Source organism: Rousettus aegyptiacus, unplaced genomic scaffold, assembly GCF_014176215.1.
Source record: "Rousettus aegyptiacus isolate mRouAeg1 unplaced genomic scaffold, mRouAeg1.p scaffold_m13_p_5, whole genome shotgun sequence".
NCBI lineage: Eukaryota > Metazoa > Chordata > Mammalia > Chiroptera > Pteropodidae > Rousettus > Rousettus aegyptiacus.
In genome coordinates, this window is record NW_023416308.1 from 112,539,067 (window position 1) to 112,611,155 (window position 72,089).

At 41.1% G+C, this 72,089-nt stretch overlaps 3 protein-coding genes and 1 pseudogene across 4 annotated transcripts in view; 2 read left to right on the forward strand and 2 right to left on the reverse strand.

Moving 5' to 3' along the window:
- Positions 1–10,919: 10,919 nt before the first annotated feature.
- Positions 10,920–11,727, reverse strand: LOC107518379 (annotated as a pseudogene).
- A 6,879-nt stretch (positions 11,728–18,606) lies between these two features.
- On the reverse strand, positions 18,607–19,533 carry LOC107518389 (olfactory receptor 9I1). The gene has a single exon (XM_016159972.1). It carries the CDS (start codon positions 19,531–19,533, stop codon positions 18,607–18,609), a length of 927 nt encoding a protein of 308 aa, XP_016015458.1.
- A 9,169-nt stretch (positions 19,534–28,702) lies between these two features.
- Positions 28,703–50,341, forward strand: LOC107518422 (olfactory receptor 9I1-like). Of its 2 annotated transcripts, XM_036221535.1 has the most exons (3): positions 28,707–28,762; positions 34,260–34,756; positions 35,783–37,273. In XM_036221535.1, exons 2-3 carry the CDS (start codon positions 34,558–34,560, stop codon positions 36,733–36,735), a joined length of 1,152 nt encoding a protein of 383 aa, XP_036077428.1. In that variant the 5' UTR covers positions 28,707–28,762; positions 34,260–34,557; the 3' UTR covers positions 36,736–37,273. The 2 variants fall into 2 exon arrangements, 1 of the variants encoding a protein (XP_036077428.1); XR_004951048.1 differs by lacking the exons at positions 34,260–34,756; positions 35,783–37,273 and adding an exon at positions 49,796–50,341 and having other exon boundaries at positions 28,703–28,762.
- A 21,400-nt stretch (positions 50,342–71,741) lies between these two features.
- The window catches only part of LOC107518378 (olfactory receptor 9Q1-like), a 994-nt gene continuing 646 nt past the window's right edge, over positions 71,742–72,089 (forward strand). Inside the window, exon 1 of the mRNA XM_016159960.2 lies at positions 71,742–72,089. This exon is cut by the window's right edge and continues 646 nt beyond it. Coding sequence (XP_016015446.1) covers positions 71,800–72,089 — 290 coding nt within the window. The 5' untranslated portion in view covers positions 71,742–71,799.

Consider the following 72,089-nt stretch of genomic DNA (forward strand, 5'->3'; position numbering starts at 1 on the left):
CACCTCCCAAGATTGTGTTAACCTGTGGTGGGTAGGGAAGTGGGCGTCTCCATCTGTGCCAGTTTTCACCGTCCATCCGTACAAAGCACCCTCTTACTCACTCAGCATCCTCTTTGTGCCAGACATGATTGGCAGTAGCTAGGATACCAAAGCTCAGTCCTACCTTCAAAGAACCACCTAGCTCATCTTAGCACTGTGGCTGTTAGAGGGTGTTTTCGATTAAAAGGAGATACAGACTGAGGAGTATGAATGTTTCACTGTATCCTACACCTTTCTGTAGCTGGAAGAACTTCAGATTATGTGATTATCAAAGCCCCATTATCATTCCTTTCTGGGAAAAGCTCGAGTAGCTGGAAAGGAAGGACAGGCAGGGTGCCCTCAGGAGCCCAGCAGGAGCCTTAGGGTGCATGCTCCCAGATCTTGGAACACCTTTGGAGTAAAACGAAATTATCTTCGATTCTGCTATTAGGAGAAGGGGTTGTGATCTTTTCCAGAAACCTGGAACTCTTTAAGTAGATTTGCGAGCTCTCACTTGCCTTTCTAACCTTTTCTTTCCACAGTTTTTTTTTTCTTAGTCTATACTACTCTTTGAACCAGCCAGATCACTTTCCCCCTCCTGCTCACGCCATTTCCTCCAGTACCTGGTGTGTACTGAGTCATTTGTGTCTCTTTCCAATTAGAGTGTAAATACCTCGAAGATAAGCACCCTTTGTGCACATTTCTGTATCCCCCATTGTTCCAAGGTGCATACGAAGTGCTCAGTAAATATTTGTGGCATAAACGCGTATTTGTTGAATTAGATCACGGAAGACCAATAAGGCTACAGGAAAGAGTTTGAGCAACTCTCTTGGCTAGAGGCAGATGGTGGCTAGGATCCTGAAAGATTTCTGAAATTCTCCGACATTGAGAGGCAGTGGAGACAGCGGCTCAGTGCCCAGACCCCAGAGCCACATTACCTGGTGTGATTCGTGACTCGCCTCGAAGCAGCTGTGTGGCTTTGGATGTGTCATTCTATCTCTCAATTTTCTTGTTTGTAAAAATGAGACCTGCCTCGTAGGGTCGTAATAAAGATGAAATGCGTGAATACACATAAACTACTTGGAACATTACTAGGCATAGAATAACACTTAAAAAGTGTATTATTTTTACAGCTTTTAAGAAGTCTCACTACATAAATATGGATAAAATTACCTAAAACCCATCTTAAAGAAGCTGCGCCTAGTTTGAAGACATTCTTTTAACACTCAGAGAATTTTTCCTCTGCTCTGACTTCGTTTCTATAACAGCTTGGATATTTGCAGTGGTGTGCTGCTGAATGGTTAACAACTGGGTCTCTTGGGGAGAAAAGCCAGGATTTTGAGTGTTTGCTGATTTCGGTGGTTTAACACCGAACATCTCACACAATTCCTGAACATTTTGCAATTAACCCTCATTGCCAATAGGAGCCAGTTCTGTCTTCTGGACCTAGACCTCGATTTCCTTTGCAGTCAAGGATTTGAGCCCAAGTCCCTTTGGCTCTAAATTTAGTACTGCTTTCCTTAGACCATGCTGTCTCCCTACTAGTCTGTGGCTCACAGCAATCTGGGATGGATGGGGACTGGGCAGAGCATCTTGGCTGCTCACCTGCCAAGGCCTCACCTTCCATGCATTGGCACTGGTGCTTCTCAGAAATGATCCCTCTCCTGGGGAGCAGGATGACAGGTTCTGACAGGTGACCAGCCGGGTTTTGACTGCCAGGTAGACTTGGTAAGTGGCTGTCAGGTCAGAGAGTTTGGAGGCAGACAGGTGAAACTATCACATTCTCAAGCTCTGGGCTCTTTTGAGCCCCTTCTCTGGAGTTCTGGGTGGAAGCCCCTGATCCAAACCACCCTCATCCATGCAGCTCCCTTGCTAGACTATTGACTGGGTGTAGGGCTGGGCACAGTGCCAACAGGAAGTCTTCGAAGCTGGGCACTTTTCCTGAGTGGGTGGCCAGGATCAAGTTGCCATTCAGCAAATTGGTGGCCTTGGGCCCCAGCATCGAGAAGCTATGGGGGAAGGAGGTGGAGAGGTGGAGAGGACCAATGGCCTCTCCTCACCTCTCTGGCTCTTATCATTAAAAACATTTAAAAACATACTGTATATCAGCGGTCCCCAACCCCTGGGCTGCTGACCAGTACCGGTCTGTGGCCGGTTAAGAACCAGGCTGCACAGCAGGAAGTGAATGCCAGGTGAGCGAGCGAAGCTTCATCTGTATTTGCAGCCGCTCCCCAGCGCCAGCATCACCGCCTCAGCTCCACCTCAGATCATCAGGCATGAGATTCTCGTAGAAGCACCGGTCCCTGGTGCCAAAAAGGTTGAGGACTGCTGCTATATATAAATAATATATACAACTTGATGAGTTTGGAAATAAATACGCTTTCAAGAAACCATCACCATAACCTATAAACCTATCCATCATGTCCTAAAGTTTCTTCCTGTCCTCTTATTTATTATTGTTATGGCTATGAATGATAAGAACTTAAACATAAAATCTCCCCTCTTAGTTAATTTTTAAGTATACAATACAATATCATTAACTAGAGGCAACTATGCTGTACATGAGACTTATTCGTCTTGTACAATTAAAACTTCATGCCCATGACAACGCCGCCCTGTTCTCTCCCTGCCTCCACCCCCTGGCAGCCACCGTTCGACTCCCTGCTGCTACGAGTATCTATTTTAGATTCATCATATAAGTGCTCTTGCCTAGTATTTGTCCTTCTGTGTCAAATTATCTCACTGGCTGTTGATATATGCAATGTCCAGGTCCTTCCAAAGCCTGTGGGCTCATGCCTGAGAAGCCAATTCATTTTCTTAAGAAGTTATATATGGTATGACAAAGCATAATTAACAGAAAATTGTATTAGAGGGTGGAACAGCGTCGAACACGTCAGCAGGCAGAGTAAATATGAAAAGTTAAATCACTCTAGTTAGGAAAAGTGTGCCATTCTTTATTTGCCATCTAGGAACTCTGGGCCCCAGTCGACTGACCCCTACAGCCGCGTCTTTGTCTTCCAGTTGGAGAACGGGGGTGGGAGGAGAGCAAGGCGGGATGTTCGGCACTCTCGAATCCCCGATTCCTCTCTGCTCAGCCACGGCTGGCAGTGGCTGCCTTCAGCTACGATGGCCACAGCTCTGGCCGGAAGGCCTTCCTTCTGCTTCCTCCCCCAAACATGGACCAGCCAGTCCAAGGCTGTTGGTCATGTTGGAAATCACATTTCTCATTATGAGCTAATAAATGGTTTCTGGTTTTGACAATGATTTGGAGCAGCTTGAGCCAGCCCCACCAACGCCAGTCATTTCCGGGTGAGGGCTTTTCTCTGGAACTATGGTGCCATCTCTCTGTGCCCCACTCAAGTAGGAGTTCTTTGAGGCTGGCGACTGGGTCCGACTCATGTCAGTACCTTGGGAGAGTGTGATCTGGCTTGTAGCTGTTGTTTGGAAAACATCTATGAATGGATGTGGACTGTGATGTTTCTAGAGTTTCAAAGCTGAGTCTGTAATATTTGGCATTCCATTGTTGAGTGTATCGGAAGGCTTTATTTACCCCGTCTCTGGGGCACTTAACCCAGGAGTGATGGTTACAACCCCAATCTCATGAGGGCCATGGGGCTAGAGAAAAAGGCCCTTGTGGGGAGAAGAGAGACTGGGAAGATGGGCTCAGGTCTAACATCACCCACTATGCTGGAGTGGGACCGCAACACAGTCTGTGACTGTGGGGACAGGACAGATCTCATGCACTTTAACTTTTCTCGGTGAAAGAAATTAAGGTCCAGCAAAAGAAATTTCATTTCATACTTTTGTAAAAATTTTACATAAATAAAAAACTAGAAAAAGCCATCTTTTGTCAGCCGAGTGTCCTGATGTCTGACTCGGATCTGGGCACAGTAACCCAGCATCCCAATTTGGAACTGTGAAGCGGGGCAGCTGTGCCCTTAGTCCTCCTGTGGTAGACCCTCAGAGAGCCACGTGGGTGCCCCGGTGTATGGCTATCTGGGTTCATGCTCGCCTTCTTGCCCAGAGCGTGAGCATTTGTGAGGACAGGACGACATCCTCATACGTACCTCACAGTACATGTGGCTGTAGCATAATGCTCTTCACCACGAATAGTGTGTGCAGTAAAAATATGGAAATAATAACCAGTCTCAAAACAAGGCAGCATTTTTATTTAGGTGAGGTTCCTTCCTCCTTGATTCTGTACCCACTTCTACCCCTGGAGTCAAGCCGCCTGGCTTTGAACTCCAAATGTAGTAGTAGTTTGAACGCAAACTACTACTTATTAGCTGTGTGATTTGGGCAAGTGATATTTCCTCTTTGAGCCTCAATTTCATCATCTGTAAGATAGGAATAATAATAGTATCTATCTCACAGAGTTGTTGCTAGGATTAAAAGAGATAATAAACATGAAGATAATACTAATAGGAACTACCAATATAGTACTTACAACAAGTTAGGCCTTTTGCTAAACGTTTCACGTGGATCAACTCATTTCATCTTCATAAGAATATTGAAACATGCAGAGTATCTAAAAATTAGTTTCCACTAATGGTAATTATTTAATAAATGATATAATTATTATAAATCACTCTCAGCCAATATTGCAGAAGAAAGCATGTGATAAACTCTTTTATACTAGGGTGTGAATGACTGACAAAAGTTATTCATTACTCAAGTATAGCTGTTGAGAATTAAGTGTTGGCATCTAATTAGATAACTTTTCGATTGTGGCAGTCGAGGTCTCAGCAATCTAGAAGATAAAATATTTAGCATTTTTTGAGACGTCATTTAAAGCTCACAAGTAAGCAATCATGTACCTTACTAGGGGAAAGAATGATTCTCCACTTGGAAAATGATTTGATAAACATCGTTTCCCTGCCTAACAGATGTGATGTACATTGAAGCTCAAATAGAATTCGAGTTTAGGCAAATGTTTCAGAGAAACATGGAAGAGAACCATCAGAATGGTCTGTCGTATATTTAACTTTTCAACCTTCTGAGAAGGGTGGAGAGGGAAAATGAGACCATCTTGGGCTGGGTTATAAATCTCAAGCCCTCAGACCATGGGCTGTTAGAGTACATGTGTCCCGGTCTGTTTAACCAATCAACAAAAAAATTATGGGAGTTTGGCCTATAGTTGTCAAATTTTTATTTTACTACAAAATTTGTTGGAAAGATAAAACCTACAAAAACCAAGACATGGAAACAACTTAAATGTCCATCAAGGGATGAATGAATAAAGAAAATGTGGTCTATATATTCAATGGAATATTATTAAGCCATAAAAGAAGGTAATCATGACATTTGTGACAACAAGGATGGACCTTGTGGACATTAGGTTAAATGAAATGTCAGATGGAGAATGACAGTATATGATCTCCCTGCACCAGGGCCTCCTGGGCCTGCTCACGCCCTATAATATTTGTAGTCAGAATTAATTCAATGATGCACAGGAGAGGTCCAAGGTCTCCACGGGGAGGCTGAAAAACAAGCCAGTGAAATAGCCTTCTCAAGTCTGTGGCCGTAGGCTTGTCTCCGGTTTGTCCCTGGGGTCGGTAAGCTCGACATCATGCTCCCAGTGGGGTAGGGCCATGGGCAGGCTGGACTTAGGGCCTGGCTTCAATCTGTTTTTGGCCTGAATTCTATTCTCAGCTCTGTTGCAAATACTCTGAGTGAGCTTGGCAAATCACTCCCTCTTCCTTGGGCCTCAGTCTTCTCTTATGTGATAGGAAAGTATTGGATTCAACGGGTGGTTCTCAACCTTTAATTCAAGAGCAAAACCTTTCCATAACACAGTACAATGCATAAAATCAGATAGGGGTGGAGCTGCCTCCTATGAGGTAGGGCCAGTGGCCGTGACTTTTGCCTCCTGGACCCTCCCATGCCCCTTTCAGTGGCTTCTTGGGCTTTTACAAAGAGTCCTCTACCTCTAAGGACCACAGTTTGATTCACTGGGAGTGAATTGCCTCTAAGGATTCTTTGAGGTCTGACTCTAGTTTTTAAGTATGATCAGGTGAGCATGGGAATAGTCATTACTCTTGATCCAGGAGGGACAGGGGTTGGGGACAGGCCAAGACGAGTCCAGACTCTGGAGAGAAGGATAGCTCTGGAATTCTGCCCTCTGCACTGGGGGAGATAGAAACCCTGAGTAGGCAGGGACTATTAATAAACTAAGAGTCAATGGAACTTGGTTTCATTGTGGATTGTACCAGCCCTGCCTGAGTGGGGCTGGTCTCTGAGACCAATACAATCACGGTCCTAGAGAGGTCGAGGTGAGTACCTGAAGGCAGGTAAGAGGGGGTGCTGGTTCAGGGGCCTCAGAAGGGCAGTATCAGGGGGCAGTAAAACCGTACAGTGTATAAAGCCACCTTGAACCCCGTTTCCTACTAGTTCTTATGATAGTCCACGTAGAGCAGAGTTATCATTCTCATATTGCCGAAAGGAAGTGGAAGCACGGTGAGATGGAGAGATTTCTTCCAGGTCAGATGGCAGTAAATGGAAGATTCAGGCCTAGAACCCAAAGCTCCTTGACTCGGCCCCACGCCCTCACGGAGTGACAGCACGGTCCAGCAGAAATGAGGCAGGGCATCACCTGCGACAGCCACCTGCTGACTTGCTGGAGGAAGCCGCTGATGCAATTGGGCTGCCAGTGTGTGTTGAACTATTTTCTTTTGGGGGTTGGGTAGCAGGACCTGGAACCATGTCCTTTCCCACTCAAGTTGCCTCACAGAGCAGGGCACACACTCTGCCATGAGCTCCAAGAAAGCCCAGGAGGCCCAGGGCCACCGTGCCCCAATTCTGGTTGGTGGCCGAAGCCGAGAATTCCTCTTTGTTATAAAACATTTCTCCCCTGGCCCCTGGGAATGAGCCCACCTCACGAAGAAGGGCCCCTTAGTGCGAGCTCTCAAGTGACAGGATTCAAATCCTGACTCTCTGCTGGTTGTGTGACATACAGTCTCTGTGGGTCTCACTTTCGCCTCTTGGTAGATGGGAGTGATTGTGCCTTCCTTGCTCACTTGGCCGTTTTGGAGCTTAAATGTGATAATTAGGCATTTGAAAGAGACTCGCGAATTTTAAATGCTATGAAAAATAAAGGACAGTTGTGCCAGGATTGGAAACGGAGCAACAACAGCACATTGCGACACCAGCAGCTCTCAGGGGTGCTGCAGACACAGCTGTGCTGGGAGGATTCAGAGCCGGGGCAGGGACTGTGCACTGGTCAGCCTGAAGGGGGCGCCAGGGAGTAGAAAAAGTGCAGGGCTGGGAGGTTAGGATCTGTGGACACAAATTTGGCCTGCCAATTGTTTTTTAAAATAAAGTTTTATTGCAACGCAGTCACACTCATTTGTTTACGTATGCCTATAGCTACCTTCTGTAGTTGCCACAGAGACTGGTGAGCCCGCAAGGTCTAAAATATTTACTATCTGGTTCTTTACAGACAAGTATTTTGGTTGCTGCTTTACAACTAACTTTTAGTTTATAAGAAATACAGGGGTGAGTGACATGTACTACTTTTCTCTTGCCGAGTAGCACATTATCATACATTTGGCAGCTTAAAACGACACTGATTTATTATCTCATAATTTCCACAAGACAGGAGTCAGGAGGTGGGTTATCTTCCTCTTCTCCTCAGGGTCTCCCATGACTGAACTCGAGGTGTTGGAAGGGGCATCAAGTCCCTTTTGATGTTACTCCATTAGGTCTGGTCCACCCAGGATAACTTCCTTTTTGATGAACTAGAGTCAACTGACTTGGGACCTTACTTACATCTTTAAAATCTGCTAACCTTATAATGGGAGTGGTTTCCCATTGTATTCCCCTCATTCCGAGGGTCGGGATTGGAGTTACACAAGGGCGTGTGTCATTGCAGGTCATTTTAGAATTGTGCCTGCCACACATTTAGCAACCGATTAGACAAATCTAGAATAAGGAATATTTATAACACAACCGTCAGTGTCTTGTAACAAATAAAAAGGAAGGAGGACGGTACTAGATTTAAAGAATATTTAAAAAATGTAAGAAATGCAATGCTTGAATTTAGATTGGATCCTCATTAAAACTGATAAAAATAACAAAACCCAGTCTCAGATAAATAAGGAAATCATGAATATAGACTAGCTATTAAATGACGTAATGGGTAATTGGTTATTTTCTTAGGTGTGATAATGATACAATACTGTGGTCATGTAGAAGGACATCCTTAATATCCATAACATTTTAAAAAATGTCATCGAAGTATAACAAACATTCAGGAAAATTAATATCATACATGAATCTTCCAATCTTCACACACCTGAGTTATTAGCCCCAGGCGAAGATTCCACACCTCACCCATCCCAGACACTCTGCCTGCTCCATTCTATGCACCACCCCCATCGATTACTGATGGCATTGATTATTTCGCCTGCCTTTGTCCTCTATTTATCTAAACCTATACAGTATGTAGTCATTTGTGTCTGATTTTCCCCTTCGAATTATGTTTATAATTGTAACAAATTATAATATTTTTGAGGGAATATCACTTTTTTCTTCACAAAGGTGTTGAAGAAGCGTTAAGAAAATTTTACTAAATGGAAGATATTCTTAATTCTAATTTTTTTTTCACATTGAACTGGATAAATAGTTCAGCCCCTGTATTTAAACCTAAATGCTGAAAAAAGATCAACTTTGTTGATTATGTCATTCCTGTTCCAACTGAGATTTATCCAGTTGAGATTAAAAGTCCACCAAAATGACTCTTGCCACGAGTCAATATGTTCCAAGGCACGATTATGTAATGTCAGAATTACATGTTGTACAGTTTTTGCTCGTTTTGTTTAGTTTTTCCCTTCTCAAGGATGTGATAAATTTCAACGCCTTCCAGTTTGCAAGATTTTCAATACTTGGAATTTGCTAAAGCTGTTAAAAATAGAAGGTTTTTGTGCTCCATTTATTATATGCTTTGATTAAAGACATAAGATTTCTGACTGATCTTAAATAAATACAATAAACATTTTGAGAACCTTTAAAGAAATGAGCTCAGTACATTGTAGATCACTTACGTTGATTAAAAAAGTAGCATTTCAAAGGCTTTCATCATTTTACCATCCCATGGATAAGAAGCAGGAAAGAAATGCTGAGCTAAATTATCTCTGATGGGCATGAAAGACACAGCTTCCCGGAGTGAAATGTAAACACACCTGCTATTTTAAACCATTATCCTCAGGCATAGTGTTTGAAAGCAAGTGTTGATGTATCTTCAGCAGATTTGTATCTTTTACTTTTCGAGTCCTGGACATCAAATCACTCTGACTCCCATAAAGGATGATAAATGCCTGCAAACATTTTGCACAAAATGTACGTTCATCATCAACTTTCTTGAGCAACATGCACATCTGTTTTTTTTTTTTTGAGTGCATTGCTACCGAACATGTTTACTGTAAAATATGAAAGTGATACACCAAACAATAAAATATATTGCTGTGGCTTTGTACCATAGAAAAATTGACCAAACCACTGTAGCATAAGCTTTCAGGCCATTCTATGTATGCTCTACAGCAGGGCTTCTTAGTTTCTCTCTTCTGAGCATTTTTCATTTATTCCTAAGAGCCTGCTGATGGACAACCTGTTGGCTTCATGTGCTATAGCATGGGCCACAATACAACTGCCTAGCACACCACTGGCTGCTAGGGTTGAATATTTCTCTCACCAGAACCCTAGACTGAAGAAATGAGTCTTCCCTAGATTCATATGTCTGTGCCACCCAATTCATCCCTTATGCTTCCATTCCAGTGGACTGTTTGTCTTTTTCCGGTACCTCTCCATCTCCTTCTTTCTCAATGATTGCCACAACGTTAAGCTTAGGTGCATTCAGAAACTCAGTTTTGGACAAAGGACAGCAATTCAACTGGTAGTACAGTGTGGCATCCACAGTTCAAACGGTGGGTTTCGCTTTTCATGATCTCAGCCCTAATGCTGAAAGAGTTAGGATATTTTTAAAAGTATAATAATTTGAAGTTCCTGATTTTTATTCTGTGTTTTGATCAAAATTTTTGGAATTCTCATGCAATTCAATGTTTTGAAACTATCTAGTGCCTTTAGAAGCAGCCATCCACCACACTGTCTTGAATTCCTCATACCTTAGTTACCATTCACTGGGTGACAGAGGCCCCATAGTTCTCAAAGCTTTGCCTTTACTAGACATTATATTTCAGGAGACCACTGTTAATGATCTATTGGTTATTCAATTACTACAAAAGACGGGATGAAAGGTTATTGGTCTGCATCCTATATCATAATACTAGATAAAGTCTCATGGTTTCAGGAGGCAGAGACACAAAGGAATTGGATGTCCAGAATGTAGAGAATTGCCACTTGAAAGGTAGATGTCAGAGTCCTGGAGATATTAGGAACCATTTGGGAAGACACAGTGGAAGCGTAGCCAACAGTAAGGACGCCTCCCCCTGCTACTCTAATCTGTACCAACTGGAAATTCCACTGGGTTCACGGGTTTCTTCATTATCTTTCTCATAATGAGTTGGCAAGTTGGTCATATTATAAAAGAAAAAATAAAGCCTTATTCTTCCATTAGCATGATTCCCAGTTATAATCTTCCACGAAGTAAAATTCAGTATCACTGAGCACAGAGACAAAAGAACAAAGGACCAGGAAGCTCAAGTATGGTTGAGCTGAGTTGTGGAACAGGAGGTTGGATATGGTGTGGTGTCAGCAAGTAGCCCTAGAACCCTGCAGATTTGGGGGGTGGGATAAGGAGGAAGAGGGGCAGAAAAGAGAGGTAGAGGGAGCCAACCAAAGAAATTCCACCACATCTGCAGTTTCCCTACAGAACTAGTAGTTCTTGCCCACTCTCCAGGTGCCACCAAAAGACACCTACCGTCCATTCTTTAGGGCAAGAAGGTGGGTCAGGATGAAGGACCTTCATCTAAAGCTGCATCCCTTGGGGACTGGATTTTACCAATGACTTTTTTGAATGTGGCTTTTACAGCTTTGTTCCTCAGACTGTAGGCCAAGGGATTCTGCAGAGGAATGAGCACTGTGTAAAAGACAGACATGATCTTGTCCTCCTCTATAGTTTTCTTTGAGTTACTTCTGCAGCACATGAAAGCAAGTGTCCCAGAGAAGAGGACAACTGTGGGGAGGCAGGAGGTACAGGTGGAGAAGGTCTTGGCTTGCCCACCAGCAGACTGCATCCTCAGCATGGCTCTGATGAGGAGCATGTAAGAGACCAAGATAATCATGACATCGGCCAGGAACATGAATTTGGCAAAAAACAAGATGAAAATCTTACTTCGTGTTATGCTGCTGTATGCAAGCTTCAAGAGGGGTTGGATATCAGGGAAATTGATACGATTGTTGCCACAGAGTAAAGGGACATGTGGTATGCGGGATGGCCCCTGACACCCCACGGACGTAAGCCCTGGCCAAAAAGGCCCTGCAAGTGTACGGAGTCATAGCCACTTTATAAGTGCAATGGGTCGCTAATGGCAACAAAGCAGCCATTGGCCATCACTGTCAGCAGATAACGTCCCATACCTGCACAGATGGTGAAGAAAAGCGGCCATAGGAGATGGTCATTTTGGCTGCGGTCAGCGTGGCCAGGATCCAAGGGGTGATGAATGAGATGCAGCAGGCATCTAGCAGGGCAATATGGCTCAGGAAGTAGTAATTTGGAGTGTGGAGTCGGGTGCCCACTCGGATTAGAATAATCATCCCTACATTCCCCAGAAGGGTGGCCAGATAGAAACTGAGAAACATCAGGAAGAATGGAGCCACCAGTTCAAAGGGATCTGTGACATCCACGAGAATTAATGTCATCCAGTGGAGATTTCTTCTGGCTATAGACTCAATGTAGCTAAGTGATCTGAGGAAGAGAATGAAATCGGAGATTCCAGAACTGAAGGCCTTTGCTTTCTTCAGTGTCAGATGTTAAGTGACTGTTTCAGACAGTCTCTGCTCAGAGAGAGAAGAAAATGTTTGTCATCTTAAGAATCCACCATTAGCAGTTACCATGGAGAGCTTTTACCTTTCTCTAATGCCGTGAATTTAGACCTTAAGTCAGTATTTTTTTCAAGCTCACTTGCTTATCACCTGGGGTTTTCTTTAAGACCAGAGAACGCTAGACCAACCTGGAGTCTCTCTAGTCTGTCTAGAGACAGCCTGGTGTACACGAGGGCTGCCTCGCATGGCTTCTTAGGCTGTGCCTGAATAACTCCAGGCAGGACCACTCGCGTAGGCTGTGGCGTAAGTGGTTCCTCCAGAGCCCTGTGTCTCCTTCATGTCGTGGTGACTTCCTGGCAACTCTGCCTTTGGAAAATTCTCCCTGTTGGGAAAGGCACATTGCTCTTTCTGTATCTTCTACACGTTGACATATTCCACACATCGATATTACGTGGCGTGAATCCTCTCTCCCAAGACGGAGGGTGGCAATGCCCACTTTGATCCTGTCTCTTCTCCAAGTTAAACATTTCCAGTTATTTCCACAATTCCTTGCGAGCGCTTTCATAATCTACTTTTGCTCTCTGATGAGCAAAGCCATTGTTTGTCTTGGATCTCTTTCTTGAGAGCCCTCGAGAGAAGGTGATTCTGTGGAAACCGTTGGATTTTGGGAGACCTTCTCCTGTGTTGGACAATTCTACATGAACTTCGCGGTTCCTCTCAATGATCCTGGAACAGCCATTATGAGTTTCATTCTTGAAAGGTGTTAGCTGGAGTTTAGAAAGTTAAAGAAGCTTGTTAAAGATTAAATTGCAAGTGGAGAAGCCAGCATTTAAACCATAGTGTCAAAATTCCATGCTCATTTCGCCTTCCCGCACCATTCCTTCTTAACTATCTACTTTAACATTTGGCTTCTGTAGTCTAGAGCTGGCTCGCAGAATAGGGGCTCATAGTATTTGGTAGAACAATTTTTCCGTGGAAATCATAATGATTTGTCACTTTCTGGTGGTGGAATGGGTTCTCTTGTCAGCCGATTGCTCTGGGCTCCGTCCTCTGGGATGGTGCCTCTGGTGGGTAGGTATGGAGGCTTCTCCATCAGGGATATAAGGCTCACTGGGAGGCTGGTGGAAATCAGGGGTAAAGACCTGTTTGTGAGCTGTGGGGTTCTCGGCAGCTATAGATCTTCTGCAGAACATTGGGTTCGTCTGCTAATTTTGGTCCTGGGGATTCCACAGCTTATAAGGCAGAACCAAGGTCCTGGTGTTTCAGATATAGAATGCCAGGTCCTCCAAATTTCTAACGATGGACATAGATGTGTACGAAATCCATGGATTTGGGGTAGCTCGTCATGGGCTTCCCAGGTTTCTCCCATCTCTCCCCTCTCCTTTGATTCGGTCTCTCTGAACTGGATCTATGGAAACTGAAGATGGATGGAAGTCCATGTTACTGAACTTACGGGGATCTTAAGCGCGAGACTTTAAACACCTTTCCTCCAGAACACTGCTGTCACTGTGGTTTTTCTGTGCTCCAACCACATGCTTTCCCCCCTGTCCCTTTGTCAAATGAGTTTACCATCATTTTTCCCTTCGCTGCTTCCTCACGGCTCTGACTCATACGTAGTTGTGGCTTCTCACCCCACGGTGGTCCATCACCTTTAGTTCTATTGAAAAACTAAAAAATTATTTTAGTATCTCATAGTTCTAATACTTTAAAAAGAGAGAATTCAATTTATCCAGCTTCTTTTTTTTGGGGAGGGGGGAGGAGGAGGGAAGGAGCAGTCCTAAAGTTAAAAAGTGGAAAGTATGTAACCAGCCAACACATTAACTCTCTGCCGTGTCCAAAGCGGGCAGCTGTGTGATACAAAGCCTCGCTTTCACGCCTGCGGCTGGCCTGTGAACGGGGCTGGCATGTTGACATCTCTTTGAGACCTGTTCTATGGTTTTCATATCTCAGCATGGAACTTTCTCGTATAGACTTCCTGTATTTGTACTCAAATCTATTATTCTCTTCTATGACCCAATAACTTTTTTCTTTTGAGGCAGGATTCTCCGTTCTGAATTAGTCACAGTCTTTTTTCCCCCTTTTCTTTCCACAGAGATGAAACTTTAGACATGAAATCCATGCTTTATGACATGCATTACTAGATTTTCTCCAATGTCTCTTATCTTGCTACTATATATCTGAGTTATAAGACTGTAAATATAAGTTGCTTTGAGGCTCTGAAAAGATTACTTCCAATGTTTCAATATTTGAATGAAATCACTAGCGAATTCAGATTTCTAAATAATCATATGCCTTATAGACTTGTAGCAATATCTCACAGCTTAGTAGGCTTTGTGCTGTCATGATTGGCCAGTCACAATGCCTTTTCCTCAGAAAGGTCATAACCTTTTAGTTCATCCCTTGGACACTTCCCCTGACACATCATTTAGCTCACACAGTGGGGGTAAGACACCATTATGCCCTAGTTGACCTTTTCTACCAAGAGAGATACATTCATATGGCAGCTCTCTCCTGGCCAGCAGTAGCTACAATTTGCCTTTATCGTTTCAGTGGGAAAACTTCACAAGAAGAACATTCCTTGAAACTCTGAGCTATCAGCTGTTGTCTGTTAGTTTCTGTGTCCACATTAGTCTGATGCCTGACATTTGAATGTGGCATTGTGTCAGTATCCGGGGGACTGTTTTCTCTTTCTTTCAAGTTCTAAGGGTCGCTGTGTACATAGCCCTCAGGATAGGCCTAGTGAGGTCTGAGACACTTAGGTGGCTCACCTGCTCCTCTCCACACATGTTCAAATCACCCACAACCCTCACCAGAGACCCCATACTTTACAGACACATGGAACCCTGGAGTTGGAAAGACCTTGGTGATGTGGTTCTGTCATTTTCTAGCTCTGCCTCTCAGAGGCCTTGGCCTTCATCGAGATGCCTCAAGGGGGCACAGCGGCAGGAAGGGGAGGGGGAGCCGGGCAGGTGGGGAGCTGCCAACTCAGCCTCAGCCTCAAACAAAGCAGCGATTCCTTTAACTCTTGTAGACCACCAGGTGCTTCATTTCATTTTGTCGGGAAATGGGGTTCTATTGTTAAAAAGAGATTTGAACACACCTGGGCTGCTATGTTCTCTTCATTTGGCAGAAGAGAAAACTGAAGCCCAGAGAAGTAACTTTTACTCGGCGTGTTAAAATACACTTGGTTGGTGGATCTGAGAATCAGTATTGCTCTCATTCTCTCAATCGTCAACGGAATTGTCTTGTCTGGGACAAAATTTATGGCTGACGCTGACACAGATGCCCTGGTCCCCTTTTAGCAGTCACAGAGCATAGAGTCTCTTCAGCCTAACTCAGGGAAAGTTCTGGATAAATCTTTATCGAATGAGCATTACGTGCAATCTTTTTCAGCTTCCATTCGGCCGCTTAGCCGAGAACCTGCAAATAGATTCTCGTCACCTCTGATCTCTTCACTGACCTTCGAATGTCTCTTCACATGACTCTCAAGCTCCTAAACAGGAAACCCATCTGTTGTGGTTCTTGGAGAAAAAGCCTAATGAGAAAGGTGATTTTCCCTTAAGTGATTCTGTGCCAGAAAAGAAACGACTGCCCGTAAAATGGCGTTCAAAGGGGTTATATGGTAAAAGAAGAATTTCTGGATCCAGGTTCCCTGTGCTCAAACTGGGCAACCTATATTAACTTTTTTAGGTCTTCGTTTCTTCATCTCTAAGTGAAGATAATAACTGCTAAGGCATCATAGGGTTAAATATATATAAAAGTACTTAGAATAGTGTCTGACATATAATAGGTGCTCTCTAAGTCTTAGCTATTATTATTATTTTGTTACTAAGGAGCTAGGGTAACAGCTTGTAGGTCCTTTAGATTGTAACAGAGTCCCAGTCAGATTTTCTAGCAAAATGTGGGTCTATAGTTAAGACTGTTATGCTCCAAAAGGGAGACAGGGATTTCTTGGGGACCTATGGAGAGCCCTAGAATTCAGCCTGGAACGTAATTCAAGACCTGGAGAGATCTGATGCAGCACTAGGGGCTGGGTTGTATTGCTGCTTCCACAGCATCTTACAGTTGTTCATTTTCTCTCTGGTCTTTGCCCATTAAAATGACTCAGCCATTTTCTCCATATCTGATTATTATTTGTGAGTCTCCTTTCTCAGCTGGCTTAGTCCTTTCCCATATTTTTCAGTTTAAACCCTCAAGAGAGAGATCGTTTCATTGGTTCTGCTTAATAATCATTGACTAGCTCTAGGACATGTCGTGGCTCTGTTCTGTTCACGCGTCGATGAACAGTGGGTCAGGGACTTATTCTAGTCTGATTACCTGAAGGGCAAGGTCAAATGCTAGAACAGTCCTTTACCTAAGCAAAGGATTATGGGTGAAGACGTTTCTTTTGTAATGGGAATACGATGGAAATATAGAGGAGACTGAGAGCCAGTCTCTTCTTTAGTCAGGGGTGTAGATGTGATCAGAGTCAACAAGAGCAGATCCACTGTGATATGCTGAACTCTTCTCCATTAGAGCTCTGTAAGTGTGGAGTCATCTGAACCTGATGAGCCAGCGTAATTAGCCCAGAAAGAGGTACTTATTAAAGGATCCCAATGTGTCTTAAGGAAGCAAGAAAATCACAGTGGCCGCCCCTCAGTACAATGGGAAGTAGGAAAGGGAACCTGGAAGGACTCTTTCTTGGTCTTTTGTTGTAGATTCTCTTTGCATAACTGCTTCATACTTGCCTTCTTCTTGACTTCTCTACGTTGGCCAATCTGCTCTCCTACTCTGAATCTCTTTTAAATGCCCAACTTCATAATGCTCGGGGAAAAAAATTTAAACCATATATGGGTCAGATTCTTACTTCTAAATCAATTCACTGCAGGCAGGGTGGTGGGACACTTTAATAAAGTGATTGAGCATGGAGGGTCGTGGAGGATCAATATCTTATAGTATCAAGGTTGGGTAAGGGGATTCATTGGGCATACAATGTGTTCAATAAAAACAAATCCTTTGGTTATCCTTGACCATGTGAACTATAGACAAATGCTGCTCCCTTCTCACTCAAACACCTAAGTTTGTTTTATTTCCTGGGGGAAAAAGATTGAGTTATTCATCTTCTTTGCTGTCATGGTCCATTCACTGTCATTTGTTTGTGATCTATGTCATTTTTGTCAATGGCCATGGCACTGTGGCAATGCCCAGGGTTGGTGTCAGAAAGTGAGGGGAAGGGAAAGGAAAAGGACAATATACACTGAGCAAGTGATTTGGACTAAGAGATTTCGTATGCATCCTTGTTTAATTTTGACAATATGCTCTTGAATTAGGAGTTGTTACACTTATTTTAGCTCTGAGGAACTTTTGGATCTGAGAAATGAAACCATTTACTCTAAGTTTCACAGTGAATTAGTGGTAGAATCAAGATTCAGACACAAGCCTGGCTCCAAAAGCCATGACTTGTCTACTGCTGTATACTTGGAACAAAGGGACTCTGAGAAAAGTCCCGAAGGACTATAAAAAAGTGTTTTCTTAATAGCACAATGGGAATCTTATATTTAACGGAGTCTTTCCTATTCGCCTTATAGAGTTTCCATGAGGTTCAAATGACACCATGCATGTGCCATAAAAATGGGGTCAAGAGCACTTATTGAGCACTCATCTGGTCCAGACTCTGACGTGGGAGTGAGTTCAGTCACGAAGAAAAATCAGTCTCCCCTGAAGGGTCTGATCAAGGGGTTATAGTTACTTCTTGCCTCACCAAGTTCATTGCCAGAGAAGATGATACGTGGTCCAATTTTCTTCTTATTCTTATTTTTGCTGTTCCTAGAAATGGAGGAGGACTTCCATGAGGTAGGCAGTGGGAGTGAGGAGGAGAAACAGTGCACCTTATCTTTTGGAGACTGGGGAGTTGGCCCTCGAGGAAATATCCTCAAGGGCTTCGTTAATCTTGAAGATCTCAGAAGAGCATTAAAGTGGGAACAATACAACCAGTGAGGGATCAGGTGGGAAGGCAATTCATAAACTTGGAATTTGCAAATTCTATTGTTCTGGCCCGAGTGAAAAGGAAGACACTCCACGGGGCTGACTCGAGTCCCTGGACCGATGATGAGGAAGGCCTGTTTCCCAAGCAACTCCCTTTCCCTTGGCCATTTAGAGACTCCGTTTTGTCTAGTGCGATACTCCCTTTACTGAGCTGGCCAGTCACTCACTTATTAAAAGAAGAAAGACTACTTAGTATCATTTACAGGGATCCCCGGGTGTAAACTTAGATACAGAATAAAATGCATTATCGAGAGAAAAATTAGGAAACACAACATGGATACAAAGAGTGGTGGGAGGGAATGAGCTAAACCGAAGACACCTTGGGCCCCTGAGATTCTGTAAGTTATGAGTCAGAGTACAGCATGAGACTTCTGAGTGCTAGGAATGGGCTAGGAATGGGTGGGAGATGAGGAGAAGAAGAAAGTACCATAGGATTGCTGGAAACCAATGTCACTACCTTTGCAGTTTTTCTTGTGTGCCTCGTGGCACCTTTCTACCTTCTCTCTGTTCATGGGTACAAGTTGCACAGAGTGTTGGTGTATGCCTATTGGGATATATTGACATGGGAAGAAAATGGACCAAAAAAAAAGAGGGTCCTCTCACTTAGGTCTACATTCTCCGGGACACCTAGAATCTACAAATGACCTTTTTGAAGGCTGCTTTTACATCCTTGTTTCTCAGGCTGTAGATCAGAGGGTTCAGCATGGGTATGACCACAGTGTAGAAGACAGACACCACCTTGTCTTCCTCTAGGGATTTGCCTGAGCCACTCCGCAGATACATGAAGATGAGGGTTCCAAAGAAAAGGGCCACAGCAGTGAGGTGAGAGGCACATGTGAAGAAAGTCTTGGCCCTGACACCTGAAGACTTCACCCTCAAAAGGGCCTTGATGATGAGCAGGTAGGAAGTCAAGATGACCAAGGCATTGGCCAAAATCACGAAGTTGCCGAAGAAGACAATGACAATCTCAGTGCTTGTTGTATCACTGCAGGAAAGCTTTAGCAGGGGCGGGAGGTCACAGAAGAAGAAGTTGATTTGATTGTTGTCACAAAAGGAGAGGGTGAAGGTGCATGTGGTACGCAGGATGGCCCCTGACATCCCACAGACATAGGCTCCCACCACTAAACTCCAGCAGATTCTGGGATTCATGGCCATCGTGTAGAGCAGCGGGTTGCTAATAGCAACATAGCGGTCATAGGCCATCACTGCCAGCAGGAAACACTCTGTGGCTGCACAAATGGTGAAGAAGAAGAACTGGGCTGCACACTGGCCATAGGAGATGACCGTCTTGCCTGTGATCAGTGTGGCCAGGATCTGCGGGGTGATGACTGAGGTGTAGCAGGCATCTAGAAGGGAAAGGTGGCTCAGGAAGAAGTACATGGGGGTGTGGAGTTGGACATCCAGTTGGATCAGAATGATCATCCCTACATTCCCCAGAAGGGTGACTAGATAGAAACTCAGAAACACCAGAAAGAGAAGAATCTCCAGTTGGGGGTAGTCACTAAAGCCCATGAGAATGAACTCAGTCACCGTGGTGAGATTATTCTTGACCATGGATTCAAAGCGGACTTTTGATGAGAATGAAATAAAAATAAATCCTAGAACTGAACAACAGCTTTCTCTCTCTGACAGAGTTAGGTTTATATTTCTGGGCCAATTCATAGAGCTTGTTTTGGAGAAATCCTGTACCTGGTTGATTTTCCTCGGGCATCGATGTTCTTCTCTTGTATTTTTTGGAGCTGAGTTGTGAGCTGGTGTTTCTGATTCGGATGAATTCCGGTTTGTGTTTGGAGATGTCTGTGAAGATAAGAGACACATAGACTTTCATATTTTGAAAAAATCTATCCAGCGTCTGTTCTAATCTCCACTGGATGTTAGAGTCTCCTCTACTGTGTACTCTCCACATGGTCATCTGGTTGCTGTGTGAGCCTCCATCGTGGACAGCTCTGCCTGTTAATTCTCTTTTTGAACCTAGATTTGTTCTCCCTCTATCTTCTACATATTTGGTATAATTTTATCCCTTCCAGACACTCACAATTTAATCCCTTGCCATGAAAATCTTTCAGAAGTTGCAAGATGCTGAACCTGCTCTTTATGTTGACTATTCCTTCATATTACCTGTTGTTATATTTCTCTAGTTACATAGTTATTCATTATGAAGTCAAAATTCGCTTAGTCATGTTATATTAAAATATGTTGTTAAGAGAACAAAATTATAACTGGTAGATATAAGTTCTGGAGATTATATAGTGATTATAATCAACAATACTATGTTATAAACTTCAAAGTTGCTAAGAGAGTAGTTCTTAATCATTCTCACCATAAGAAGCCATGATAATTATGGGACATGATATAGCTTCTCGGCCTTTTGGCTAAGATCAAGTGTAATTATGGCACGTGATAGAGATGTTAGCTTATGTTATGGTGGTAATCATATTTTAATATATAAACATATCAAAACAACATGCCGTATCCCTTAAATATATACAATATTATCACCAGTTATATATCATAATATTAATAAAAAGATAATGGAAAGTCTCTTCGCTTTAATCTTTACCACTTTGTCCTAGGTTGGGGGTTTCCTCCCGCTCTAATCGGAGGTCACTAGTTAGGGGGAGACACTGGTATATCATATAAAACACAGCCTCCTTGGGCTAGTCCCTTTATCTCGGTCCAGTAGCATTGTCTGGATGACCTTCAAGCAACTATGATTAACCTAATATTATTATTTTACCAATGAAAAATTTGAATTTCTGGGAGATGTATTTGTCTCAGGTCACCCGATTTAATAAGGAGAAGATCCGAGTTCTGAATGCTAATGATTTGATGGTAAATTCCGTGCTCTTTAATATGAATTCCTTTCACAGCCTCCCTATATTTTACTGCATCTTGATGATTTATGGAATCAAAGAAATATCGCTGCAGTTCTTTAGATCATCAGATCCTTCCCGCTTTTAAATCATGAGAAAACGCGGCTGATTTCAACACCTTTCTCAACATCTAATTCTGAAATTGTCACAGTCTCTTTTCTGTTTATCTGGTGGCGAGGCCCTAGGGTTCCCTCTGCCTTAGGGGCAAGGCTGTTGAAGGCACATCACCAGAGATGAGGTGGCAGATCGTTGGCCTACAGGGGCAGCCACACTGGGTTTGTCCCACATGTGTGCCAGGCCTGCCTCACATATTAACTGTAATCCTTCCAGCAGCTCCACAGGTCATGCATAGGCGTGATTGTTGCATGGATGACTGAAGCAAGGCTCAGAGAGGTTAGCGAAGTTGACCACCTGGCCGCATGTCTAGGAACAAACAGAATCGACACTTGAATCTGAGATTTTCTAACTCCAAATTCTGTGCTCTTTCTGCCACAATATACTGTCTTCTTAGAGGAAGAGAATTACCCATTCTATAGACCTGAGTCTCTGCTTTTAAAATCATAGCACCATCAAGATTATTAGGTATATACTCGACTTCTGAGGGGGAAGAGGATTACTTTTAATTTTGGAGGTTTTTTTTTGATGGTTCATGTCTTTTCTCCTTTCTTCTTTTCGGGTTTAGATAGACTTATTTGGGCCATATTCCTCCTTTGGTATGTTCTTGGGAAAATTGCTTAACCAAATTAGAGTCTTTATTTTCTTGATAATAATGTAATAATGATTTTTGATAACTTAGAATAGATTTTTACCTAATGTGGTAGAATGTGCTTATTTTTCAGAAAGACAATTTCCAGAATAGCTCCCAGAAGGAAAAATTTCAGGATCAGGCTGGTGACACCCAGTTTTGTATGATCTTGTTTGAGAAGGAGTTTGGGAGCCAGCAGCTTGCACGGGTCCAGAGTAGAGGGCAGCAACAGATTCCCTGAACTGAGACAGTTTATAAGAGAGAAAACAGAAGTCTATGGCCAGTAAACGTTTCAGAAAAGGCCTAAGTATGCATGGCTTGACATCCTCACTTATAAAATGTTTTGATTATACTGAGTAATGTAGAAAAAAAATATGAGATCTCTGGAGGGAGTTAGGAAAAAGAGGAACTCCTCAGAGTAGGGAAGGCCCCTAAACATTGTGCTTACTTTAACGTGGAACCTGCTCTTAAACTATTCTTTCTCTTGCTTTTAAAGATAGAGTCCACTGGGGAGAATGAAGGAGCTTAACACGTTTAACTCTCCTCACCTTATTGAGATTAGTGTCTGAGAAATATTGTTGTCAACATTTACTGAGCTCTCGCCCTGAGTCAGGTAGCCTGCTAAGCACTGCTAAGGCTTTATTTCATTTCAACCTGACAATAACATTGTGAGAGTGGAATATTTATCTTTATTTTACAGTTGAAGAAACTGAAGCTTAGAAACAGTAAGCATTTTGCCTGAGGTGTGTGTTAGCGAAAAAGCCCAGATTCTAACTCAAGTCTGTCTTAATCTAAAGCAAAAGCTATAATACACAAAATCAATCCCCACTCCAGCATAATTACAGAAAGTACCGTAATTTACAGGGAAGCCTCTTGTCTAAGCGATGTAGTCTAAAACCCCACCCTGCCCCCCACAAAACTGTTTATATTTTCTAAAATTTACCTAGTGACATGTAAGCCCAAAGAGATTACATCCATAGGTTAAAAAAAAGAGTGACCCAGTCTCACTTGAATATTTCATACAAGAGCTGAAATTCCAATTTGGACACAGTCCCATTGGATGACAAGTTCTGCTGACAATGGCCAGATTCTCTGCCAGTTTTGCCTTCCCTAGTTCGTGTGGATCTTACTTCAGAGCCAGTATCATCTCAAGATCACAATTGCATCTTGAATACCTGGTGAAATAATCCAGTTGGATTTATCTGAGCTTTGGAATCAGACTGATGTAAAGTTATTTAAACATGTTGTAGGAGGCAGCTAAGACTGCTCAAGTAGATAAACGTAGCTGACAGATTTCAGTTTCCTTCTTACCAAGAAAAGCAGCAGGATATTTAAAGTGCTTTTGGGGACGGTCTTGTGGGAAGAATGCAGGGAGCACAAATGTTCCCGAATCATGAATCAGCACCTGAGACAGCCCCCAGGGCCTCCGGGAAGAGCCAGCCTTGTCCTAGAGAACACACGTCAAGAGGGGCTCATGGTTTTATCCTCTCCGCACGACAGAGAGGATTAAAAACAAATCCCGTGGGAGTTCATGGCAACTCCTGAGTCTCATTGGTCTCAAAGCTCATTTACAGTTTCTGTAGGGAATGAACTTGGTTCCTTTTTTTTTTTTTTTTTTTGCCAGTGACCCTTAATGTCCTGCTGTCCCAGTTAGGGAGTGCCAGGACTGGAACTCAGATCTGAGGACTCGTGGGATGTTTTCCTTTATACTGCATTCAGCCTCATACCTGACGTCGCGTCTCCTCAGAGGGGTCGAAACCTAGTTGTGCTGTCTGCTCGGAAATCCATAAGGAAGGATGATTATCGGTTCTGGAGAAAATGAGGCTAGGATGGTCGAAACATTATTCATTTGAATCTATATCCTGAGTAGCTTGTTAGTTAATCTTTCTTAGAGATCTATTTCCAGAGCTTCTGTGGGAAGCTTTCTTTGACTATTTTAGCTCTCATCTCTTCCCTAGTCTCTGAAACCCACACTCTCTTTGCTGTAACTGCGCACTTTGGCCCTTAATTCCACTTGCCTTTCGTTGCCCCTGGCTGTTGTTTGGTGGTTAGTCTCATCTCAGCTAAATTGTGGGTTTCTGGAGAACCTGTCTTACTTCCTCTTAATAACTCGTGTTCTGCTTCAGCGGAATCACCCCTCGGCCCTGCATGTGTTTATTCACTCATCAGTACAGGGTCAGAACTCTTTCAGTGAGAGGGGTCTCTGAGAGGCCCAAGGGTTACTTTCACTCCAAAGTAACATGACTGGGCTAAAACCCTTTGATAATTAGCAAGCATTCAGCCTGGCCAAGGTGATTTTTTTGCAACTACAGATGCCAGATAATGCAAGAATATATTACAAAGAAGGGAGGCAGCCACAGAACAGGACTTTTGGCAGCACGGAGAATTCAATCTCCCAATGCATTTTTGACAGTATTTATTATCATTTCCTATAATTAAATACCTATTGAAATACCTGTGTACTAAGAGTATGTGTACGATGTTGCAAATGTTCCCTGGAGTGGTGTACAGGGAAGGGTGGCAATTGGGACAAGGTAGAGAAGAAGGAGAGAGAATATGCCAGTAATGATAATATTCCATTCCCTGAGGATGTAGAGCATTCATTACCTTCTTCCCTTTGCGAAGGATTGGAGGGTTGGGGTGGGGTGGTCTGGAGTGCTTTGTTGTAGTACACAATTATTATTGCCGTCATTATTAATATTAAGCATTTTAACTAGAACTTTTGTTTGAACTTCTGGGAAGAGATGTGTCTTAGGTTGGGTTCCTTAAAAAAAAAAAAGATCAGAGATGGAGATATTGAGGCAAGTGCTTCACTGAAGGAGTACTCAGGAAGAAACCTGTAAGGGGTGAGGGAAATAGAAAATAGATAAGCAAAAATGTAGTTTTCATTGGAGTCTAGCTTTGGTCTGATCCTTAGGGGAATTCCGGAGTATGAATTATACCACACACTCAGTTTCGCCTCTAGGCAAGGGATTTGCCCCTTTGTAGCCCATATTAATCATCCATTGACTGTGGGTTGACCCCAAGAGGTGAAGGTGGAACCCCCTAGACATTTCTGGGAAAAGTGGATCCCTTGGCTGCAGGCAATATTCCAGAGAAGGCTGTAGCTGTGAGCCGTTAGCAGCCAACACTCATAACAGCGGCAGGTGGCTGTACCGATCTGGTAACTGAGATACTTAAGGATGCTCTTTCTTCTTGATAGATATTTCTCTCTGAGGCTATATATACCTGAGGCTCCTGCCACTTCTGTATGGAATAGAGACAGCCCAGAGGGGAGTTAAGAAATGGATCAAGAAAGACTGGCTTCAGAGCAATCCTATTAAAATTCTAATAGCATTTTTTCACCCCCACAGAGATAGAATAAACAATCCTAAAACTTGTATGAAACCTCAAAGTACCCCAAAGAGCCAAAGCTATCCTGAGAAAGGAGAACAATCTTATAATCTAGCAATCTCATATCTAAGTATATAAACCCAAAGGGAATGAAATCAGGATAGCAAAGAGATATCTGCACTCCCATGTTCATTGCAGCATTATTTACAATAACCAAGACATGGAAAAAAACCTAAGTGTTCATCAATGGATGACTGGATAAAGAAAATGCTACCTGTGCATGCACACACACACACGCACGCACGCACGCACGCACGCATGCATGCACATACTCTACACTAGATCTTAAATGTTTTCGAAGCACAAAGGAAATGATAACTATGCGAGGTGATGGATGTGTTAGCTAAGGCTGTGGTGGTAATTACATTGCAATATGCAAATGTATCAAGTTCACATGTTGTACATCTTAAACTTATACAGTGTTATTTATATCTCAACGTCAATAGTTTCTCAATTAAAAAAAAAAAAAGAAAGGCTGTGGCCTGATGACATCATTTGTATTCCTGGAGCAAACCAGATCTGAGGGTGTTCAGATCAAGTGTTTTCAATTATATGAGTTGATATGTTTCATTTTTTATTTAAGCCAATTTTATTGAGTTTTCTAATAATTTTAACTGAAAAGTACCTGATATGAATTCTGAGGTATTCATTGTTTTACATGTTTAAGCAGGCATTGAAATATCTGGGAGAATACCTATAAAACTGTTAAAATGAGTATCGTTGGATGTTATTAAAAGGATGTCACTTCATAATTTTTATATGGGAATTTGTTAGAAAAATTATATAGTATTACGAAGAAAATGTTTTAATATTTACACTATAATTAGAAGGATACGTGGGGGAAAGCAGCCAAGAAAATCTGGAAAAATAAGAACAGTAGGAGAGAGAGCAATTAACCTGCCTGATATAAAAGCTTACCATAGAGCTTTAATAATTAAAATAGTGTTTTTCAGACATATCCAAGTACACATGAGAAGTTAGTATATAATAAAGGTGGTATTTTACATCATTTGAGAAAGTAATATTCATCGAATCGCTGATGTGGAACAATTGGTTAACTATGTGGGAAGAGAAATTTGATCTGTATCTCACAGCTTACATCAAAACAAACTTCAGATATAGCAAAGGTTATAAAGAAAACATAGGTACATCTTGGTCAGTTTTCAGCGTGAACTGTATTTTTTTTTAAAATCAAAAACACAGAAAAAACTGTAAGAGGCATACATATTCATCAATGTTTATGCATCAATAAAATGTTTGAAATTCTATGTGTCGAAATTAGCATACTAAAAATATAAAAGGCAAATAAAATAATAAAAAGGCATTTCTGACATAGGTGGAAGGCATGTCCTGTTGGATTTTTCCTCCCAGAAGTAAATGAGATGGGGTGGAGTATGAATGCAAATGTGACCTCATATGACCACTAGGGTGGAAAATGCTCACCATATAATGCTAAGTGGGTAATGGTGTTTGGGATGGAAATCTCCTCCATCACATGTGAGGATAAGAAATAGTACGTATCTTTTTTTTTTTTTTAAATACACAGAAAATTTTATTTATATTGAAAGTTCATTATAAAGAACTGACAACTATTAGAGTACAGACAGGCTTCCAGGTGAAGGGACCCACGTAAATAATCATCAATAGCCTTCCTCTACATGAGCAGTAATCAATAAAACAATGAAGAGGAAAACTAAAGCCCTAACGAAGGGACTGAATGAATGGAAGAGAAGCCTCATGGATGATATAAGTTTAGAGATGTAAGTACGTGTGTCCTGTGTAGTATAGAAATGAGCAATGCCACTTACCTTTGTTAATGTTTTCTAGTTACACGAATCTGTTTTAATTTCCTTTCTATCAAGATTAGAAGGATATTAAATCTCAGTCATCTATGTAGAGAGAAGGTCTCTCTTCTACTCTAGGGTTTTGAGGATTTCACATTCCAGAAAATTTGGAGATTTCTTTGGCCTCCAGGTTATCACAAAATATCCTTGAGATTGTTCAAGTGCGTATGGTACATCAGAAGAGGGCAATCTTGCTGACTTCGTGGCAAGTTTGGGGGCTAGTTCTTTTCCTGTGGTTGCCTAGACTTTTAGGATACAGTGTTCTATGGCCCTGACATCATGAGCTGCCCAACGAGAGTCTCACCACTTTCTGGAGTGATGCAGTGGACTCTAGGTCCCTCCCACTTGAGTTCCTTCAAAACAGTTAGTCTTTTTCTTGTTCACTCACTCCAAAAGAACAGTATAAAAATAGTCTATGAACTTTGCTCCCAATTAGTAATATGTATAAATATCTCTGCAAATAATTCTGGAAGGCTATTTCATAGTACCAGACCCTGTTCTGAGTGTTTTACATATACCATCTTTAACTTCCACATTCCTTCCAGGACATGGGTGTAGAGAAGTGATGCGACTCCTCTTTAAATTCGCAAGGTAGAGGGAGGATTTGAACCCAAGCCGTCTACTGCCAGAGCTCAGGTACTAAATTACTCTGTTCTAATGCCCTTTCCTCTGACCGTTAACAGTGTTTATTTGGTGTGTTGTGATTACAGTGGTTTAAGTGTCTTCTTTTATACTTTTTTGACATGGTCCAAATTTCCTGCCCTCAGTAAGTTGTATTTGCAGTCAGGTGACTGACACCAGGAAGTACAGGACAGTGGTCAAGGTGTCTGGAGCCAGCCTCCTCTCGTCCCGTCTCAGCTCTTTCTCTTACCGCCTGGGTGGCGTTTCCCTCCCTGAGTCTCAATTTCCTCACTGGTACAGTAGAATCATAACAGTATCCGTCTCACAGGACTGTTGTGAGGAGCCAATGGGTTAAGCATAGATAAAGCTAACATGGCATGCTAGGCACGACTCTAAGTACTTTATACACAGATGATTAATATTAGTTGAGTAGATGAATGAGTGGGCTGCTGGGACTTCACAGGGTCACTTATCTCACTTAAATGCCTCGTCAACGAGGTTGGTCAGGAAGGGCTACCTTGGGTTGATGACAACTCCTCAGAGGGGAGAATGTGGCAGTATCTCCCCTCATCCCTCAAATAAGATGAAATTATGGTGGGGACAGCCAGACAGGACAAAGGCTGAATGGTGACAGATTGAGAAAGATAAATTTGAGGGGCCCTTTTCTGAGGGTTTCTCTCCTCTGGGAATCAGAGAAGCTTAATTAGAAGCTTAGGGCCTGATTAGAGAACCCCAATCAGTGGCAAATCTCCCCCCCCCCCCCCGCCTCCGCAACATCCCATCCTGGTCCTCTAATTGCCTTCCTGGAACACCCAGGATAGGGCAGAGATCCAGGTAGCTATTAAGGGGTGCTCCTGTGGATGCTGGAGCTTGTGAGCTGAAGGTGCTGAAGATGTTCATTTCTCTCCTCCCCCAAAGCCCTGCTTAGGTACTACGTTCTGCTCCCAACCAGCCCTGTCTTTTGGATTAGGGAAGGACCTCTTGGTCTTGACAAAAGTAAGTGTGGCCATAGCAGATCAGAGAGAAAATGAACTACAGTCCAGATTCGAAATGGTCTTGACAACCTGAATCTTGGTTTCCTCTCATCTAAAAAGGATTTCTCTCTTTTTCTCTTTAGAGAGTAGGCTCAAAACTGGTATAGCTTTTGGAGGAGCACAATGTGCCGGGAGCTTTTAGTTTCACTTCCCCTTTGAAGTGATGCAAGACACTTAGCATCTTTGGGTTTCAATTTCTCATCCATAACATGGCACTGATAATGCCTCTCAAACCTGATTCAGGCGATTGTTTTCGGAATCAGAAGAGACAAGGTAGGTGAGACTACGTGGAAAACTAGGGGTGGGGGGGGGCTATTTAAATGGCTCTATTGCAAAAGAGGAAAGAGCAAGCAGTAACTCCTGTCGAATCTGTAAGAAACTTGTAAAACCCCTGCAGATATTTGGAATGCGATGGTACCGACGTACAGAGGGAGCTGAAAGCAATAGACAGAATGAATTCCTCTGTAGGAGAGTAAGTCTCCATCACTGAAATTGTCCAGGCTCCATAAATGTGGTTGGTCAGAAAGGGTCACTATTAGCTAAAAAATCAGACGTCAGCCATGTTCTAGAGGGGTTTTCTGTTGTGGGCGGGAAGTAATTCTCAGACCCTTGCATTTCAGAGTCCATTGGCCACTTTTTGTGTGAGCCACCGTAAGGCATAGAGAACTGAGGTCTCCTTTAGGAGAGGTCAGCTGGGCACTGACTTTTGGAGAAGCTCTAAGGGGTTCGGGGTGGCGGAAGAGTTCCGTCCAGACCTCATGAGACCTGAGGCTTGTGTCCACGTGTCGTAAGGCTGGCTCTGTTAGGTATCCCCATCGCCACAATGCCGCTCCCCTCCCGATGTTTCTTTAAGGGAGGGCGGCCCCTCTGTTCTCACTGCTCTCCAAGAAGCTGAGCCTCAGAAAAGCTGTGCTAAGACTCTGAGAAGGAGGAGCAGCCTGGGCAGTAGGAACAGAGTCTCGTCAGGCTGCAGGAGACTGGACTCCAGTCACTGCCAACTTTTCCATCGGCTCTTTGCTTCTGGGCAAGACCCCCGTCATCTCAGGGCCTCTGTTTTCTTATCTCTGCTTTGTCTATCTGAAGGCAGAAGGGCAGAACCATGACCTTCAGAGACTCCTTTGAGTTCCAAGATGCTATTGCTCACTCAGTCCAGGGAGCAGATGGGTCAGAGTGAGCAGGCGCTGGGGAAGGTTTGAGGTCACTGTTTGGACAGACTTTCCATGCCATTTTAGGAGTTTATTATAGGATCACAAAGTGAGGAAGAACCTCGAGATTTCAACTTTTCAAGTCTTTTCCTTCCCACCTTCTTTCTTTGGAAGCACGAGCATCTGTATCACTACCACCACCACAGTGGGGGTGCGTGGTATGGTGGAAAGCGTTCTAGGTCTCAGTCCTGACTGCTTTCCTTCCTAGCTGTGTGATCACTGGACAAGTCAGTTGACCTCTCTGAGTCCTACTTTCCTCATCTAAAAATCAGTTGTGTGAGGCTCAGATGAAGGAATGGGGGTACAATGTTCTAAAGTGAGGAATCATGAAAGCAGTTTTTAATTTCGGGGAGGAAGAATTCACACCTTCCATTGTATGCCGCAGAACTAACCTTTGTTTAACACACAATGTCATCTTATTTCATCCTCATGACTTCATGCCCATTTTATAGATGAAAGAGCTGAAGTTCAGAGAATTTAAGCAACTGGCTGGGATTTGCGTCCCCCTCCCCCTCGTGACAGATCTTCAAAGCATTCTGGTTCTGTGACACCATGCAGTCTGCCTTTCTGCTGTGTTAGGACGCTTGCTGGAGAATATTTTTCTATATAGTTATGAGTTTTAATTCAACCAGAAAATTACCAACTAAAGTTTTTTTTTCCCCAAACTAGTTTCTGAGGAAAAGAGAAACTTAAATAGAGACTCTGTTTTCATCTCTAGATCGAGTCTGAACATAGAAAGAGTGTGGGTGGAGGAAGCTATGTTTTTGCACCATTTCAACTGTTTGAGGACTCAAGTCCACCCTGACGCTTTGAGTGGCCATCAAAGCATCTTGTAACTCATTCCTTTTTTCCTTTTTCCTCTTCAAGTAAGCACACACAGACAATGCCAGTTCTATTACAGCGGCAGAGGGAGAATCACTATCGTCTCTGTCCATTTAGTTCTATATATTTATCACTATGTCCCCAGCGTCCAGATTACTGCCTGGCACAGTATATATAAAAGTAGATCTTTCACAAATCTTTGTTGCAGATGTCCCGCTGAGAGCAATGGCTCCATAACTTTTGGAAGAGCATACAAACTTTATACCTCACTATTTTAAAATAACTTTAAACCTGACTTGGAGGATCTAAGTAGATTAGTTTTGCTGAGATATAAATAACTTTCAGATCCGTGGGTATATATTTTCCACAGTGTGTGTTATTTTAAAGCTGATGTCTGGGCACTTCTAACAATTCCTTCCAAGTGCAAATGCTTTACTTTCAGAATCATCTCCCCATACATTTTCTTGTTTGATCTGTGGTAGCCTCTCGGCTCCTGGTGCAGTGCTTCCTCTGCTGTAGAATGACAGTGGAAACTTATTAAACATCAAAGCCTGCTGGGCTTTCTCTCTTCCAAAGCTCCTGTCTGTTTTCTGAGGGTCAGCGAAGGTTTCGGGGGGTATTAATAATCTCAAAAGACAGATGATTTCAAGGTCTTTCTCCTTTAGCTTTGGCTTGTGTGAGAATTACATGTCTTAGGTGTGTTTACCATCAGTGGGCATAAAAATGAGGCTGTGGGTCTTGAGCAGACATGACTAACGCAGGGGACAGATAACCTAGGGGAGTCTTGTCTGGAAGTGAAATATTTCTATGCCTTATCGACAACGAGATAACAGACCTCTCAAAACATGAAATGCCGACAGATGCCCAAAACCGTGGAGTAGGATGGGTTTGTAACGGCACCGAGGATTCACTTTCCTCCTGTGTATCCTTAAAAGCCAGCAATTTCAGCTCTGTCGTGAGCTTCGAAAACAGGAAACTGCTGCTTCAGTGTTTTCTTCATATTTTCCCAGCAGCGTAGTTTATCTAAATTGCCTGGGACCAAATAGTTTCCTCTGAGGCCACACTGATCCACGATTCTTCTCCTCGCCTGGAGATTTTTGTGGAGCCGCTGTTTGTTTTCCCCTAATCTTCTTCATTAGGAAGTGGATTGGCTGTTCTAGCTAGAGTTATCTGTCATTTTGGATCAATTCAGGAATTTAGACCATGCATTGCAAGGCAAAGTGGAACCGTTTTTGGAGAGAACCAAACTTTCCAGCTCCTTGAGAGATCAGCAAACAAAAGGAAAAAGGAAACCTGGGTTTTTAAAAAAATTTTCCCGTGCTCATTGCAAAATGGACACACTCAATGCTCAAAAGGGTCACATGAAGGTGCGTCATGCATTAAGACACCTTGCATGCTGCTCACTGTCCCAGTATGGAGGCCAAGGTCATTGTCTCGAGATTTGGATCTGTGCCGGCTACAGAGGCACGGACATGGAGACCTCCCTAAGCTTTCCATCTTCTTCCTTGAGCATCCGCCTTTCTTCATCATCCATAGATCAGTCTGATTTAGGTTGGACCACTCTGTGTGCATTCTTTCCAGAGTCCATTTGGCACAGTCCTCTGGCGGCACCGTTATTGGTCTGATGCTGATGAGTCTGATCATTCTGAACATCCTGACATCTGGCTAATAGGCCATTTTAGTTTGTATTTATTTATCAATATCTCTTTCCAAAAGAGATATAAAGTGGCTTATAAAAATGCACGGCATGCAGCGAGATAAAATAAATTAAAAATGAAGAATGAGATTGGTTCAAAGGGCAAGTACCAGTAGGCAGACGGTAACGAGGAGTCAGGAGCTAGGTTGGTTCACATGACTTTTGTCTTGTCACTTAAACCTATACTAGAAGTGATGGTACCTCAGTGGCTGCACACTCCTTCTTGGAGTCTGATTTGATGGTAGCCCTGTGCATCTCTTCTGCCCTCCCATTCCTGTGGACAAGAGGACAAGATGTGACATGTACAGGTGATACTATCAGAAAGAGAACATGCAGTCTTTCCAGCTCAGAATTGGGGTCATTTTCCAAACTCTTTATTTAACTTATGTTGCTGTCCTCCTTGCCCACATGTAGAGAGTAATGTATATAAAGCTGCTGGAAAATCTTGTGCATAAAAATGATGCTCACTATGTGGTAACTTGTTAACACCATACTTGTGAGCAGTGGGCAGCTGTTGGGAGCCTGGCCCTGGGGTCCAATGGACCATGCTTCACATTTCGGTTTAGTAGTGTACTTAAACCAAATTAATTACTCTCTGCAAGCCCCTGTTTTCCAGTTTATAAATAGGGTAATAACAATATCCAGTGTTGGAGTATTGTGAGAAATAAATGAGGCAGTTTATGAAAACACCTTGAACAGTATTTGACACACAGTGAATGCTGCTTAATGTCATTCTTTATTATTATTATCAATACATGTTCTTTCCCTGCCTCATTAGACTTTCAGTAGAGGAGAGACCATCATATTGTAGAACAAGATGCAATGTTTGAGGTTATTTAGTGCAGCCTCCGCCTATGAGGACACAGATTCAGACAGGAAGATAGGTGTTCAAGTTTATGTCAGTGGCAGATACCGGACTTGAATTCAGAGCTCCGGATGCTGTTTCCAGCCTTCCTACAATAAATATCTCCGGCTTGTCATAATCGACTGCTCCTCTCCCACCATGACATTCCCCTCCAAAGGAAAATACCTGCCCTCCCCCGGAGGAGCTCTAAAAGTCTCTTAGGGGAGTAGTGGAGTGAAGTGGATCTCCTGACTTGTGCTTCTCCAGCTGGGGCTGCCTGAAGCTGGGCTACAGTGTGCTACTTCCTAGACCAAAGTGGTGAGCCACGGTGTAGGTTAGTAGACAGCACGAATAATTTGGAGCCAGAAGTCCTGGTGCCATTTATTAACTGTGTGGTCTTGGGAAAGTTGGTTTAACCACTTTGAGCCTCATTCGGCTCAGTAATAAAAGGGAGATAAATTAAATTTCTGAATGGTGGAAAGAGCTAGTGGTTGAAAAAACACTTTTGTAACAATTAACATGGAGTGAGTGTTTACTGTGTACTAGACACACTGCCTGTTTTTCCATGAATTATCTCTTTTACCTCTCACGGCGCAACAGTGCTGTTGTTATTGCCATAGATATCAGGCCGAGACTCACAATGTCAATTGCTTTGTCCATGGTCACACAAATAGAAGTTACTGAGTCTGAGTTTGGAACAAGCTTTGCCTGTTTTGGGGGCTCATTTTCTTAACCACTATGCTCTATGGTTAGGATTCTAGCCTTGCTTTTATATTAAATGATCGTAAGCTTATCATTGAGCCTCTGAAACACCTATCGGCTTCTCTCTGTATCTGGAGGCTGACACTTCTGAACAAAGTTGCCTCGAAAGTGACTCACAAGAACCTGAAGAATTCTGTGTATTTTGTAATGGAAATGGGGTGGTTCATTGCTGGTGATTTGTGTTTTTATTTTCTATTGTTTGTGGATAGATGATGTGTGCGACTATGGGTAAAGAGTTACCCAATCCCCAACATTTCTGCTAAAACGTCAACTTTTCAATAAACCATCCCTGACAGTCCTATGGAATAGCCCTCTTTTTATTTTGCCTCTCGCAATTCCCCACACCCCGCTCATCTTCTTTTTCATTTTTAATTTTTATAACACTTATCATCTTCTATCATGGTAGAAAATATACTCTAAAAATATATTGCGTATGCTTAGCTCTCTGTTAGAACGACGGCTCTACAGGGGCGAAGCTCTTTGTCTGCTGTTCTGAGCAACGAGAAGCCTACCTGGCACATGGTAAGTTCTCAGTAGATCCTTACTGAAAAAATAAATAAATGAATGTATTCTCTTTCTCTTCCCCCACCTCTTTGGTCAGGATGATATGTGTGAATTCCTTTTATAACACAGAAAATCATTGTTTTGACCAAAGGTCAAGATTAGATTGAACCCTAAGGAAAAAGAAAATCTCCTAAATATTTACATTATCAGAAATTCAGTGGAGGAAAAACACCAGATGATGATCTTTATTTTATCAGTAGATCAGCTTTTGTCAAACACTGAGCAGGGTTTCATTTTCTTATTTATCTGGAATCTTATGAGGCCTTTCTCGACTTCAGTTTTTATTTCAAGGTTGGAAGGAGGACAAGAAGAATCACCTTTGAAGTATTCAGTACTTGCATTACCCCAAATTAACAGCATCCAAAGGCACAGAGGCAAGATCGTCCAAGCACCTGGCAAGAACTTTAGCTGTATTAGAATTCTAAATTCAGTGTGATGGCTTTGTCCCTTAATAAGCAGACTAATTCTGGAATGACTTGATTCATGTAACTCACTGATTGATATTGATCTGGCATTTAAAAAAATGAGACAGGTCGTTTGGAATTAAGAGAAGATCTTGGAAACCTGGTCATGTTGGTTGGTAGGAACAGTTGCTTCTAGAAGCAACTCAGCACTCGACAGGTTGTAGAGATTCTAACAGCGCTTGCTCTTCATGGCTCACTGTCTTGCAGTCAATGCTATTCCACTCATACGCACATCAAAAGAACTGCAAAAGTAGATAGAGTTGATTTTTAGGACTCCAGGCCCGTGGACTTGGAGATAAGACTCCAAATGTACACGAACATAGGAGCACGTTACTCATATTGTTGTATAATTTAGAAAAAATAATTCTAAGTGTGTGAGTCTGACCGCAAGCTCAGCATAGTATGTTATGCCTTTCACAATAATATTGTGACTTTGGTGTTGAAATCCCCATTAAGCCAACAAAGATGTTGAGGCTCAGAAAGATGAATTGACTTGCCCAAGATCCCCAAGAATTTGAATCTAGGTCTGGTTTCAAAGCCCATGTCCCTAATATTCTATCACTAGGGTTTCTCCAACAAAGTGGTATTTCCCGCCTCTTCAGTGAGGCCGATGACAGATTCCGATTTGGAACCTATCAGAAGTTTGAAAAAGTCTAAGAAACTGAGTTCTAGTTCCGGCTTTGCCTCTTTGCTAACTATGAAGTCATGAGCTGGTCACTTTACCTCTTGGACCCTTGTATTCTTATTTCGAAAATGGGATTAACAATATATGCTTCCAAGGCTTTCTGATGGATCAAATGAAATAAAATTTGTAAGAAGCGTAAAGTGCTTTACACATCTAAAAGGTTGTTGTCATTACTGAAAATGGTCAAATCGAGCTATGCTCCCCTTAATTTATCTTCAATGAAACTTTATTGTATTTTTTTTTTATTTCAGCGGATAACCCAGGATTCATGGCAGAGAATGGCACTCTAGTGACAGAATTCATTCTGTTGGGGTTCCAGCTGCAGGCAGAGCTGCAGATGGGTCTCTTCTTTGTGTTCCTGGTCCTTTATCTCATCACCATGGCAGGCAACCTGGGCATGATAGTGCTGATTCGGAGTGACTCTCGCTTCCAGACTCCCATGTACTTCTTCCTCAGCCACCTCTCCTTCCTGGACATCTGCTACTCCTCTGTTATCGTCCCTCAGTTGCTTGAGACCTTGAACACTGATAAGATGGTCATTTCCTTTGAGCGCTGTGCCACCCAGTTCTTTTTTTTCACACTCTGTGCTAGTACTGAATGCTTCCTTTTGGCTGTGATGGCCTATGACCGTTACGTGGCTGTGTGTAACCCCCTCCTTTATGTCACTGCCATGACACCACAGACTCGCCTGGGACTGGTGGCTGGGGCATATGCTGGCGGCATGCTTAATTCTGTGATCCGCACTGGGTGTACCTTCTCGATCTCCTTCTGTAAGTCTAACCAAGTGGACTTCTTCTTCTGTGACCTTCCACCCCTGATGAAGCTTGCCTGTAGTGAGACCAGGCTACGGGAACAGGTGATCTACTTCTTAGCTTTCTTGGTCATTACAATCAGCATTTCGGTGATTCTTATCTCCTACCTGTTCATCATTTGGGCCATTTTGAAGATCCGTGCAGTAGGCGGCAAAGCCAAGACTTTCTCTACCTGTGCTTCTCACATGACTGCAGTGGCTCTTTTCTTTGGGACACTCATATTTATATACCTGAAAGGTAATATGGGAAAATCCCTCGGGAAGGACAAGATTGTGTCAGTGTTTTACACTGTGCTTATACCTATGCTGAACCCAATGATCTACAGTCTGAGAAACAAGGAAGTGAAGGAGGCTCTGAAGAAAGCTCTTGACAGGACGAGGGTTTCCAAGTAGAGTAAGACTTGAGCTCCATCTATTCAGAAGTTCCTGCAAATCATCCTTTAGGCTTTTGGCTTGTCCCTTAGCACACGAACCAGATCTCATAATTAGAAAGTCATATTGGGCCAAAAAATGTAGTTGAGCAATTTATTTATTAGCTTTATGACCTTGAACCAGAAATTCTCTGCTTGTTTTTGCATCAGTAAAAATCTCTGTCTTGTTGTGATTAAAGCCAGGATCAAGAGCGATGGAATGCTGAAGGGCTTTATAAATAATAACATGCTATAAAATGTAAAAGTCATATTTTTGAGCTGTCTTGGGTGTTGTCGAGTGTTTTTTCAGCTACTTGATTTTTTTTTCTACTAAGCTGATTTTTGCACCTTGAATAATTACAAAAGAACAACTATTGTTTACATAGTAAGGGCAGTGACATTCTTTGGTTGCAAGTAGTGAAGTAGAGATCAGCCTTGACCAAAAAAAGGTTTTCTCAACATTTGGTCATATCCAATTTAGGCATTTGTCATGGAAAATATGAGTAGCTAAACAGAAGAAGAAATAAAAGGGAAAGTAGATGCGAATTGGGAAAGGTTCAACTAGAATATGTTAGCCTACTTCCCAAGATAGCTTAGAGGACCATGACACTGTAGAATAAAAAAAAAGATGTAACAATTTACATTAATTCTTGGAAACAATTTGATCTTGATGTAGAGCTAAACTGAGTCTAGCCTATAACTTTTGAAATATTTCTTGATCACCAAAGGTCAGAAGCTTCACTTTATTTCTGAAGTATTGTTCACGGACCATCTGCCTCAATTAACTCAAGCCATGTTCTCTTCTCCCATAATGAAAACCACTCTCTACTCCCATCTCCTGTAGGACATTTACTTTATTATCAGAAGACAGATAACTATGAATCTGAGCACCACCTTTTAATGACCTCCACATCTGCTAGAAATATTACTTGAGAAACATCTTCATGGAGATTCAATCTTATAGATCATGTCAGCAAATATTTACTGACTATCTACTATGTATCGAACATGATACTGGGTGTCAGAATGTGGTAATAAATGAAACAGACGTGGTTCCTCCTGGTGATTAGAACCTGTGGCATAGACAGATACTAAACCGTTACACAGTTAAGCAATTTTTATATGACTTTGGAAGGTAGAACAAAAGAAGCAGCACAGGATATTGTTATACTGTATAATAAGATTCCGATCTAGTTTGGTGTGGTCAGAAAAGATTTCCTTGAGGGACTAACATTTAAACTGAGGCTTAAAGAATAAGTAGGTCGTAGTCGTAAGTTATGGAGACTGTTACAGATAGAAAATGTTACAAGATGCAAGGACCTGTGAGACAGGATGCCTTGAGGAACTGAGAGAGGCGAGTGGCTGCAGCAGAATGCGAGAGGGGGCTTAGCGTGAGATGCGGCTGGTACATTCAGGAGAAACTAGGTCACAGAGAGCCTTGTAGGCTCGCTTAGGGACTTGTGGCCTTTCCTTCAAATGCAAGGCATGAAATGATAATATCTGAATTTCAACAAGATCCCTTTGGTGGTATCGTGACGGGCAGAAGGGGTCCTGTGGTGATAGAGATGGAGGGAAGCACATCCATTCCATCCAGGGAACAACGAATGGCGTATCCCAGGGCCTGGTACTTCATTTGCACACGGTATTGTGTGCTTCATTCTAGAATCTGAGTTAGGCCAGAGAAAGCTAGCAGGGCCCTGACCATAGTATTGATTTACGACTGATTCTTGGTGAAATAGTGAAATTAGGGAAATATACCTTTGGCGCTATCTAGTTTTTCAATGGTACACCTTTCCTTCCCTGAATTGCAGCCTTCCTCAGGTATACAGGTGTACGCAACATGTCCCTTCATCAAAAATAGACATCAACTACTCCCTCTTAAGAGGCTGACACATTTTCATCAACTCTCACTCAGGCTGTGTTAATGGGCGGAAGGAATCACCCCTTACGAGGCTTCTCATATAAAGGCAAGTAAAACTTCAACTTGAAACTCAAACGAATGGGCAAAATGCTAAACCATGACTGTGCTATTTTCTTAGGGATGGGAGTCACCTCACGTTCCTCCCACCTTCTCCTTGGTAAGGGGCAACCGACTCTGTCTATAAATGAATGGCCTTTGATATCTGCATAGTATTAGATGTGTACACAATTGTTTGAGGGATGCACAAAATGGATAAAAATAAAATGAAGTTTAAGGGGACTATCTTCTGTTTAATGTGAGAAGGCAACGGAAGAAAGGACATTTACAGCGAATTTCCAATTACATATATTAATAAATAAATGAAAGCATTAATAAATTACCTAATGTGTGTTAAGCTCTGTGCTAAGAGTTTTCATTATTCTTATTTAAAAATATCATTCTTAAAATAGACTCTACATGTAATCCTTTAGAAAAAAAGGAATCTCGTGATGGTTGATCTTATGTGTCAATTTGACTGAATCACAGGGCGCCTAGAAATTTGGCTAAACCTTATTTCTGGGTGTGTTTATGAGGACGGTTCCAGATGAGATTAGCATTTGAATTGGTGAACTCGGCAAAGCAGCTTGCTCTCCTCAGAGTGGCTGGGCATCATCCAGTCAGTGGAGGGCTTGAATGGAAATGAAGGTGGAGCAAGGGAGGCTCATGCCTTCTCTGCCTGACCGCATGTGCTGGAACACTGGTCTTCTTCTGCACCCGGACTGGGATTTACGCCACTGGCTTCCCTGGTTCTCAGGCCTCCAGACCTAACTATGCCACTGCTTTCTGGGATCTTGTAGACTGTGGGACGTCTCAGCTTTTACATGAGGAATCGCGTAAGCCAATGTCTTACAACAAATCTCCTTCTATGCCATGAACAGATCCATCAGCTCCAAAGGTTTCCCACCTTCCTATGCTTCTCCTTCTTCTCCTTCTCTTCCTCCTCTTTCTTCTTCTCCTTTCACTCCTTCCCCTTCCACTTCTCATCCTCCTTCTCCTTCTTCTTCTTGTTATTATTATTTTGTGATAAGAACACAACATAAGATCTACCTTCTTAGCAAATTTTTACTATACAATATAGATTGTGGGGATGGTTTCATAGTGATATACTTGTCTCCAAATTCATCAAGATGTATACATTAAATATGTACAAGTTTTTATGTCAATCATACATCCATAAAGTGGTTTAAGAAAAGTCTTCATATATATATCCTGTCCATGTTGTATCTCTGGAGAACTCTAAGTAATAAGGTCCAGTAGGTAACATTGGAGTCTTTTTCTTTTTATCCCCCTCGGCTTCTAAGTGTATTCCTTTTAGGAACTGGGTTTTAGAAGTATAAATTTTTAGCTGTAATGCTTTGGCCTCGGTCTACCCCAAAACAATATAAGGAAGATGAAGAAAGCAGACCTTCAGACTCGGAATTGACCAAATTAACCCAGTAGATCAAAAGGCCAAGGCACCATGTTCTCATCGTTGAGAACAACACCAAAAAGTGACGTCACCAAGATGGGGGTAGAGGGGACCCTGACATCCATCCTCCTGCAAAGATCAGCAATTAGACAGCTACCGATAAACAAACACAGCTCTGGAAGCACTCAGGAGTCCACTTGAAAAACTTCAGCAACGCGTGGAACAAAAACCCTGAGAATAACCGCGTGGAAGGGAAGGAAGGACGGCTTCGTTTGGCCTGCACCATCCCATTTTCCAGGCTGGTTCAGCTCAGTGCCGAGAGGGAGCTCCTCACCAGGAAGACTTCCACTCCCTGAGAAAGGGAGAGTGGGCGAGTGACCCCTGTCCTCTGCCTTTCGGGCACTGCACAGAGGACCCGCTTTGGTTTCATCCCACCCAGAGATGGATGGCTAGGAAAAAGGAAGGCGGGCAGGGGCTACCAGTGCCGGCCACACAGCGGGAGTGGCCGTGGCTCCCAGTGACATGTTCTGCAGAAGACACCAGCAACTTTCACCACTGAAGAAACCAACGGGCGGCACAGCCTCCATGGACCACAGGCCGCATTCACTAATTATCACCCCGCAGGTTTTTGTGTTCACAGATGCCAGCCACCGGAATCCTTCTTACCTCTTTCCCCCATCTCCCTTTGCCAACCAGAGCCGGGGATCTGCGCTGGCAGCCAGCCCAGGCCTCTGCAGCTGCATGAGTACAAAACTCTAGCCTCAAGGCCAGCTGTGCGAGCGCTCAGAGCTGTCCCTCCAGCTTCAGGCCTTCGGGTGCAGGCCTGGCTGCTGTCCCCGGCCTTCTTGGCTTGTTGTATGTGTGCCTGTGGCGAGACGTTGCACCAGCACGAATAGTCACCAATGCTGGGGCTTGGACGGCTGCTCATGGGTCCAGATCTGGCCCTGTCCCCTGTCGCCGACCTGCACCGCTGTGCTCACCTACAGCTAGCTGCCCACCCCCTCACTGGCCTCCACTGCTGTGCGTGTGCCCGTGGTGAGACCCTGCGGCCACAGGATGCCAACAGCAGGGCCTTTTGACACCAAAAGCGAAGTCAACAAAAGCAAAAATCAACAAGTGGGCTTACGTCAAACTAAAAGGCTTCTGCAAATCAAAAGAAACAACACAATGAAAGGGCAGCCTACAGAAGGAGAGAAAAATATTTGCAAACCATGTATCTGATAAGGAGTTAATGACAAAATATATGAGGAAATCATACAACCCAATAACAACAACAACAAAAAACAATCCAGTTAAAAATGGGCAGAGCACTGGAATAGACATTTTCCCAAAGAAAACATTCGAATGGACAACAGGTATATGAAGGGATGGTTGATATCATCAATTATAAGGGAAATGCAAATCAGCACCACAATGAGATCACTTTGCAGCTGTTAGAATGGCTATTATCAAAAAGACAAGAGATAATAAATGCTGATGAGGAATTGAAACAAAGGGATCCCTAGAGCACCGCTGGTGGGAATGTAAATTGGTACAACCACTATGGGAAACAGTAGGGAAGTTCTACCACATGACCTAGTAATCCAACTTCTGGGTAATTATCCCAAAGAAATATAATCAATATCTAGATGAGATATCAACACTCATGTCCATTGGAGCATTTTTGACAATAACCAAGCCATGGAAACAACCTAACTGCCCAGTGACAGATGAATAAATAAGGAAAATGTCACACACTCACACACGCACAGGAAAAAGAAAATCCTGCCTTTTGTAACAATGTGGGTAGACCTCGACAATATTATGCTAAGTGAAATAAGTTAGATAGAAAAAGACAAATCCTGTATGATCCTACTTGTATGTGGAATCCAAAAAGTTGAACTCATAGAAATGGAGAGTAGATTGATGGTTTCCAGGGTCTGAGGATTGGTGAAAGAGGGAGCAGCAGTCAAAGTGTATAAACTTTCCATTATAAGATGAGTAAGTTCTGGATCCAATGTACAGCATCATGGCTGCCGTTAGCCGTACTGTGTTACATACCTGAAAGTTGTTATGAGAACAGTTCTTAAATGTTCTCACCATAACAACAACAAAACAACAAAACAAAATAGTAATTATGTAAGATGAAGTATATGTTAACTAACTTCATCTTGACAAACCCTTTATGATACACACGTGCATCAAATCATCACATTGTGCACCCTAAACTTACACAATGTCATAGGTCCATTATATCTCAATAAAGCTGGGGGCGGGGAAGGACAACACCGAGTCTTTAATTGTGATTTCCCTTTTTCGCATGTACTAATTTGAAAGAATAAATAGAAGTGTAAAGCCCAGTTAACTAGATTATGCCATAAGGGCATGGGTGTAGAGTAGAATGATGGAGTTTAACTCATACAACGTATAATCTTAGGAATTTGGTTTGAGAGTATATTTACATATTTACTTTTGTGTATGGGTCAGGATATCATCTGGGAGAGTCATGACACTTCAGGTAAGATCAACAACAATCACAAAAAAATTCTTTTTTGGTGATAAAGATGAATAGAGTACAGATAGAAATACTTTCTGGATTTCTTTTTCTGCTTCCCTTGCTCACATCTTATTTGTTTAACCTAGAGAGAAAGAATAATGGATCACAGTCTCGTGCAAAAGACCACAAGGTGCTCAAGCTCCAAAGTCACCCCTCATGAATCTCCCAGATCCTTTTGGAAATAATAGTGGTAGAGGGTGAAAAGAAAATGAAGCATCTTGAGTTTTAGGAGAACTGTCTGTTTAGGTCCTCTGCCCATCCATAAAACTCATAAACACAGACAACAGTATGGTGGTTACCAGAGGGAAAGAGGGAGCGGGGAGGTAGATAAAGGTAAACGAGGTCAGGTATGTGGTGACAGAAGATTTGACTTTGGGAGGCAAACACATAATACAACATAAAGATGATATATTATTGAATCGTACACTTGAAACCTATATAATTTTATTAACCAATGTCATTCCATTTCGGATAAAAGGTTGTTTTTTTTTTTTTTTTAATTGGCGGAGTTCAAAGAAGATAAAATAGCTCTAGGTTCTGAATTTCATTTTGCCTGATGCTGAATTCAAACCTCAAATAATATTTCCTCCTGAATCTTACTTAAATATGGAGTACAAGGAGCCTAACGCACTTGAAAAATTGGAGAAAGCTGACGGAAGTTGAAAGGAAAGCAGGCTGCCTGCTCCCCTGTGGTGCGCCTAGGGTTTGTTCATGGACACCAATGTGTTTCATGGATGTTACACGATTCATCCTTTAATCCTATTGGGGAAGAAGGTCTCAGCTGTTTCCACTTATCTCCTTTCGAAACCCATGAACTGATCTGAAAACTGTTGAAAAAAACATGTCTTTTTCTCAACATATCTATCTTTATTGAAAACATATTGCGCGCACGCGCGCGCGCACACACACACGAATGACAGCAACAGCAGTAACAAAAGTGCTTTTTTTCCTTGTAATGGAATGACTGTCTGAACTTTCTAATTCTACCATTAGTTAGTAAATGTGTTTCGTCGGGTTTTGAAACCATAAAAAATGTATTGTAAAAATAGCCCGTCTATATCTTTTACTTTTTATTTTCACTATAGACATAGTCTAAAATATTTTACTCATTAATCCAATAAATCAACTCTCTATTGAGGGGCTGCTCTGCACTGAGCACTATTCTAGCAGCTTGGGAATTATGTCAATGAAGAAAAAAAGCAAAAATTTCTTCCCTTGTGGAGTTACATCCAAATGGAGATAGACAAACACACTGAATATGACAAATAAGTAAATAATATAGTAAGTAATGCAGTATGTTAAAATGTGTTAAGTGCTGTGGAAAACCCAAAGATATGGCTTTTGTAACCTAAGTGAGTTAACTCTCTGCATCAGAGTTGCTAGAGGAAGAGCTAGGAGGTAATTATTTATTTTACAGTGCGATATAGTCTCAAATATATCCACCGAAGAACAATGCCTGTTCTCCCTATCCTCCAGCCCCTGAAAACTACTATTATTTTCTCTGCTTATATGAGTTTGAGTATTTTAGATGCCTCAGATAAGTGGAATCATGCACTATTTGTTCTTCTGTGACTGGCTTATTTCACTTAGCATAATGTCCTGAGGTTCATCTATTATTGCAAATGTCAGAATTTCCTTCCTCTTCAAGGCCAAATTATATTCCACTGCATGTATATATCACATTTTCTTTATTCATTCATCTGTTGATGGACGGTTAGATTTTTTCCACATCTTGGCTATGGTGAATATTACTGTTATAAATATCGGCGTACAGATATCTGTTGAACTCCCTGTTTTCAATGTGTGGGGGACATAATACCTGAAAGTGGAATTGCTAGATCATATGATAAAACTTTGTTTAACTTTTTGAGGAACTGCTTACTATTTGGCACAGTGGCTATACCATTTTACATTGCCATCAGTAATGTACCAAAATTCCAGTTTTTCTACATCATCACCAACCCTTGTCATTTTCTGTGTTTTTTCCTCTTTCCGATAGCCATTCTAATGAATGTGACATGGTATCTCAATGTGGTTTTGATTTGCATTACTCTAATGATTAGTGATGTTGAACATCTTTTTACGTGCTTATTGGCCATTCGTGTATCTTCTTTGGAGAAACGCCTAAGTCCTTTGTTCACTGAAAAAATTTTTTTGAGTCGCATGAGTTCTTTATATATTCTGGATACCAATCCTATAGGAGATATGTGATTTGCAAATATTTTTGCCCATTTCGTGGTTTGTTATTTTTACTCTGTTGATTATGTCCTTTGATGCACAAAAATTTAAATTTTGATGAAGTCTAGTTTATTTTTTTGATTGCCTGAGCTCTTGGTGTCATGTACAAGACATTACATAATCTCAGGTACTGGAGCTAAATAGCAACTGTGTTTTAAAGTTGCTGTTGAGAAGGTGGCATCGTGTTATTCACTTTCGTAGTTTACCTGGCAGAAAGGATGCTCCTCAGGGAGGACAAACCCAAACCTGCACAAAGTAAAACTCTTCCATTTATGGCTTGTGAGGTCACAGACATATTAAGGTGTAAGCATTGGGTAAGGGGTCTGAGCCAGAAACGCTGGGGAAGCATAGATCTAGTGGGTATTATCTTAATATAACCGTGTGGACACACCAGTCATTGCTGAACACACACACACACACACACACACACACACACACACACGCATGCACACCTCACTTCTAGACGATGTGGTCAGTGAATTAATGTCTGGTTTCTATTGCTTTACCTGACAGGGAACTACCCCCAGGCTTTAACACAACTGTCTTGGTCCTGATGTCACTTAGTTTCATCAGAAGCTCCATTTCTTCTCTAATTAGAATCATCATCTCCTATGGGTAAGGGAATCAGGGTAGGAAGACACTCCCAGACAGTTCGCATTTCCCCTTTATCAGGAGTGGACTAGATGATTGTCGAATTTCCTAGGAGATTAAGAAAACAGAGAGGCTGTGTGGAAATCCTCTAGGCCAGGAGAACAGTATTCCTGAGTCCCAGAAATTATAGATTGAGTAGAATCAGGAGTGTTGGCATGACGATCTTGGAAGTTGCAGGTGCGAGCTAGTTCTGGAAGCCATGATGTGATGGAGGATAGGTTGGATGAGAATATAAAGGATTGAAACAATTAAAGTCGCAGAATCGGAACGCTGAAAACAAACTCATTGCTGAATTCCCTGCAGAAGGGCTGTTGCAATGTGCAGTGAATGAAAATGCCAGATTCCGTACACGCTGACAGCACCGGGGAGACGTTTAGATATTTCAAATACTTAGATATTCCAAATCTAAAATATCGTGGTAAATATTTACTTAAAAAATACCTCATTATTTTAGCTCGTATTTCTTTGATTATTAACAGGGTTTGAAATTGTCTCATTTGTTTGCCTCATTTACATTCCTTTTGTAAATTTTTTATGTGCTTTGTCGACTGATTTCTAAAAGTACTTTGTATATTGTTGGAAAAAAGTCTTTTGTTTGTCATTTGTGTTGCAAATATTTTCCCAAGTTTGTCTTTAGAATTTGTTTATGGTGCTTTTAGCCTCCAAAAATGTTAAAATTTGATGTAGTTAGATTTATTCATTTTTTTCCTTTGTAGCTTCTAGGTTTCCTGTTGTGTTTGGAAAGGTCTTTCTAAGATAATCAAATTATTTACCCGCATTTACCTTTAAACGTGTTAAAATGTCATTTTCTTTTTTATGTCCAAATTCTTGGATTCATCTTGAATTTAGTTTGCATTTCTTTGGGAGATTGCTGATGCCTGAGCTTTGGGAAGGCAGGCACGGAGTTTTCGCCATTTCGCCATTCGCCAATGTGATGCAACAGCCTGGCACCTGGCAAGTGTTTAGTAAACATGCCGTTAATTAGTACATGAATTAAGCTCTAGAAGATAAAGAAATGAGCTGATTCTATGAAAAGGAAAGCCTTCATTTCTGGATTTTATACTTTAAAAGGAATAAAAACAGAGTGGACCATGTCCAGAAAAAAAAAAACCGGGACAGCGAGGGGACCAGAAACCAAGTTAGATAAGGAACTGGGATGCTTCCATGGGGATAACTCACTGGGGAGCTCTGCCTTTGCCTCGTGTTAAGGAGATGGGCTACAGCCAGTGGTGGATGCTTTGGTATTCAGAGTTTAAGGAAAAGCTCTTGGATGAATTGCTCAAGAAAGAAGGATGCATGCCAAACTGTTAACAGGGTAGTGTTAGAAAGTTTCATTTTCTCTTGATTGTTGGAATCCTGTATTATCAGAAAGATATAGACAATAAAATACAATGAGGTTAATATCTAAGTTAGTTACTAATTAAATAATGACTGGAAATAATTCATTAAGCAACAAAGGCAGAGCTAGGAGAGTCCTGTGCGGGAAGATTTGGAACATTATCAGAAACAACTACCATACCCTCAAACCCTCAAAAATTTCCTCATTTAACCTTCTGAATCAGGGTGGGCTGTCTTGTGGGTGAAAGAAATGGAAAGTTTTAAGATCCCTGATTCTTCTAAAGCTGTTGAAAGTATCCACCTGCTCTTAGTCACATTGTACTGTTGGCCTCTAACCATTAATTAGTAATTTTATATTTGACAAGAAAAGCCTAGAATATTTTAAAAGGCAAGTTGAAACATTACGACAAATTACAACACACCAAAGCGATGTTTTTCAAATGGTAGGTTATGATCCATTAATGAGTCATCAAAGTAATTTAGTAGGTTACGATCAACTTAAAAAAACAAGATAGGATATAATAGATTTAAATAAAATAGAATAGAAAACAGGGTATGGATGAACGATTTATTTCCTTTAGTGAGTTGTGGTCAACACGTGTGAATCTTACTGCATTATACACTTAAAAATATATTCTTTTACAGGGTTGGGGTTATAAGAGTCCTTATTTGATAATTTAATATTAAAGTTGTTTTCAATGTCAAAAAAAAAAGGGAGTGGCTTGGGTTTGCAGATGATGGGCTCTTTTTCCATAGGGTTGCTTAAACGTACGCTTATGGGATTCTTGGGGATTGTTGCAAAAGAGTCCAACATCAAGAGCCAAGTCACTGAGTGATACTGGTTGAAGATGATTCAATGGGGAGGGTGGGGACTTGTCATTGGGAGAGACCTTGCCCTGTGTAAAGGAACACCAGCCTCTCAATTCTAACCAAGTGTTATCCTATGTTATAGCAAGATTTCTTTCCTCAAGAGAAGTTTAAAATTAAAAAAATTTTAAAACAGATGTTTCTTGAGTTATGAAATGGCCAAGTTTTACCTTTCCTTTATGCATCACTTGATGCCTAGTCTCGATTTGTAAAGCCCAGAAATTCTTCCCTACATGGCCTCTCACCTTTCCTGCCTTCTATCAGCCTCTGGCTGATGTTATTCTTAGCTGCAGGATCAACTTCAGTTCCGAAACAGACTCCTTGGTCTCTCTTTGCTAGTCCCAGAATTTAGGAACTATTTTGCTGGAGCTCTCCAACTGCATGGATTGTAAAAATAGTTTATCAGGGTACTTAGAATTATTTTAAGTTTCTCAGCTATTTACGTACAATTAGGAATCTCAGAAGGTTTTCTTTTCCCTTTGCCTTATGCGAAACTCAAAAAGCTATTAGAGTGCTGTGACCTGTGAGACAACAGGACAGTTGTACAATCTCCAAAAATTTGTCCCATTTGCTATGTCATGGTGTCTGAAATTCTCACAGAACTGTTTGCTCTTTTGAGTACAGCTGCAAGGACCTTGGTTGACACTCACTTATTTTCAAGAGAGAATAAAGCTCTTAGCCAAGGATATCTTCACATGCAAGAATAAACCTTTTAGCTATCAATACCTTTACATGATTCCTCAGGAGAAGACCGAGCCTTTAGTGAATAGAACAGAGGACAGGACGGTTTTGATAGAGGCGGTGGTGACAACTGGAGGAATGTTGAAAATAACATGGATCTCAAGATATTTTTAGAAGGGAAAGGCCAATGATCATTCAGGCAGGGCGGAGTGGGGCAGTTGGCAATTGTTGGACATTTCAGGGGTGTCATATCAGGGTCTCGAGCCTTGGGAGGTGGGAAGACAGCAGGAAGGGCACCGACGCGTATCTGCGGGCTACTAAAGCACCCCACACTTTCCTACTCCCTAGTCTCTTGCTCGAGTTGGTCCTGGTTTTGGAATGTTATTACTTTGACTTTTCTGTGCAGTGAACTTCCCTTATCAATCAGTGTCTAGCCCAACTGTCACTTGTTTTAGGGAACTTTTTCTACCACTTTCTCTCCTGGCTCAATAACCACCTCTGTGCCCCTCTCATCCAGCCCCTTCAAGAAATTCCATTCCATCTGCCTAGTCTGTGGGCTCCCTGTCATTACTTCTGCTCTCCTATTTCCACTGCAGTCTGGACCAGAGCCTCTTGCTTACTCGGCAGAACTAATTGCTTCCTTCCTTCCCAATGTCTCCATAGTTCTCCATTCATTCCACCATCCTGGCCCATATCTCATACATCGTATTGTTAAAAATGTGCTTGTCTTCTTGGCTTTTCTTTACTTAACACAATCTCTGCATGTAGTAAGTGCTCTGTTAACATATTTACTAATTGAATGAAGTCAGCGTTGCTTTTTTCACACCTCTGTAGGAACTTCAACCAGCCTCTGTGTCTCTGTGACATCCTGGTCTATTTCTTGAAAGTACTATTTAAGCAGTAGTTCAGGACTCTTGTTATTCTTGTAAATAAATTAATTCATTTATTGAGGTCTTACAAGGTCTTGGATGTTGCGGTTGGTTAAGAATGAAGGCAAGAGTCTGTCTTCAGATATTTGCTGATGCTTTCTTGAGGGAGAGCTTTTTATTCTCAGTACGTAATATTTATCTATAATCTCCAGGGGTTCTTAATTTTAGAGGAATTTCTTGCACCAAGACTTTGCTTACTTGATAGTAGCTATGTGCCTTCATCTCAGGAAAACAAACACATGCTTCTACAGTCAAATTTTGCAATCAAGAACATGAATAAAGGCAGGACTGATGTTTATCCAGAGGAAAAACAGAAAAAGTTCTCCATGATTAGAATTCACTTTATTCAAGCTACTTAATTTCAGGTCAGTTAAGCATGAGTCCCCTCGAATGCCCCACTCAGATTTTTTTGTATCATTATTTCATGTTTTCCAGATAAATAAGGTCTGACTACAGGTATTGGATATTGCCATGAAAGGAGGAAACACCAAAGACCTTTCTCTCTCTCTCTCTCTGCCAGCTGAGAACACAGCAAGAAGGAAGCTGTCTACGAGCCAGGGAGAGCGCTCTCCCCAGAACTCGACCATGTTGGATTCCAGCCTCTAGGACAGCGAGAAAAGAAATTCCTGTTTTTTAAACCACCCAGCCTACGGTATTTTATGATGGCAGCCCCTAGCAAACTAATATAGATGCAGAGCTGGAGGCAAAGAGAACTTCTAAGCATTAATAACAATGGTGAACACTTGGCCAGTGTCAATAGAGCCTGAATTCTTTACTGGAATAGCAGAACGAGTGATCTTAAAGTTAAATTTCATTGTGACGCCAGTGGCACTGCTACTTAAAGTGGAATTTCCCTGAGGACATGCCCAGCCATGGCAAAGTGAAGTTCTGTAAGTCATATGAAAGAACGCTCCTTCATTAGACTGAGGGCTTCAGAATGATGTCACGGCTACTGCTAGCGAAAAAAATAGCATGGGCATTATATGGGGCTGTGCATTAATAGCCCAATCAGGAAGATAATATTTAAAAGAGGTCTCTTATTTTTTTTTAGTGCTTTAGTCTATTTCTTTATAAGATATCGATGTGATCATTAAAATGGATTCCATTGTTTTTTTTTTTACCTTAAAATCCAGACCTTAATGTGGTGCTATCCTGTGTTTACCACTCATATAAATCTTCGGAAAATGCAAGGAAATAAAAGTCATAGTCACACCCTCAAGTCCCGCGCAGAGGGAAGGCCGATGTACATGAAATAGCACCAGGAGATCGTGTGTAACCAGCTCCTGCACTGGGGTAGGGGGCAGCCTTAAGTTCATTCATTACCAAATTTATCAAAACTGCTTTAGTTAAAATTACAAGCCGACGAGTCGGTAATAAAATAGAAATTCTGTAATTCAGTCTTTTCCTTAATTCGGATTGGTCTTCTTAGTTAGTAAGATTATGATATTAAGAAAAGATTCATCTAGTACCTCTGCTATATTGAAGGTATTTTACTCATGTCCGTAGGCTTAAAATTGTATTTTGTTTTCAATAATAAATATCTCACTTAACAAATGGAACAACATTGTAATAACAGATATTTTGGAGATAAGAAAAATCCTCTGAGATTTCCACTTCATCAACCTATACTCTCTCTCTCTCTGTTTGTCTCTCTTTTTCTGTCTCTTCCATTTGTCTGTCTGTTTGTCTGTCTCTCACTATTACTATGCACACCCCCACACACAGATAGATATAGTGTATGTGTATACGTATATATGTATATATATAATATCTATCTAGCGTATGTACTATGTATCTGTATATATATAATATATATACATATTTGGTAAATGTTGGTTCATTTCCTGTGTCGCAGAGTCAATACCTTGCAGTTTCAATTCCAGAATAGTTTATTAAAATATCAGCACTTGAGAAATAGGGGAAGACAGAGAACAGAAAAGGCTGAAAACTTCCTTAAAGGATATTGAGGCATTTTCTTCTAGCAACCTATGAGTCAACCTGATGCTTTGGAGCACATGGTTTCAGTTACTCTGTGGGTGAAGACCAAACCCTGGACTTGTCTTGTAAAAGCCGACGTAATCCGGTTCCAACCAACGGCTCTATGCTCCCCTTACACATGCTCCTCTTAGCTGAGCCCTGGTCACGCTGGTTTCTTCCAGTCTCTTAAATACATGACCTTGGCTAACTCCAGTCCAGGGCCCGCCCAGGTCATCCACTCTGTTCCATCTGCACACTTTCTTACTGGTTTCTCCTAAGGGCAGTCAGATCCCAGCTCGCTTCCCCCAGGAAGCCTCCCAGGACTTCTCTAACAGAATCATACGACTCCTTTTCCTCCCTCATAGCTATGTACGTCTCTTCTCTGTAGCACTTGACACAAGTGTAATTTTATATTTTTGAGTGATTATTTAATGTTTGTTTATTATCGTTTCCCCAACTGGATTATAAATGCCATCAAGACAGGGGCTGCATTTCTTTTACTTATCACTTAATCCTCATCCTCCAGCAAAAAAAAAAAAAAATAAAAAATAAAAGATGAAAAGAAGGAAGGAAGGAAAGAAGAAAAGAAGAGACGAATGGAAGGAGGGAAATTATGAAATGGTTAGAGTAGCATCTGCTTAATGCTACATGTTGGGCTTCAAAGTTCTGCTAGACGACCTGTCAGACAGCTGAAGACGGCCCATCCTGCCCAGGAAAAACCGTTGCTATTTCAATGCCCAGTAGCCCCTTACCAGCAGGTCCTGCTGGGGCTTAGAACAGGCTGGAGCTTTTTAAAGGACTCTGAGACCTTCGTTTTCTGAACACAGAAGAAATAGACATGAGTAGGTCAGTACATAAGTTGATGCTCTTCTAAGCACTTCAGCTAAATGGCGAATGAAATGTCCAACCATCCTTGGGGCCTCGTCTCCATTTGATACCCTCTCAGGCTCTCTTAGTCAGGGATTGGTGGTTGTGGCATCTGGACATCTACTTAAGCTGGCTAAATAAAAGTGGGAGATTTTATTGTAAAGATAAAGTAGCCAATTTCATGGACATAGGAGCTGAATTGCAGCTAGATCTCCTGGGAACTGGACTCCAGAAGCTACGAGGAACCGAAGCTTCATTCTCCTGTCTCAAGGGCGCCGTGGTCTGATTCGTCTCTGCTTCACTCTGATTCTTTCTGTGGTCTCTTTTTTAAGCCAACTTCCTCTTTTTGCGAAGGCTCAGTGTGGTCACCGGCTTTTATATAGACAGGATAAATCAGTTGAGTTCTTACCATGGAACTTACTCCAGTCTGTGTTTCTTGGTTAAAATTCTCTAGAGAAAGAATATAACTCAATTGGCCAGACACACTATTTTTTAAAAAACTTAGATTCTTCAGTTTGGTGATGATCTTTTAATCTTTTTATTTGTATGCTAAAAGGAACATCATAGATCTTCCTGAATTTTTGGTGTCTGGAATTCCCCAACATCATGATTTTTCCTCAGTCTCCCATCTCCCACCATTCCCTTTACCTTTTACCTACACTTCCAGAGAAAATACTACTCTTTCCTAATTAAAGGATGACAGAATCTATTTATTTCCCAACATTTTTTTTTTCTATATTTTTGCTACTCAAAGTGTGCTCCAGGTAAGTGCTGGAAAAGCAATTGGTGGCCTATCACTTTTGATCACCTGGGACTCAGACCATGTGCCCACAGAAGTGGAGGGGTCTTGTTGGCTAAATATCACAATATCAGAGCATTGGTTGCTCCTTGCAGCCTTTGGCAGAGAACAAGAGAATATATGCAAATTCTTGTCCAGATGTCCCACACTGGAAAATACAGTATATACGTAGCTGATATTGCAGAGATCCGGATCAAAAAAATTAAATTCTAGATTGGTGATAGCGTGGAGGAAGTGAGAAATCTTTAACAGATTCCATTCTCCCTACCTGAACCTGTAACAAATCCTCTTATCACAGACATTCATGGAGACCTGCACAGACTTTGAATTGCTGCAGGAAACTTATGGATCCTGGAGAAACGAGAAGAAGCGGAGCTCGAGGAAGTCTCCTAACAGTCATTCTAATGCTCTTTGTAAATGTGTGACAGGCTAACCTGCCATTACTGTCATCAGTTACCAGTAATAATAAGTCACAACAAGTAAAAATGTCCAAACTTCCTTGAGAAAAATCACCTTTCATCTTTTAGAAACATTAGATTTTGTTCAAATGCGTTTTATATAATGATTCATAGAAAGAGTATCCTTCTAACAATGGGTTGTCAGGGTGGTACAACTCAGGGTCTCTAACCTGTGACTGTACTAAGAATGCGGTTTGTGAACACATGCTGCCAAAATCATTTTAGGAGCAAGGACGAGGCGAGAGCCTTGCATTGGTGAAGCTGTCTATGCCACCCTCTGATAGTTGGAAAAAGAACTCCCTGGTTCTTTGTGAAAGTGAGAGCACCGAAGTGAAGGGTGATTTTATTTTTCTGGCACTGCGAGGAGGCAGGAAAGGCAAAGGAGTCAGAAAAATATTCACGGTGCCAGCTGGTGGTATTAAGAAAGTAATTTAATACCCTTTTTCTGGAAAATATGATATAAGAAAAACGGAATAATGATTTCTGTATTTTGAGCGCTTCCTACACACCAGGAGAGATTCTAATGACATCTCTATAAGGTTGGTGGGTGTTAGGTGAATGACCTACAGTAACCTTCACCCTCCTCCCAGACCTTGGCCTGTGTTACTGCTTCAGCAGAAAGAGGAGAGTCACTGTTCTTCACAGAGCTCTTCTGAGCATAGTAAAATGAATCGGACATTGCTCTGAAAAGTCAAACGTACTCTGCAAATGGAAGAGCCTATTACTTTTTCTTTCTTTGCATTTTTCTCAACTCGGAGTGATGCAGTGGGAAAAAAGGGAAGGAGCAGCCTTGGTCAGAGGAACGAGGGGGAGAGACAATACATATAATAAGTAAATTATAACTTGTTTTAGAATGTAATAACTCCTCTGGAGAAGAATAAGGTAGGGCAAGGAGCATGAGTTTGCAATTTTAAGTGACAAACTTCAGCCCAAATGTCGCTCCCTTGAAAATCATCTCCCTTGAATTTCTGTTCTGGTGTGGAAATGATTGATTGCATATATGACAATTATAATTATAATCAAATGATTGATTACGTGGTAGTCTGTAAAATTCTTGAAGGCAGGAAATATATGTATACCTATGCGTGCGTGCGTGCGTGTGTGCGTGCGTGCGTGTGTGTGTGTGTGTGTGTGTGTGTAAGTTTCAGCCCTGGTCTCTAGAGCACCTTCCACAGTGAAAAATGACAAAATGACTGACCGTGCAGGTGGCTCCCACCTGTCCGCTCCCCGATCTCACCTTTATCAGTTTCTTCCTGACCTTGTTTCTTTCCTGTTTCTTGCCTGGACATTTTGCAACTCATAAAAAATGCTAGTGCATCAGATGCTAAGAATAATTGCCACGATTTCTCCGCCGCAGAGAGCTGGCAAAGGTCATGCCAACCTGCAGACTGCCAATTGCTTCTCCCAGCAATGCACTTGTCCTACTTATTTTTCCCCTAAGGTTTCTCTTGTGTAAAAGATTAAAGGGAGAAACTTGATGAAGCATCTGACCCCAGGAGGGCAAACTGTGGCTACAATGGGCCTTGTCTTTCTCTAGGTGACTAGGAACCCATTGTACAATCTCTGGGTAAAGCATGTGTCGGGGAGTGGAGGAAGGGAGGCCCTGTATTTCAAAACGTCTTTCTCCTAGGTCACAGCTGGTGAGGGTGGCAGAGCCTATGATTCATGTCATTATTCCAAATGAAGAAATCGGACCCTGGAAAACAGGCAGCTCCTCATGGGACAGCACAGAACCAGAATTCAGGCTCTCGCAACCATTGTTAGTGATGTCCCAACAGGACAAATGCTTTTAGAAATGGGGAGAGAAGAGAAAGCTTTTCTATTCCCACATAAAATATGCTGTTTGCATGTAAGGAACCCCAATATCAGCAATAATATCTCCTTGAGGACCAAAGTCAGCCACTGGTAGAACACACAGTGCTGGGACAGAAAATGCTATTTCAGTCTTACATTGGAGCCAGGGGCCCGCAGACAGAGGGTGTTTCCCCACCCTGCCTGTGCTTTGTGGGAGGGTGGACATACAGTAACCACCCGCGGGAATTCAGGGAATTCACAGAAAGGAAGGAGGAAGAAATGCTAATCACAAAATGAAAAGCCCTCCAGCTTCCTGTTTTCAGGTGGCTAAGTCATGATTGTCCTTATTTTGGGGGGAGGGGGAATAAAAAAAAGAGCTGAGGAAGTGGAAACTTAGAGAGATTAAGAGACTGACTCAGGAAAGTAATAGCTAGTCAAGAATGGTGGTGGGGACAGGCAGGAGATGAACAGGGGGACCCAGGTGACTGGCTGCCCCACGCAGCACTGTTTTTCTACACCCTCTCCCTGAGATTACAGTCAACGGAAGAGCAGAAGGTCAAGAGCAAAGAAAGAACAATGAACAAGGAGGGAAAGAGATTGTCCAGGGAAAGGCTAAGCAGGTGAGAAAACTGACTGGGTTCATCTGGTCCACACCCACCCCAGTGTTGCCAAATCACATTTTTTTTTTCACTTGTTAAGTGAAAAGTTTAACATTGACCTTGCTGCCCAGATGTTTCCAGAAATAGGGAACATTCTCTCCACCGCCTCACACCAGAATTGTGTCACAGCTCCCCTCAATTAATTAGCAAAAGTCTCTGGCATCGTCACTCGCCATGTTGAATTATCAAATAGTTCCTTTTTGTATGCTCATTCCTTCTGCTAGGCTTGGAATTCCTTGCTGACCCTTGAACATACCAGGAGTGTTGTCGCCTCAGGCCCTTGGCACTTGCTCTTTCCTCTATTACAATGCTCCGCCTCCAGATATTGTATAACTTACTCCCTTGATTCCTTCAAATCTTCGCTCGAATATCACTTTCTGTTGAGGGCTTCACGATCATCCCATTTAAAATGGCAAACGACCTCCCTAACATTCTTTATTGGTATATTCTCATGCATGCCTCTGACATAACACTTGTCTTCCTTTTACGCTTTATTTTTTGTCGCCCCACAGTTATGTAAGTTCATGAGGGCAGAACTCCCTGCTGTGTCCTCAGTACCTAGAATGGTCCCTGGCGTATAGTAAGTGCCCAGTGAATATTTGTGGACTATGTGCCCAACACATGTATACATTCCAGTTTGACGTATTTATCACAGTTCCTGGCACCTAACACAAAGACTCAATGTCTGTGGAGCGAAAGGAGACAAACTTTGTTTTTAAACTATTTTGATTGTTTACTCTTATCTCCTGTGGCTTTCGTGACAACTCAATCCCTTTTGTGAAGGGACTATTTTGGCAATGTTTCTCCCACCTTCGGGGCCCTCAAAACATTTTGTGCACATTATTGAGCTTTTCTCTGGTTCCCCAAACACACTAAGTTGGCTGGTTGTTTGCTCCTGTGGCCCCCTCTGGGCTCTCTTTTGAAATACACAAACCACTTATTAATGTCTGTTCTCCCCCCCCCACCCCCCTGCTATCCCCCAAAGTCTGGACGTTACCTGCTTCAGCAGGGCAGGACCCATGTGAGCCGTGTTCACTGCTGTGTTCGCACTTTCTGTACACAGCAGACACTCGGTAGACAGCAAATGAATTTTTGTTGACTGAAGGAGCCAGGTATTGTTAGCAGTGCCAAGGAGAGATTAAAATCCGTTCCTTGACCTCTAGCACCCGAGTGAGTAATGCTTTGGGGACATTCCCCTCCCCCAGTTGCCTCAGTGCTTACAGGTTTATGGAAGTTCTTTCATCTGATGATCGATTGATTGTATGCATCTCCTGGGGTTCCGAGATCCGATTTGGGAATTCTGCTGTTTATTCAGCACTGGAAAATTGCAAAATACAACCCAGTTTCTTTATATCTAAAACTTACTTCTCTTAAGCTTTTCAGGAGCGGAGATGGCGAGTCACCAAAGAGCCTCCTTGAGCTAACCAGGCAGTAATAGTAGCAGTAATAGTTACTGACTTCGTTTGTCCTATTAGATGAAATCTGATTAAATGTGTCGAGTACAGCAGCTTTCTATTTTGCTTTACGTTATGGATAGCCTTGTAACTTGTTTATCTCAGGTATGCTTTCTTCTTATTAATAGGTTGCTTGAATTCCACAGTATGAAGATACTCTTGTTTATCCATATATTCCCCTAATTCCTTCTAATGACAAACAATGGAAGTGAGTAGTCATGCATCTGCATTCAGCATTCTGATGATAAATGGTCAGAAAGAGAATTGCTGATGGATTTGTTCTATGTCACTTAGCTGAGCTGGAGCCTCATTTCTCATAGTTTCATTCCTTGCATAGTTTTGGTTCAGCGTGGGCCATAAGAGATTTTTTTGCATGAGTTTGGAAGAAGGAAGTGAATGATGTAGAAGCCATATTCCTTTTAGGCTCTGGAGATTGGTGCAGAGTACAACAAGAATGTCGGAAAGAGAGGGACTACGACAGCTCACATACCTTGTCACTTACCTGCCGGTTCACCTGGTTTACCTTGGGACTGTACCCAGACCGCTGCCACTTCAGCTCCTGCCAGGCCTACCCCAAAGCTTCTCCAACACCTGGTCTGTCCTTCTCAACCCAAAGTTTTTAAAAATATTCTCTCATATTTTTTTGTAAATAAAAAATAAGTAATTTATGCATAAAATACATATAATTTATATACAAATATAAAAATGTATATAAAATAAGTGATTTATATATGATTTTTTTGATATGGTATACCAGTTGTTTAGATACTATTTATTGGTTTCTTTACCCATTTGGTATTTCATTTTTACATCATATTCCATATTTACTTGGGTTTATTTTTAGTACTTACGTTTTTGTTCCACAGATATATTTTAACCCTATGGTAATATTTAACTTAAATTCTTTAATTTCTAAAGCTTTAAAATTTATTTTGATATCTTCTAGGGTAGAATATCTCCATCTTTTTCAGAAATTGTTTTTCTTGTGTATCTAAAGTTCTAAATAAATCTTAAGATCAACTCATGTTTTATTAATGTATTGGTATCTGTTGTCATAGTAACTCATTGGCTTAAAGCAATAAGCTTTTATTATTGCTTGGTAGTCTGTGGGTCAGCTAAACAGTGTTGCTGATTTTAGCTGTAGAGGCTCATGCATCTGTGGTCAGCTCTGGGTTGGGTGGTAGCTTGGTTAGGTTCTCTCACATATTTGGAGGTTGGCTGGCTGTAGGCAGTTCTCAGCTGGGGCAGCTGGGCTCTGTTCCAACTGGTGTCTCATCTTCCAACAGGCTTGCTCAAGCTTATTCATGTGGCAGTGGTAGGTCCGAAGATCAGAGCAGAAGTGTGCAAGGTCTCTGGAAGCTGAGCCTCAGAACTCAGAACAACATTCCTTCAATTGCATTCTATTGGACAAAGTTGTAAAATAGGCAAATATTCAGAGTGGGGAAAGAGACTCAATCTCTAGAACCTGTAATCACATGGTAAAAGGCACGCTAAAGGGAAGGCAACAAGGAAGACATGCTAAAGGCATGCTCGATCGGGGTCATCCATACAATCATCATGACAACCAAATAACATGAGAAAAATACTCATTGGATTGGACTTGCATTAAATGGTAGATTTAATTCTATGAGAACTGACATTTGAAAATTATTGAAACTTCTTATCTAACAAAATGGTAATTTTGCCTATTTATACATGTCTTCTCATGTCTTTCTACAGATTTTATAAATTTCTTGATATTATTGCCTATATTGTAAGGTTCCTAAGTAGTAATTACAGTTTTTGTTATTGGCATGAATTAAATCTCTCTTTTACGGCATTGTCTAAGCCAGTGTTGTTTGATACAAATAAAATGTGAGTCACAAATATGAGCCACAAATATAATTTAAAACTGAAAACAACAAACGAACAAGAGAAATAAAATCTCATAGACACAGACAACAGTTTAGTGGTTACCAGAGAGAAAGTGGGGAGTGAGGAGGTAGATAAGGGTAAAGGGGGTTAAATATATGATGGCAGAAGGAGATTTGACATTGGATGGTGAACACACAATGCAAGATACACGTGAAACTTATATAATTGTATTAATCAATGTCATCCCAATAAATTTAATAATTTTTAAATGTTCATATTAAAAAGAAATAGATGAAAATAATTTTTCACATTTATTTAACACAATGTCTAACATACCATCATTTCAAAATATAACAAAAATTGCTAAGATATTTTATGGTCTTTTTCTGTATTAAATCTTTAAAATCCAGTATTTATGTTAGAATACATCTTATTTCTGACTAGCCACATATCAAGTGCATTAATAGCCACGAGTTGCTGGCTGTTGCCACAATGGACAGCATGGCTTTAGTCAGCTATAGCAATGATTTTTTAAAATATTTTTCTTGCATATAGACATCACACTGAAATCTTTTATTGGTTTGTGTTAACTTTTTACTTGGTTTTCTGGTTTCCTGTAGTGGCAATATATAATCCATAAATTATAACACTTTCATTTACATTTTAACAATTTATTTCATTTTTATAATATACTTCATTGGCTATGACCTCTAGAAAAATGTTAAATAGTACTGTGAAAGGCAGCCATTTTGCTCTATAGTTGATGTTAATGGAAATACATTCAGTATTTCATTATTCAGTGTGGTGTTCGCTGCTGATTTCTGAAATATGACCTCCCTTATCACCATAAAATCTACTTTATAAATAGAAGTTTACTTTTTTCCTAACTTTCAAACTTGTTACCTTTTGTCTATATATTTTTTATTTTATTAAATTCATTGGGGTGACATTGGTTAATAAAATTATGTGGGTTTCACGTGTACGATTCAATAATACATCATATATATACTCCATTGTGTGTTCACCTCTCAAAATGAAATCTGCTTCCATCACCATATATTTGACCCCTTTACCTTTGCATACCTTCCCCCTCCTCCCTTTCCATATTTTTAAGCAAAAAAATAAAATAAAATAAGTGTTTAATTTTGTCAAATGCTTTTTTGGCATACATCATGATGACCATATGATTTTCTCCTTTAATATATAATAAAGATAAATTACATTAATAGACATTCTAATGTTGGACCATCCTGGCATCCTTGGAAGAAACCCCAGATTTATTTTTTTATACCAAAGACTCAGTTTGCTAATTGTTTCTTCCAATATGTTTGCAATTGAATAAAAAAGTGAGGTTTTTGTATGACTTTATTTTGGTATGTATATAAGCTATCTCGTTTTAGTTTTGATATTAGTACTGTTATGTCCATAGAGTACACAGGAATTATCTGTTCCTTGCAGGTTGTAAAGAACATTTGCATAAAAACTATCATATTCTGATGCCTTCGACAGGGTTGGGCTTTGACTAGTTCTCAACTTGTTTTCTATTTCTTTTTTCGTAGTTTAATAATTTATATTTTCCTAAGAAATAAAGCATGACATTTAGATTTTCAATTGTCTTGTAGAAAATTATATATGATATTTTCTTATAATTTTTATCATGCAATATTTTAATCATCCAGAAAAATATAGAGGATATTCTGATGGAGACTTATCTACTCACCATCCTGGTTTACTATACGTTTAATGTTTTTTAAAAATAAAATAGTAATGATACTCTTAAAACCTTTATGTGATCATTTCTGACCTATTTTCCTCATCCTCCTCCAGCAGTAACCATTATATTGAATTTGATGTTAACATTCCCACACATAGATTTATGTATTTTTTTACTACATGTTTATGTCTCAAGAATAATCCACAGTTTACTTGTATTTATTTTAAAACTTCACATCTATGATACCATAATGTTTACAATGTTCGAATCTCTAGTAATTTGTTCAACTTAATGGTTTTGAGATTTAACCATATTGATATACATAGCTCTCGGTCATATTTAATATTTTTTGTTTGCCTATTTTCATAGTTTAAAATTAACTCTGCAAAATGTGTTTTTCTCATTTCTCAGTACTAGTGACATTTGTTTTGTTTTCTCTCTTTTTTTATCCAATGGGCTGATAATATGTTTTCTATTGTATTGATCATTTCAAAGGGCCAACTCCTGGTTTTATTTATTAGATCCATTTAGAAATCTGTCTTGTAAATTATTACTATCTACTTACATTTTTTACTTCCTTCCAGCACCTTTTTCTTTTGTATGTGTGTTAGGATTTGCTTGCCACATGCTTTATTTATTTTTGTTGTCCATATCACCTAATAAATGCATTTACAAATATAGGTTTTCCCTTCACTATTTTTGCTACAGGTCACAGGTTTTAACATATACTTATCAACGTCATTTATTTCTAAATAGCTTGAAATTTCAAAATGAGTTCCACTTTATCTTGAGTATAACTGGCCAGGCTCTTTCAATATGTCGAAATGGTTGATAATCTTTTTGGCTAGACCTTTGTTAATTGCTGTGTGCCTTCCCCTGTGGTCACAGAATGTGTCTTGTATAATTAATCAGCATTTGGATGGTAGTGTGGTTGAGAATTGAATTCTAAATTCAAAATCAGTTTCTCTGATCTTTATAGACAATTTTCTTTCTTTTGATTTCTGGTGTTTTGTACAGTGGATGAAAATTTGGTGGCAGTCTATTCCTTGTTCTCTTATGAGTCACTTATTTTTTGTTGTTTGCTTTTGTCCCCTCCATTAATGGACAGTATATTCATTCTATCCTCGAGTCTAGAAATATGTCTTATTTTCAATACTGTCAAAAATCTTTGTCCGCTGTTTGGATATGAAGGTTTAAGATATTTTTTTAAGGTCAAGGAAATTGCCTTTGCTTATTCCTTTAATTTTATCATCCTTTTTGCATATTCTCCTTGAGCCTTTACTAAACAGATGTTTATCTTTTTTGCCTCTTATCTCTCTCTCTCTTTTTTTTTAATGATTCTTGTTTCCCCTGCTGGCCTTTTTTTCTTCATATTGTGGTAGGTGTAATGGTTTTATAATTAATAGTCTCAGTATAGATGTGCAACAAAAATAACTTCTTAAAACTTTATTTTGATTGAACTCAGCCTTCTTTCCACTGAAGGCAAAAAAAAAAAAAAAAAAAAAAAAAGAATAAGAATTCTTTCCAATCCAAGACAATTCAGTCACTTTCATCTTTAAACATGGACCATTCAAGATTTAAACTCAGTCAAAATTCTCTCCTTTATTGCCTTCTTTCCCCTGGAGCTGTCTAAATTCCCGGGGGTTTATTTATTATTGAAGTTTTGGGAGTAGGACAGTTAGTACAACTAATTCCCTCTGTTTTCATTGTCCCCTGTGCATAGGTAGCTAGTCCTTTCTGGTTCTTATTGTCATCTGCTTATATCTGCTACTGTCCATGGCCAGTCCATGTCTTCTCTCTTAACAGATAAATTCCCTGAATTCTCTTTGTGTAGCCCTAAGGCTCGTTTGGTTTTCCAACCCTCTCATTACTTTTTTCATACAGATGTGTCGGGATTGTGCGAAATTGCTCTTGGTCCCTCTGTCTCCATCAGCCGTTGTTGGTATATTGCTATATTGCCATGTTGGATGCGGAGAACCCCTATAAGGCTTGCTGCTACCTTAGGAAATGAGGCATTGGTATCCTCTCTTTCAGATACTTCTAAAAAATGAGATGGGAGCTTATATGACCTACTGACCCCTCTGGAACTCATTCTGAGTTTGGGGGTACTGAACTGACCTCTTCTTAACAACATCTATAACTTATACTTCTACAATCTAGTCAGGATACCTTCTGATTTTCTCTTCTCCTGCCTTCTGATAACATCTTTTATTCCCTTTAAATAAGAAAATGACTCTATCACAGCGTAAATTTAGGTTCGTGGCATAAACTCTGTTTCCTGTTTTCCAGGATTGCTCTTTATGGTTCCATTTTGGGGAATTTCAAGGAAGATCTTTGTTTTTCAATATAGCCTCTTACAATTATAAGCTCTACTGTCAAGACTATTATTTTTTTTAATGCATTAAAAATTCTACTTAGAAATTTAATTGGTTCTTTAGTCCCAGCCTGTTCCTGAAGGGAAAGTGCATAACAAGTAACCACTGCTTCCTGAGTCGTGGAGGTAAAACAAGGCTGTAAGGAACACAGGTATTGGGTGGGAAGATTGATGATGGCGTTGGGAAGTCAGTGCTTAGAATCCTAAAACATTACTTTCCTAAAATTAATGTCTCATCTTTGGAAATACTGATTAGATTCTCAGATGTGTCTATGATTATTTTGTGATTATTGTCAACCCCAGCTTTATGCCACCATCACAACTTCCAGGATGTCTGGTAGAAGCCGGAACTGCATATTTTAGAAGGTTTGACAAATATAATCTTATCTACACTTTCACCTTCTTCTTCTCCTTCCGTGGCCCTGCTCACTTGATCCAATTTTCTGTAACTTCCCATTGCTGTTGGCACTGACCTGCGTGAATACCTTCCTCTAGCAGTTAATGCTATATATGGTTTCTCTATATCTGATTTGTGCTACTATATATGATTTCTCTATATGATTTATGCTACTATATATGATTTGCTCTCTATATGATTCTGACCAGACTAGCTGTGATCCTGTTCACTTACCTGTTCATTAATTAAGCCATCTAAACATTTGCAAATCCAGTCTCCAGGCTAAGACTTGCTCTACCTTTGCCTCATATATAGCTGCAGTTGGGTTGATCTTTGGGATTTGAACTTAAATCTCTGTATCCAATGAGTTAGGCAAGTCCCTGCTAGGGAAAAAGCTACAATCATGCTCTAAACACTAGAGAGTCACAGGCTGAACTTTCTGCTTTTACAGCTGAGGAACCAGGAAGTGAAAGAGGCCCCAGGAAAGCTTTTAATAAAGCCAAGTTGTTCTAATTATCTCTACAGTTCTGCAAAAACGCTCAGCAAAAACCTCTCCTGTTGAACTAACCATCTGGGCTCTCATTATCATTTGCAAGTGTTTGCAGCACTCAATACAACCAGGCCCCAGAGGTAGAGAACTGTCCAGTTGGGAGTTCCCATAAAGCTTGCTTCTAGGGAAAACAATGAAAGAGGTAGACTGTCAATAAAGGAATTCCATATTTTAATGGGGAGAAATATTGATAAATATTTAAAATTAAGTTATGTAATGGCAACAGCATGGAAGGTTGACAGCATCAGTACAATATTGAGCTAGAGAACAGCAAAATGTAATAGATGATGAAATGACAATCGCATAATGGATTTATGAGAACCGCCACCATAAGAAAGGATGCCTTATCATCTATCAGGATATTTCCTAACACGCTTAGAAATGTCACATTTTGTTTGAGTAATTTGTAATTTTATTTTTAAGTGAGAAGTTACATGTGAAGTACTTGCCATGGTTCCTGGCACACAGTGGGCATTTAGGGATGTTGGCCATTTCACAATTATTATTAGTGGTTTCTTTATTCATTAAAACCCAGATAGAAAATTCCATTGCTATCTTAAGATAATCAGTTGGTTTGAACTCTGCAGTGTCATTGAATGTTGGACAGGAAGTAGGAAGAAAGATTGAATTTGGGAAGCGGTCTGGGAAATATACATTTTATGGTAAATATCAAAGTCCCTCACTGAAGAGTGACTTCACTATCTCTCATTTGTTTCTCTTTCATTTGATTTCCTTCATAACTTTATGAGGTTGGTACTATTATTACAATTTAAAGATGAGGAAGTTGAAGTATAGCAAGATTCTACATATTTTTAAAGATCATACAGCTGGAAAATGACGGAGGCAGGATTCAAACCTAGGCAGCATGATCCCAGAACCCACATTCTTTCATTTATTTGTTTGTTTGTTTATTTTCTCCCCTTTTTAATGCCCCCTGCCCTCACTTCCATCCCTGACCTATGGATGTTGCCATCTCCCCTTAAGAACTGGATCTCTGAAGGCAGAGTATCTCCTCCCACATGCTTGTGGTGGGCACCTGGGGCTTGGTGCACCTGAGGGGCCCGGTGCACCTGGGGTACGGCCTGTGGCTCCACCTGGGGTGCGAACTCAGGACCTTCTGCGTGTAAAACAGACATGCTGACCACTACTCTATGGAGCCACCCTGAGAATCCATATTCTTAAAAAAACTTATAATGTCTCCTTTCTGGCAAACTCTAAATAGTTAAAGAATGCTAATTGAAAGAGAAAAGGCTAAAATAGAAGCTATCTGCATTTAAGATTAAAGTACTTTTGGGTACAAAAAATATCTAATGTTCACTATATTTTCTAAGAATATTTTTAATATTCATTTCTGCATGAGAGACACTCAACTGGGGTGCTCTATCCCTACCAGGAAGTAGATAGACAGCCTAAGAAGGCACATTTTTGGCCCCAGGAAAGGGAGACATGGCAACATTTGCCTGGTAGGAGCTAAGAATTGCTATATACATGCCATTTGTCCCCTTTTCTAATGGGTGTGCATTACTATGGTTATCCTGCCTGGTTCACCAACGTATGTTGGGTGTTTACTGGGCAAGCAGATAACTTGTCTTTTTAGTTCACAGTTCTCTAGATCAAGGGGAGAGACATCTAGACTGATAGCGATTGCAAGATCCTAGACTTTGATCTCAATGATGTAATTTGTTGAAGTTTGTGTAGGGGTCTTATGGTAGTAATGAGTATATTTTGCATGTAGTTAGGGTGGCAGGATATGAGTATTTATGGACAATGGGGAAGACTGGATTATTGTTCAGAAATATTCAGAATATTCAGAAAATATTCACTCCATTCCTCTCCCACTCTGAGTAGAATACACTTTCCTGCTCTAAGACATTGAGCTTGACCATGTGACTTCCTTTGGCTGATGGACATTAGCGGACCTGATATAAGCAAAGGCTTGAAATATGCTTTGGGAATGGATCTTTGCCCATTTGTACTTCTACTATTGTTAGAAAAGGAACATGTCCTGGGTATCTTGCTGACCCAAAGGTGATGAGATACATGTGAAACAAATCAGGAACTGAGCTTAAGGTTGGCTAAGCTAGCCAAGACCAACCTAGATAAGCTAAATCCTGGCTGACCCATAGACCTATGAGGGTGAGAATAAATGCTTATTGTTGTTGCACCACAATAGCTAAGTAAACATTCCATGGTCAGATACTTTTGAGAGTTGCTACATAATATATACTTCATTTTAGAGATTTATAAAGCATATTATTATACCAAAAGTCTCTGAGAAATCCATTAGAAAAGATGGTTGTTAATTTCCTTTAACCCAGTTTCCCAGATGTCTTTGAGGACTGAATCCTTTTTTGGCATACTAAAAGTTAAAAAAAAAATAATTAAATGTTAGATGACCCATTTTTTTTAACCTAATTTTGACCTAATTTTACTCTATTGAAGGGAGAAATTCCTCTTTGTTAAGGAAAACACCTGAAAGGGCAAATTGATGATGAAATTTAAGAACCCCTAAAGTATGGTCTAAATGGGAGGTATGTAGATGTTGAAGATATAGATTATCATGGATAGCAATATATAAAGAATTTTGAGTCTTCTTCAGCAGATTGGATTGGAAGACTGGGGAACTAGGAGAAGGGAGATGTAAAATAAAAAAATTATCTCAATAGAGAAAGAAATGGAGTTGTATGGTAGCAGGTGAGCTTAAGGTAAAGGTGAGGAGCTGCCGGTGACAACTTCCTTGTGATGGGAGTTTTGTAGCGCAATGATATATCAATTATTTAATTCTAATTTCTCCCCTAGTCTGTGAACCTCCTAAGTTTTCTATAATATATTTATTTAAAATCTGTTACCCAAACAAACATTGTGTTCATTTTTCTTTAGAGAATGAAGAAAAATAAAGAAAAGGCCATGCTTATCATGATGTATGTGGTACTGGATAGGGTGGGTAGTCATGGGAAATGGGGCTCAGTGTCAATAACACTTTGGCAGAAGCAGGAAAATGGAGAGCTATGCAAATGCAATAGTGAGCCCTCAAGTAGCCTTGGAAATTCTGGGAGATGTTTTTGACATTAAACTGCACAAAGATTTTGATCTCAGAAGCTAAGCAGGGTCAGGCCTGGTTAGTACTTGGATGGGAGACCACTTCGGAAGACCTGATGTTGTAGGCGTAAAAAATAAAAAAATAAAAAATAAATAAAATAAAATAAACTGCACAAGGATGAGGGATGTGGCTGAGATTTTAGCCTAAACATTTCTTTGCACAAATATCCATGTGCTTCTGTACAATTTCTGGGTCCCTTGCAGTTATATTGAGGCCATATGACTGGCCACTGGGATGTGGGTGAAAGTGAGGCAGACCACCTGATCCTCAGTGATGTTTTATATAATCTTTGCCTGCTCTTCCCTCGTACTAGCAATCTTGAAAGTGGCCTAGCTATGAGATGGAAGAGAACTCTCTAACCCACACTAGATTTTTCACAAGTAAAATAAACTTATTGTATAAAGCCACTGGGATTTTAAGGTAATTGTTAAATACAGCTTAGCTCAGAAGATTCATCTCTTCACCCAACAAGCTCTGGTGTACATGTGCATGTGTGCGTGCATGATCATAAAAACATGTCCTCTTAGGGAGTAAGGGTTGTGGCCTAGGCAGCATCCATTGGCAACCAACATGTATAGGGAAGACAAAAATTTTAATCCACTCACCAAGTTACTATATGATCTTGGGCCCTCTTGGCCTGTTTCTTTATCAGTACGAAGGAGGAGTCCCATTATCTTTCTCATTCCACAGGGCTCCTGTGAAGATAGCTAAAGATAGTGCTTTGAAATGGTGAAGGGTGCTCTGCAAGTATGAGATCTCATTAAGCTGGACTTCCTACATTTTCTAGATGATAGCAAGGCATTTGTTAAGCCTGCCTTCTGGAAGCTCTTTGGTCTTGCTCTCTCTTTTCAAGCCTATCTCTTAGTACCAGCACTATGCCAAGACATCTTAGAGACCGAGGCAAAAGAAAAATCAAAGATACTCATGCTGTTTTTGTTTAAAATGATGTTTTTTTCACCATAGATTTTTTCATTGATTTCGATTTTTAAAATATTGCGTTATTATTTACCTTGTTTACTAACATTTTTGGTGCCATCTTAACTTTTGTACCTGAAGCAAGTGCCTCACTCACCTCATCCTTGTCCTGGACTTGCCTGGTGCCATCCTGTGCTGCTAGCTAAATCCTACTTGTCCCAGGAATAATCCTTGGGCTCTCCTGCCCCTGTGAATTTGCTCACATTGGTCCCCTTTTCTGAAGAGTTTTACTCACTAGCCTCCACCCCTGACTACTATCCAGACTGACTGTCACCTCCTCTGGAAAGCCATCCCTGATCTACCTCAACTGTAAGTAATCTTGCCCTACATTGAATCCCCATGGCACCTTACCTATGCCTCACTTAAGAGTTAAGTAAGTGCTTGTTGTATTGTAGGGTGGAGAGTGATCCTACCTATTAGGTTGCACATTCTTTGCAGATGAGCATTGTGAGGTTTCTATTTTTTTGGAGGGGCTTGTTTCGCTTTGTATCTCTTGCTCTTTGTTTGGAACTTTCAGCACAGTGATGAATCAATGAACTATGTGGTCTTACTTTCTCTTCCTTCCCGTAATTGTCAAAGAGAACAATTATTCTGTTCTTCCCCATCTTCCTTATTTACTTTTCTAAATTGAGACATGTTGAAATTCAATGACTTAACAAAATGCCTATGAATTCGGGGCTGAAAAAAAATACTAAAATTGTCAAAGATTCAGAGCTGGCAAAGGCCATGCCAATAAGAAAAACCTGCCAATTTTCCCTCTGGGCAACAACCCAGGTTTTTGTTTTCCCTATGGTTTCATTTGTTTTTAAAGGGACAAAAAAAAAAAAACAAAAAAAAACAAAAAAAACGGAGAAATACCTTACTCCCAAGGAGGGCAAATTTAGAAGACACGATATGTCTTGTTGAGGTCTCTGTGTAGAGTCCTGGATGTGTCCTCCTGGATAATGTGGATCATAGCTCTGTGTTTACAAAGCACCCTCTTTTAAGATATGGCCACACTGATGAGGGTGACAATGGGCACAATTTCTGACGTTGAGATGGGAGAGTTAAAGCCAGAGGCATCTCATTCCTCAAGGGACGGTGTACCCAGGATTCAGGGATTTTAGACATCACTCAGTAGGCATGTCTTAGGGCTTTGGGAGTTGGGACTGGGACCTGGTTCCTTGTTGAGAATCCGCATGAGTGATAATTGCCTTTCCTTAGAGACCACTTTGGCCATCGACTGGGGACTGCAGAGCTTTTGTAGCAACTATTAGTGTTTTTTCCAATAGGAAATTGCACTGGAACGAGGAACCCACAGAAAGAGCTTGTTCTCCAACTTCCGCTATCCCAGCCTGTAACTGAATAAAACCCAGGGTGAGGAATGTATCTTAACCAGATTCACAAGATCATAGAAATAGGGAGAGAGAGAGAGAGGGAAGTGCTTGACAGACTGAGAATAATACAGTGCAGGGACCAAACTTCAGGCAGCTATGACATTGTCTCCATGATGAGTCACTATTGTGTGTGTGTGTGTGTGTGTGTGCAGGTGTGAGATTAACTAGCTTGCTTACTATCATAAATGAGCAGGTATGGGAGGACAGGAACCACCTAGACCTGCTGCCCAGTGCAGTGGTCCTTCTCCTACACTCTTAGGATGCTTTGCTAAGCAGTGAAGAGAAATGAACTTTAAAGACAAAGGAAAATTAGCGGATAATCAGAAAAGAGGACTGGCCAGGTGAAGGTGAAATGAACTTCAGGTGAGAAAAATGGATCCAGTTCTCTTGGTTTATGCTCAATTCAGATCTCCCGATCCAATTTCTCTTATTTATAATTTCCCCCAATATGTCAGTCCAACACTGGAGTAGCTGCCAAAGTTAATGATTTAAAGATGATCAAATATCTTCTTTATCCTGCTGCATTGCAACTCTGCCAGAGGACTTTCTATCCATTAGCACAAAAGTCTCCATCAGCCTTCAGATGTGAATAGACTGCAGTGCTGGTATTCATGCTTGTCTACTTGCAGGTAGATACTTCCTAACTCCTGTTGGACTATTGAAATCAACAGGTGATGCATGTAAAATCCTGTTTTAAGATAAATAGTGCTTCTGTGTGCAGGTTTTTCCTAATGCAAGTTCCATCATTTCTTACCTGTACAATATTGGGCATGTTGCTTAAACTCTTTCTGTCTCAATCTCCTCATTTGTAATATAAAGATAATAAAAGATCCTAATTTATAAAGTTATTATGGGAATTAATTAAGTTAATATGTAAATCCTTCAGGATAATTATCTATGTGTTTTTATTATTAAGGATAATGTGCATGCTTATAAAATCTGTTTTTGATAAACCTAGAGGCTCTATTAAGACAGCAGCTTTCTATTAAGTAAGGACATAGGTAGGTTGAGAATGGAAGGGTCAACCCAACAATGGCTATGACCTTTGTGACTGTTGATCGATTTTCAGACATTTTTTGTTTCCGAACACTTTCATAAAAATAATCACTTGAGTGTTTATGCCTTTCCCTTTGCAAGGTACTTCATATCTCATTTGCTAAACTTTATTCCACAGAAACATATTGAGGCCTTACTAGGTGCTGAGCTCCAGAGGCACACACCCTAACTAGGGAAGACTCAAGAGAGACTTCTTGTGCAGGACCCTGGGGGTGGGAAAGAGACAGTGTTTCAGCAGAAGGAGTGGCTCATGGAATGCTCAGCGATATGAAAAGAAAAATGGGGGGGGGTTAGAGAAAGTGAAAATAAGTTAGTGTGCCTGACGAGAAGTATGGGAAGGCAGTGGATGTGAAGAATGAGGAGACGTGAGAAAGTAAGCAGGGGAGAGCTCATGCAGGGCATTCCCTAGCATGCTGAAGAGTCAGAATTGTATCCTATCTTGATGGGGGGCGGTGGCTGGATTTTTAACAAGAGAGTGAGAGGTGATCTAATTAAAGTCTTAAAAATATCACTCTGGCCACAATGAGGAGAGAGTATTGGCAAGAAGCAAATCTGGAGGCAGGAAGAGCTGTTAGTTATATGGCTATTGTTTTGATTCAAGCAAGAGCTGAAGAAGGTTTGAAATAAGGGAGAAGCCGTGGTCATGAAGAAAAAGGGACAGAGTTCTGAGATGGATATTCTTGGGGAGGCAAGGACCACATGTATCAAACCCTACACGAGCCATAGGGAAATTCTACTTAAGAGTGGTAATCTGAATTACAGGGGCTCACATCATTAGTTAGCAATAAAGGTGGGAGATGATGTTCTCTTATTCTGAAAATGTTCAGTATTGATTTTCTTGACATAGTAAGCAGACTCTATGTCACAGAATTCCCTCAAAAGTAGAAACAGACATCTCTGAAACCCCACGTGGCACCTGGAATATTTTGTCCATAGTACAGGTTTGATAAAATGTAAACTAGAAATTCAATTCAGTCTTATTTACAGCTTCCTAACTTGCTTTTCCTCACAGCCCTCTCAAGTGCCTCTGGCTTCATGGCAGAGAAGAATCTCACCTTAGTAGCTGAATTCCTCCTCATAGCATTCACTGACCACCCTGAGCGGGCACTGCCTCTCTTCCTCCTGTTTCTGTTTATCTATCTCATCACCTTGTTGGGGAACCTGGGCATGGTTATTCTAATCCGTGTGGATCGCCGGCTTCACACCCCGATGTACTTCCTACTGAGTCACCTCTCTTTCATTGACATCTGCTACTCATCTGTCACTGTGCCTCAGATGATGGCCGTGTTGTTGGAGCTCGGGGCAGCTTTATCTTACACTCGCTG

Bases quoted from the DNA above. Each gene is read 5' to 3' on its own strand.
- LOC107518389 (XM_016159972.1), bottom strand. From the start codon at position 19,533: ATGGTCAAGAATAATCTCACCACGGTGACTGAGTTCATTCTCATGGGC.
- LOC107518422 (XM_036221535.1), top strand. From the start codon at position 34,558: ATGATGATCTTTATTTTATCAGTAGATCAGCTTTTGTCAAACACTGAG. The intron at 34,757-35,782 runs GCAAGATCGTCC...TTTTTATTTCAG, and splicing joins CAGCATCCAAAGGCACAGAG to CGGATAACCCAGGATTCATG.